Here is a 72,089-nt window from a genome sequence, read left to right as displayed (position 1 = left end):
GTTGCCTTTATGTGCTAATGTCCTCCAAGTTTATATCTCCAGCCCTCACTTCTGTCCTTAAATCCAGACTCCTATGTCCAAATCTGCTCAATCTCCTTTCTTGGATACTGAATGAAGTGGGCTTTTTAAAAAATTTCTTTAAATTTTATTTGAGAAAGAGAGGCAGGGACAGAGAGAGGGAGGCACAGAGAGAGACTTAAGCAGGTGCCCCGCTCAGTGTGCATCCCAATACAGGGCTCAGTCTCACAACCCTGAGATCCTGACCTGAGCTGGAATCAAAGTCGGATGCTTACCTGGCTGAACCACCTGGGCACCACCTTAAGGGGGCTTTGATGAAAAATTTAAATTTAAATGATAAATCTAATATTTATTAAACTGAACACTTGATTTTCCCTCACTTACCCAAACCTATTCCTCCTCCCAAGGCCTTCCACATAACAGTGCCGCCATCATTTGTCTGTTGCTTTACCCAAAGCCTTAAACTTTTCCATGACTCCTCTCTTGTTCTTACACCCTACATCAAACTTCTCCATTAAACCCTGGCCGGTCTATGTCCATGTAGTATTGTGAGGCTGGCTGCTCTCATCACCTCCTCTGTGTCTAGTGTCCTAGTCCTAGACCAAACATCGCTGGCTTTCCTCTAGATTCCTGAAAGTCTTCTAGCTGGTCTCTGTGCTTCCATGTTTATACCTCTTTCTTCCATAAGTCCATTCTCCATAGCAAACAGGGATCTTCTAAAAATACAAATAAAGGGGTGCCTGGGTGGCTCAGTGGGTTAAGCCTCTGCCTTTGGCTCAGGTCATCGGGCTCTCTGCTCAGCGGGGAGCCTGCTTCCCTCTCTCTCTCTGCCTGCCTCTCTGCCTACTTGTGATCGCTCTCTGTCAAATAAATAAAAAATTTTTAAAGATTTTAAAAGAGAGGCAGGCAGAGAGAGAGGAAGGGAAGCAGGCTCCCTGCTGAGCAGAGAGCCTGATGCAGGGCTCAATCCCAGGACCCCGGGATCATGACCTGAGCTGAAGGCAGAGGCATTAACCCACTGAGCCACCCAGGCGCCCCAAATAAATAAAATATTTTTTAAAAAATACAAATAAAATCCTATAGTTTTCTTCCTTGGAAACATCTAGTGGCTTCCCATCTCACTAACTCACAAATCCAAACTCTTCAGGTTGGTCTACAAGTTCTTCCATTATCCGGCCCTAGTAATAACTAACGCTTTAACCTGACTATGCTTTTCATTACCATCATCACTTCATCTTCTGCCACAGAGTCTCTGAACTTGCTGTTCTTTCTGCCCAGATGCTATTCTCTGAAATAGTCCTATAACTTGCATTCTGACTTCTTTCATGTCTCTATTCAAATGAAAGGTTTTCCCTGACACCTGCATTTTACTCTTCAACATTATCCTCCACTCATTTTTTTAAAAGAGAGAGATAGAGAAAGAGAGAGAGAGAGAGACAGAAAGCACAAGCAGGAATGGGGGGCAGAGGAAGAAGGGAGAGAGAATCTCTAGCAGTTTCCACACCCAGGGCAGAATCTGACAGGGGGCTCAATCTCATGACGCTGAGATCATGACCTGAGCCAAAATCAAGAATCAGAAGCTTCAACAACTGAGCCATCCAGGTGCTCCTGTCCTCTACTTTTTAAAACCTCATGGCTCGTATGTCATTATAAGGTATTATATCATTTATTTATGTATTTTATTATGTATTTGCTTATTGTCTGCCCCACCACTCCCATTGAGGGCAGAGACTCATCTGTTCTGTTTTCTGCTATACTTTCAGTGTCTAGAACAAATTCAGAAACGTGATGGGAAACAAATAAATAGTTTTAAATAAAATAAATTACTAATTGAACATGAGTAAAGTGTTTCTTTAGTAAATTACACATGACTTATAATATGGATGCTGTCAGTCTCAATTCTCTTGATTTCCTAAAATCCTCAGCAGAATTCCTACACAACTGACTGGTGATAACGGACAAAGTTCTGGAGTCCACTCCCATTTGTATGAGGAACATATCACTTACATACAAATGCAAGTGTAACTTACATTAATAGTAGCTAAATATGAACACTAAACAGATCACTTTGAACTATAAATTAATAAAATATTATCAATAAATCTAAAGGCACATAGAGCCAAAGAGCTTAAGAAACTAAAAAAATACAAAGAAACCAAAGAAAGCAAATGATTAGTATTCACACATGTGGTAATCAGCCAATCACAACCACATGCCATTACATGTGGTAATCACAAAACCAAGGTAAGAAAAGATCAAGGCCAAATCATTTGATTCACCTCCACATGACCAACCTACACAGTTTCTACAGAAAATAGAGAACTTACTGGGGCCATCTCTTGTCTTTCCTCTAGAAGATACCACGAGGTCTGCTCACTAAAATTTTCAGTGACTATGTCCAGGAAGAAACATTTCGGAGGACTCACTGAATGACAGCATAATAAATCCAGGCTTCCTCACATACCTTAAAAGGAATATAGGTGTTCTTTAAAAAAGTCATCCATAAATATCAAGGCAATTGTCCTTTAAAAATCCAGGAACTTAAAGAATCTCACCATGAGTCACATTCACAAGTACTCTGTGCCTTTTACTTCGGGTCAAGGATCAGGAGAATCATGAGATAATGAAAGGCAGATGTTCAGCTTCAAAGACAAATACTGGGGATTTCTCAAGGACAATCCCATCTCTTGAGCAGCTTCAAGTGCATTTAAAAACTAGGCATATGCACAGAGATAAACACACACACACACACACACACACACACATACACACAAGTGTGTAGAATCATGCTAACTCAGATACACCATAGGAGATTACAGGATCATTCACGCATTCCTCTAAGTTTGTTTTGTTTTGTTTTGTTTCTGATTTACCACTTTCATGTTTTGGAAAGGATAATTAGATTAATATATCTGAAAATTTGGATATTTGCCCATTTGGGAAAAGTTCAATCATAGAAAAGTAGGTTGTTAAATTACACCAAGGATTTTTCTACCCTTTTACCTTTCATTCATATTTCCCATATTTAGTGAGAGCAAAATCATAATGTCCCTCTACTTCAGCCTGGGCCCTTTGAGGTGCCCATTACCAAAGAGTTACTATGGGACCATGCAAACTCTTGAACTAAAGGAACACCGGGCTGGCTCAGTAGATAGAGCATGTGACTCTTGATCTCAGGGTTATGAGTTTAATTGCTATAGATGCAAATAAAGCAGGGAAGGAAAATAAAGTGTTTCCAGTTTTTTGAAAGGTTGCAATATAAATATGGTTGTCAGGAAGACTTCACTGAGAAGCCAGGAGATAAAAAAAATCTAAAAGACATAAGGGACCAAATCATCCAGATATTTAAGAAATAGTCTTCTAAGTGGAGGAAGCAATTTGTACAAAGGGAATGTGCAAGAGACATGTCAAGGAAGAAGTGTCAGTGGCATGAAGTACTCGAGAAAGACATAAATTTAGAGAGATTATAGAAGGTCAGACTGCTTAGAGCCTTGTAGGGCATCTTAGTGATTTTGACTTTGCTCTGAGCAAAGTAGAAAGTCTGTGAATGATTTTGAACAGAGAGATAAATAATTTTTTTTTAAGGCTCACTCCAGCTGCTATATAGAGAATAGACTAAAGGCGAGGGATGAGATAGAAGACAAAAAAAAGGAAGGTTGTGGGTGCCTGGGTGGCTCAGCGGGTTAAGCCTCTGCCTTTGGCTCAGGTCATGTTCTCAGGGTCCTGGGATTGAGTCCAGCATCGGACTCTCTGCTTGGCGAGGAGCCTACTCCCCCACTCCACCCCCGCCTACTTGTGATTGCTCTCTCTGTCAAATAAATAAATAAAATCTTAAAAAAAAAAAAAAAGGAAGGTTGGATAAAAGGTTATTGCTATAATCCTAACACTGGATAATGATGGCCTTAGAACACTTAGGGGAAGCGATAAGAAGGACCAAGATCCTGAATATTTTTAAGACAAAACTAACAGGGTGAAGTACAGACTGGATGTGATAGGTATTAAGATCGACTCTAAAGACTGTGTCCTGAGCACCTACAATATGGAATTTTTATATGTTCATGGAGATCAGAAAGAATTGACAAGAGGAAGTTAAGAGTGATGGGAAATATGGATATCCTAACTGTGAGACACCCATTAAAGATTCAAGTTAAAGGAAAGAACCAAGGGAAAGATTTAGGGGATTTACAGCATATAAATGATATTAAAACCATAAGAATGAATGAGATGACTCAAGAATTAAATCAGAATGGAAGAGAGATGTAAGGACTGAGATTTGGACCACTCCAAAATTAAGAAGTCAGGAGTTGAAGAGGAACCAGTAATAGAAAATGAAAAGAAATGACCCATGAAGTGAAAGGAAAACCAGCTTTGTCCTGGAAGACAAGTGAAAAATAATTCAAGAGGAAGTGATATCAACTATGTCTGATTTTATCCATAGTTTAGGTAAGAAGGGGACTGAGTATAAGTCTTGGTTTCAGTGACAGAAGATCTTAGTGTCACAGACAAGGGCAGTTTCTGTGGAATACTGGAAGCAAAAGCTTGACTCAGAATAAAATGGAAATAGAGAAATTAGAGATAGGAGCATAGCTGACTCTATATTGGAAATTTACTATAAGAAAGAGAAAAATAGGAGCAGTGGTTGAAAGGGCGTAATAAGACCAAGAGATGTAACTTTTTTTAATGGGAAAAGAAAACAAAAGACTCAATCCATATTTACACACTGATAAGAAAGATCATGTTAATAGAAAGTTGCAGAGAGAAGAGCATTTCTGGAGGAATATCCTTCTGGAACAGGAAGCGCTAGCCCTGGCCTTCCCCAGGGGCAATCCCTCCATGGTAACAGCGGAGAAAGTAAAATATGTGGGCCCAGAGGCTAGAGATTGAGTAGATGACATAATGGGAATTTGCAGAAATTCTCCTCTAGTTGCCTCTACTTTTCTCAGTAAAATGGGAAGCAAGATCATCACCTGATAGTAAAGGTTCAAAGAGTAAAACTCATAACATATTCTCAAAGGAAAAACAAAAATAATGTCCAGAAAGCAAGATACAGGACCTGCTATCTGTTTAAAGACCAACGTCTGTGCAAGGGCTCAAGACAGGACAAGATGTGTTGATGTACAATCTGATGTACAATGTGTCTCTTCACACAGCCTGCCAAGAAACAGAAATACATTCAGAGGTGCACTTAAAGGAAATGAAACTCAGTAAAGCTAAGTCAGATCTGGCTGTTCACTTCTGCCTCCAGTCTGTCCAGCTTCAACCATTACCACCAGCACGTTTCAGTATTACCAGCAAGTAGGTCTTGTGTACTTACACATGTTTATTTGGCAGTGGAGGAGGCATGTGAGGAATGGAGGAGTATTATATGATTTGTTTTTAATGAGGACTCCCCATTTACCAGGCTTTTTATATTTCTGTTACAAAGTCATCAAGGCACCTTTGCACAAAGTATGTTGCATTTCAAAATTGGCCTAAAGTTGACTGCTTTTACATTAACTGGAATTTCCTCATACTTGAATGGAGAATATTGACATGTTCCCTTTTGAATTAGAGCAAAACAGGTGGTATATGGACATAACAAAAAGGGTTGTTGTGAATGAAACGAATCACATTCTGTAGTAAAACTAGACGTATGAAGATTATTATTCCATATTCCACATATTTAACTATATAGGTTATTTCTTGAACTCTGATTTGCTTATTCATTCATGCAGCAAATATTTATTAAGTACCTACTGTAAACCAGGTACATAGTATACAACAATGAAGAAACAAAGATCCTTGCCTTCATGAAGCCTATTATATTTGAGAGGGAGAAATATAGATAATAGACAATTAACATAACAAATATAAGGTTGAAAATGTAAGAAGGTCCTCAGTAAAATGAGAAAAAGAATGCATCAGAGTAGGAAAAATGGGAAGAGAGTTTGTGATATAAATGGTGTGGTCAGAGTAAGTACCAAATAACTAACATTAGCAGAAAGATTTGTAGCAGATGAAGGTGAAGCTCTCTGGGGAAGAGACAGCCAAGCAGAAGGAACAACAAATACAAAGGTTTGCGGGCTGGGGGGTGGGGGGGGTGGGGCGAGCAGTGCATGTGGAATGCTCCCAGCAGTGTGCAGGGCAGCGTGAGGGTGTGAGTGCAGACAAGAGAAGTAGAAGAAAGGACTGGCTACATTAACTGTAGGGCTCCATGTGACATGAAAATGTAAAGCTCTTTGTTCAAAATTATTAAGAATTTCAAAATAGGGGTGCCTGGGTGGCTCAGTCTGTTAAGCATCTGGCTTCGGCTCAGGTCATGATCTTTGGGTCCTGGGATCAAACTCCACATCTACTTCCCTGCTCAGCAGCGAGTCTGCTTCTCCCTCTCCTGCTCCCCCTGCTTTTGCTTTCTCTCTCTGTCTCTGTCAAATAAATGAATAAAATTTAAAAAAATAATTTCAATTTCAAAATAGCTCTAGCAGAGACTTAAACTGTGCATCTGCACCTTCAGAGCACACTGAGCCTTGTGTGACTATACACATCACACACCCACGAATCTACCTTTGGTCAAATAGGAAAGTGAGGGAACATATTCTGGAGGGGGTTTCCAGGCCTTGCTAAGAACTTTGACTTTTACTCGGAGAGAAATGGCACATCACTAGAGGGTTTTAAACGATTTACCTTCCAGCATCCATGTTGAAATTAGTTTGGGACCTCAAGTGGAAGCAGTAGGTCGATTAGGGGACTATTCCAATAACCCAGGTGGCTTGGTCCAAGAACAGTGTTGGTAGAGGGGTAAGAAGTTCCAGACTCTGAATACACCTTGAAGATGAAACCAACAAGATTAGTGATGGGTTTTACATAGGGAGAAAGAAAAACTTCGAGAGGAATGAAGAACAACTCCAAGGTTTGTGGATTGAGGAACAGAAAAACAGGAGTGGCCATGAACTTAGCCAAGGAAGTGTGAGAGAGACAGATGGGGCCGTGGTGGAGACACACATCAGGAGTTCAGTTCTCAACACGGAAGTTTGAGATGCCTCTTAAGACATTTGAGTAGTGGGACGCCTGGGTGGCTCAGTGGGTTGGGCAGCTGCCTTCGGCTCAGGTCATGATCCCAGCGTCCTGGGATCGAGTCCCACATTGGGCTCCTTGCTCCGCAGGGAGCCTGCTTCTCCCTCTGACTCTGCTTTCCACTCTGTCTGCCTGTGCTCGCTCTTGCTCGCTCTCTCTCTGACAAATAAATAAATAAAATCTTTAAAAAAAAAAAAAGACATTTGAGTAGTGGAGACAGTGAGCTAGCCATTGGCTACGTGAGTGTGGTATTTGGGAGAGTGGTCAGGCTGGACACAGAAATGTGAAAGTAATCAAAAATACTTGAATTCTTCAGTGTAACCTGAAGTAAAGGTCTCAACTGATCTAGATTCTCCAAAAGTTCTAGATGAATCAAAATTCTTCTTTGTGTGCCACATTGACCTTGGCTAATGACATCTTGTACTATTTACTTTTTACTCCATTTTCCTTTTATTACAAAGGGTTCAACTGCCCTCATGTAATCTTACGGCTTGGCTGGAACTGAACACCAAAGAACTAGAGAAAACTATTCCTAAATATCACAATTCGTTTTCTGTACCAGGCATTGACTTTTCTATTTGATTTTTGGAACACACTATTTTTTTTTTTAAATCTCCAGAATGGCCCTTTTGTTACATAAGTGTATAGAAAATGTTCATCTATTACATCTATAATGTCATCATTAATTTAAAAGCAGAAAATAAATATTCTGGCTTAGGAATGTTAACTAGTAGGTTAAGCAAAGGCCGTACCTTATTTTTGTGAGTCAGTGAGAAAAAGGAATTGTCCAGGGATGAATGGGACTAACAGTGGATGTGTCTGGGCTTTTACTTGTACCCAGTGAAAGAGTTGGGTTTTCTGTTAATTTTAGGAGTTGCCTGTGGGAAATACAGAATAGAAGGAGTTGTCTTTCCAAAGAAAAGGCATCATGAATCTCTACATTCAAACAATGCTGGGCAAGGACATGGGTGTCAAAGAAATTGGAGAGAGAGAGACATTTTCCCTCAGGCTGTTCAGAACCAAATCCATAATTCCCACACATCTGGGAGAGGCAGTTTAAAGAGAATTTAGAGACATCCCAGTTAGCAGGACCCCCACCAACTCCTGAGGGGCGCCCTCAAGAAAGGGGCTGCCAGAAATGGGCAAAGACAGGAAATACTGTTTATTATGCATGGTGTCATTTTCATACCCAGCTTGGTAAAAGATGCAGGTACTTACACAGTCTCATTCCAAATGGGGACTGAAGGACTGTGTATTTATCAGCTGATCTCTTTGAAAATGGTTTCCTGGCAAAATGTTCTGCTGGCTCAGGAATGCAGCACCACATCGTTTCTCTAAGTCAAGGGAGCTACGTACGGTGTTCTTTCCCGTCTTCTGCCCGATCTCCTTTTTCCTGCCCTTTGTCACAGTGGGAGGAATGGGCAGGAAGGGAATGTTCAGAATTGGAATATGAAAGGAATACAGATTTCCATTGCTTAAAGGATACTTTATGCCTCACTTTCCTCTTGTACTTCAACAAGAGGGAGAAAAACCTAGAGGCGTTACTATTTCATAACTCAACAGATAAGGGTTGTAATAATGTTGGCAGTGCTGATAATTTCAATGTAAAACAGAACTCATTTTTTTCCTGAAATTTGCATTAAACTTATTCTCAGTTTTGAAGGCGGCCTCTATTTTGGGGATTAGGAGTGAGCGGAAAAAGATAAATTCATCTAACACATAAACGGAAGAGAAAATGTGTCCCTTTCCTGTCTTTAAAAATATAATTATGTCCTCCAGGTTCAAACTGAGTATGACATGAGTAATTATTTAATGTGTCTGATAACAAAACTCTAAAAACATAGAAAAACATTATAAATTATGTAATGTGAAAAGAACAAAACTACTTTAGGATTAGATCATGCACGTGTTATTTGTTCCTTCTGCTCATTCATACAAGATAGAGTTTCTCAGTCTCCACACTCTAGACACGGGAGCTGGATAATGTTTGGTTGCAGGAGGCTATGCCCTGCCTTGTAGCACGGTGACCATCACCCCTGCTCTGTCACGCTAATAAAAAACATCGACTGAAGGTGTGAAATGTCTCCTGGGTGAGAAAATCACCCTTGACTGAGAATCAGTGACACAGACTCTACGGCTTCACAGAGAGAACTCAATTCATTTTCATAGTGTATTTTGTCATTCTTTCATCTTGAGCAACTACTTCGAAGTCAAAGGAGGACAACACAACGTTGTCACAAAGATCAGGGCGTCTGGGTGATGGGCACTGGGGAGGGATGTGCAATGGTGAGTGCTGTGAAGTGTGTAAGCCTGATGATTCACTGTATCCCTGAAACAAATAATACATTATATGTTAAAAAAAAATCATATGAAACATCTTATCTCCTAAACTTTTGAATGACACCATGCACACTATCATCTCATGCAGCATACAAATTATCAGTTATGTCAGGGTCCTATTCCTGCCACGTACAGATGACACATTTGACTAAGCTACTTCCTTCTTCAGAAACTCAACAGCCTAGAAACAGCAAGTAGCAGGCGACTTTTTTGTTCACTCAGTAGGATCTATGTCTCACTAAGCTGGGCAATTGACAGGAAGACCACAGAATTGTACCATAGATTGGCCTTTTATCTGTTTTATCTGTTTACAGATAAGAGCTTAACTTTGAGCACACTTTGCCATGGATATCTTTTAATACAATTGTTTTTCATGTCAGACTTTTAAAAAGCTTTATGTTCCTTGCTTCCATTTTCGTTTCATATGGGGAAAGTAGCAGTGGGAGACTTCTAACTGGACATCAACAAATCCAAACCATTTGTCCACTGCATTCTCATCTCATTTTATGCTTGAAGAAAAGCTACAGTTGGACAGAATTCATGCACAGAAAGCATTTCTTATGAGGACTGTAAGAAGAGTCTCTGAAGCAAAGCCAATTTTCAAGACTAGATGAACAAACTTCTTATTTTGAACAATATCTGGGACAAGATAATACCAGTAATTGATTAGTTCTTACAATTCCTAAGTTTATTCTTCTTGTTGTTGAAGTTTGACCCTGTTTTGCTGACTTTCTTCCATTGTGTATGTATGGTCTCAAAAAAATAAAAATATGAAAAAATAATAATTTGATGTTTGGAAGCAATTCTGAGACAATGTCTCATTCAACAGATATTTCTTAACTTCCTCTACTTTTTATATATTTTTTCTAGACCTCCCACACTTTTGAAGGCATATTCCAGACAAGAATATCCAGGTGGTGGCATTTCCAAGAAAAGTGATATAAATAGAAAAAATCTTTTTTTAATTTATTTTCATGTTTTTTTAATGAGAAAAAAAAAAAAGGAAAGCATTCTTCCTCTCCTCATAGAGAGGCAGATGGGAAAATAGAGATGCAGTTAAGAAGTGGATACACTTGGGGCACCTGGGTGGCTCAGTGGATTAGAGCCTCTGCTTTTGGCTCTGATCATGGTCTCAAGGTCCTGGGGTCCTGGGATTGAGCCCTGCATCTCTGCTGGGCAGAGAGCCTGCTCCCCTCACCCCGCCTCTCTGCCTACTTGTGTTCTCTGTCAAATACATAAAATCTTTAAAAAAAAAAAAAACTGTTGGGGAAACTTTATCAGATATTGAAACTAATGGTTTTTCCTGTGTTCTGCAAAGAGAAACTCCTTCCTTCTTTTGAAAGTTTTCAATTTTTTAATTTGATTTTTTTTGGTGAAGGCAAAAGGATTTATTAAGAAAAATTTTTCCTCTTTAATTAAAAAAAAAAGTATTCAATAGCAACTGTCTGAGGAAGAGGAGAAAAAAGGAAAGAAAACAAGTAAAGCCACAAAGCCCCAGCTGCGCTTAGTTCCTGTTCGCTCAGTGCAGCTTGTGACGTGGGCTTGTTGTATTTTGAATTCACATGTTAGAAACGTTCATTCAGAGAGGAAACTGGCTTTAGCATAATCTGCAGAAGAAAATAGCATTCACAGAACTGTTATTTTAAAAAGGTGCACAGAAATCTGTATTTCTTATTTAAATGAACTTCTCCTTAGCTAGAACTAGCTAGAACAGGGAGATCAATACATGTATTTTGTGGTAGGTAACTTCTGATTTTAAATCTGAATAAAGTTTCATAAACAATTATTAGAACTTGAGAAAGAGTCCAACATCAAAACCTGAGCAGCTGAGAGTTTGGGGTCTAACTGCTCCACACAGGGGAGCTGGAAAGAGGAGCCTGGCTTTGCCTTAGCCTTGCCTTGAAGTCCCTGAGCTGGGAATCCAGTGTTCTTGTTCAACCCCAACCATACTTCTGGGGTGAGACTTAAGCAGCTCTAGTTGTAACATTGACCTTAAAATTGAGATCCCTGAGGCTAATGTTGGGGAGGAAAAATTTTCATCCATCCTTCGTGACTCTTTGGCCGGTAAACTGATAGAAGGCAAATTAACAGGATAAAACCAAATTTGATCAGGTATATACAGAAGCCCCATAAGAACATGAGACCCAAGGACAATCTGGGTAATTGAGGTTTATATGCCATCCTGAGGTCATGGGATCGGGGCCTGGGGCGTCCAAGGGGAGGAGGGTAATTCACAGGACAATAAAAAGAACAGGTGTTCAGTATCTCCTGCGTAAGAGATAGGTCATTCGGATAAGAAGTTATCTCTGGTAATAGTTTTCTTTGGGGGCCTAACTAAATTCAGGCTCCCTAACTAAATTCATTTGGGCAGTTAAGGAAGAGGTAAAAGGTTTTTTTGAGTTGGCTGGGTGTTTTGTTTTGTTTTGTTTTTAGATCTTATTTTATTTATTTGTGAGACAGAGAGAGAGAGAGTGTGTGTGTGTGCTCACAGGCAGGGGGGGAAGGGCAGTGAGAGGGAGAAGCAGACTCCCCGCTGAGCAGGGAGTGGTCCACAGGGGTGGACCCCAGTACCCTGAGACCATGACCTGAGCCAAAGGCAGATGCTTAACTGACTGAGCACCCCAGGGACCCCAAGTCTGCTGGGTCTTGACTGCCTTCCGCTCAAAATAATCCACTGCCAAAGTGGTCTATTTTGGGGTCAGGTATTTTGCGCCTCCTCCATCATACCTTAGAAGCTTCCCCTAAGAAGCCTCAGTCCAGGGGCGCCTGGGTGGCTCAGTGGGTTAACGCCTCTGCCTTCAGCTCAGGTCATGATCTCAGAATCCTGGGATCAAACCCTGCATTGGGCTCTCTGTTCAGCCAGAGCTGCTTCCCCATCTTTCTCTGCCTGCCTCTCTGCCTACTTGTTATCTCTCTCTCTGTCAAATAAAGAAATAAAATCTTTTTAAAAAAGAAGTTTCAGTCCATAGGGAGTTTGCTTCATCTGATCAAACTGGTCTCTTCTCGTCCTGAGAACAGGTCAGTTCAGGTAAATGGGATGTCTCATCTCAGGAGCTGGTGATGCAAATGCATTTCCAGAGTGAGACCTAGGGTGCAAGCAATCGGGTATTTAATAAGACGCAGGTCCATGGAAACAAAAACACGTGGTTAATGACTGTGGTTAATGACCAGGCTATAATCCTGCCTTCTGAGTTCTGAAGGCAGTCCGTTGAGAAGATTGCTAGCTGTCTGGTTCGAAGCATCTCAGATGTCATGGAGGCCAGCATTGGCAGTCTGACAGATTTTCCTGGTTTGCCGTTTCGATGTCTCTGGTGATCTTTCTGAGGGGCCATATAGCAACAGGCAAGAAGACTGTCCATGCATGAGCTATTGTGATTTCTCTTAAGTTTCTATAAAGTTGTTCACAATTAATATTGAAGGGCTGTGGGGAGAAAGGGCAGCTTTTGTTCTTAGTGATTCCAAGCCCAAAAGGTGGGAGAAAATAGGATATGTTCGTTTGGAGAGTTGTAGCCAGCTATGAGGTAACTGGAAGGATTTGGGATCCAGTATAAAACCTCAAAGACAATGAACATCACTAGAATCTAATACCCAAAAGTGTATATAATAGTGATGAAGGATATTTGGAAGTCAGGGGCCCATGCCCTAAGAGGAAAACACCCTTAAAAGGACTTTACACCACCCTGGAAGGAGCCCTCCACCCTTTCCCATGTGAGAGGTATATGACAAAAACCTGATTTGGTGACAGGCTCAGGGAGGGTTGATCAGATTAAAATGGCCGACAAACCCATAAAAAACCCCTAGATTGAGAAACTGTGGCAGCAACCGTCCCCCCTTGGGAGCTTTGTGCTACTACTTCGTTATTGCTCAATAAACCTTGCTTTTCTGCCCACCACGCTGTCTGGTCTACATCTCCATTCTTCGAAGTGACATGACCAAGAACTGTGGACACCGATGAATAAAAAAATCTCGTAACAGCTCCTACTGAGACAATTTTTTTCTCTCAAACCATCCTTGTGTCTATCAAAGATAGCCAACTGAAGACTGATATGTTTGCAATTAAGTCTAGTTTTAAGAAACGTGGCATTATTATTTACATAAGTGCAGCAAGAAGAGTGAATGACCATAAAGGCTTTGTTAAATCTGCTTTGATGGAATTTCTCATGAGAAACCTTAGTCTGAATTTTTAAAAAGCCTCTCAAGGCTAAGAACTCATGAAGGACTCACCATCAGAACTTGCTTTTGATGTCTGTAAATTTGGGTGAATTCGTCTCTTCTTGAAGTGCCCCAAAGATCTTAAGATTCCTGAACCTGTCAGAAAGTGACCTTCCTTACTCACCTGAAAGACTGATAGGAACTCTGTAAGGGAGGTACCAGGCAATTTTTTTTCCAAGGGACTTTATTGGCTCCATAAAGTTCACCTTAGTTCCGTAAAGCCATCTGGTCATATCTGAGCATATGAGTATGTCTCTGCAATATGACATTCTAGTCAAAGCCTAGATGATATAACCAATGTTTCCAATTGTGTCCCGTTACCAGAAGAACAGATTCTTACTTATGTAAATAGCTATATTGCCATGAAAATAAGAATACTCACTAGGTTTCCAAATTCCGGAGGGATCCGATCAGGTTAATTATTTCATCTTTGTTCACAAAAATACATTTTACCAAATTGTTGATAGCTTAAGAGAAATGAGATTTCCTTAAATTTGGAAGAGCAAAGAAGAACTGGCAATGTTTCAAACAAAAGGCATGATAATTACAGTCATGTTCCTCAGTTTACTCAGTCCCATGTAATTAACACTTGTCCTGCTTGAATCGTTTTCCACCTGTTCTGGAAATTCTTACCCATCCAGATTTCATAGTCTTAAAGTCATCAGAAACCTGCACTGGGCAAAAGGCCTTTTTTTGAATCTCCTTGAAGGTGAAATACTTTTGCAGGAACACTCTTGCAAAGTACCAGTATAAAACAATAACTCTCTGTAAATGAACAAAAAACTTTAAATGCCCATTCTTTTTTTTTTTTTTTTTTTTTAATTTTTTATTTTTTATAAACATATATTTTTATCCCCAGGGGTACAGGTCTGTGAATCACCAGGTTTACACATTTCACAGCACTCACCAAAGCACATACCCTCCCCAATGACCATAATCCCACCCCCTTCTCCCAAACCCCCTCCCCCCGGCAACCCTCAGTTTGTTTTGTGAGATTAAGAGTCACTTATGGTTTGTCTCCCTCCCAATCCCATCTTGTTTCATTTATTCTTCTTCTACCCACTTAAGCCCCCATGTTGCATCACCACTTCCTCATATCAGGGAGATCATATGATAGTTGTCTTTCTCTGCTTGACTTATTTCGCTAAGCATGATACGCTCTAGTTCCATCCATGTTGTTGCAAATGGCAAGATTTCATTTCTTTTGATGGCCATTCTTAAAGATCTGATGAATTCATCAGGATGGAATTGACAAAGAAAACTTGGCTATTTCTGTGACATTCAACATTTTAAGGCAATAACTAGAATTGTGACATTATACAAGGACGTATCAAATTTTTAGGGATTTCATACAATTTCTAATACATTATATCATGTATCCACATAATATGGCTTAAAAAGACTTATCATCATATCATTACTTCCCATGTAGCTTAACATACCAAATAAGCCTAAGTAGTGTAACATCTCTCTTTTTATAAGGAGAGAGAACAAATATTTTTTTTTTAAGATTGTATTATTTGATTTTATTTTACACTAGGTGGCGGGCACAAAGCAAACCTCCTTAATAAAGTTGACAATTAGCTTCACTCAGAACACTTTTAATAATGCACATAAAAAAAAGAAGTATTCATCTTACAAATTGTTCTGCAATCCAAATATACAATAGCTTGGAAAACAACGTTTAGAAAACAAAAGCCAATGTAAAAAGACAGATTAAAACAACTAGAACAGTACAGGTTTCATATGGCTCTGATTTTACAGTTTTCTTACTGCATCATCAATGTCCGAAATCTGTTCCTTCAGTTGGCTCCATTGCTCGGGATTTAAAGAAATACCTTTTCTTCCAGGTTTCATTTCACCTTCTGGATCCATCCAATATTCTCTAATATCAATTAGGACTTTTCCTTTAAAGTCCCGAACACTGACGTACCTCATTTTCCCAATCTGGACCATGTTATCATCTCTGCTGCTGCTGCTCTGCTTAGAGGATGACAGGGCTCTTGAAGTTTCACCAGTCTTTTGCTTCTTCACAGGTTTCTCTGGAGTAACTTGCTTTTTCCTCTTTAACTTTTTGTCAACCTCACTGTCAGAATCGCTGCCCGAAGAGCTTGAAGAAACAAGTTCCTTTGATTTAGGCATTGCTCCACTCTTGCAGCCGAACTGCCTTCTGCTTGCTCGCTTGCAACTGCGAGAACAAATATTTTTAAATGTTTCAGGAACCATCTGAAAACTCTCAAATTTAATTTGAGGTCAAAAAAGACTTTTTTAGGGTACCTGGGTGGCTCAGTGGGTTAAAGCCTCTGCTTTCAGCTCAGGTCATGATCCCAGGGTCCTGGGATCAAACCCTGCATCGGGCACTCTGCTCAGCAGGGAGCCTGCTTTCCTTCCCCTCTCTCTGCCTGCTTCTCTGCCTACTTGTGATCTCTGTCAAATAAATTTTTAAAAAATTAAGAAAAAAAAGACTTTTTTAGAATTTGATTTGGGGAAGTTTGTCAGAAAATATTAAAAGAGTTAGAGACTTGACTAAATAGAATTATAGCTCATTATAAAATGATAATTATCTATTTAATGAAAGTGACAAGATCTTAAGGACAAATACAAGAGATTACATGGTATGAACAAAACCAATAAAAGATCCCATAAAGCACAGAAAATTATTTTGATAAAACAGAATTTTTGCTTTCTAGTCAGATTACTTAAAAGGTAAGGAAACTTTCATAATCTGTTATTAAAAGTAGACCAAAAGTCCAAGAAAGTGTTATCTTCCTTAAGAGAGAAAAAACCCAATTCTAATTTTATACCAGCTTACTTTTGACATTAAAATGTATTTAATTTAAATTTATTCTAACCTTAGCCAACTCAACCACACATTAAAATTCCTTTCCAAAGATTCCTTCTCCACAAACCTTCTACAACTTTCTTTTTTGTCAACAAAAATACATCTCCATTCCTCATTACTTCTTTTACTAAAAATACTCATACTACTTACTTAGCATGGGAGATTTTCTCTTATTATTTCTAGTAACTTTACACCTATTAATTAGAATTCTCAATCCTTGGAAATCATAATTTCTATGAAAACTAAAGAAATTGTGAACTGTTATGCCAGCATTCTTTAGATTGGCCAATTTATTAATACAATTCAGAATTTCTAAAGATATGATTTCTCATAATACAAATTTTTTTAATGTAGAACAAAAATATGTTTACTAAAAGGCCCAAATATCTTTTAGTTCCTCTGTAAAAGGAACCAAAAAAAAAAGGATAAACCTATATTTAGCTATTATTTCAGTATTTTATCTTATATGGAAATGATCTAAATATTTAAATGACTATCCATCATTTTTTTTTAAATATTTTATTTATTGACAGAGAGAGAGAGATCACAAGTAGGCAGAGAGGCAGGCAGAGAGAGAGGAGAAAGCAGGAGGAGAGAGGAGGAAGCAGGGGCTTGATTCCGGGCTTGATCCCAGGATCCTGAGATCATGACCTGAGCCGAAGGCAGAAGCTTAACCCACTGAGCCACCCCGGCGCCCCGACTATCCATCATTTAATTAAGCAATACTTTAAGGTTCCAGATTACCAAAAGACTGGGGAAATATTTCAAAAGTTTACCCCAAAATTCTCATCACATTTAAACATCCATTTAATTGATCTGATCTTAACAATCATACTCATACTCCTAAAGATTTTGTTACTGGATTTCTTTTCCTTTACTGCCCACACCACTTTGAAGAATGAAGAGGTAGACCAGACCAAGATTGGTGGGCAGCAAAAAACAAAGTTTACTGAGTGATAATACGAAACTCTTAAAGAGAGAGGGGACTCAAGAGGATTGCCAGCAGAGTTTCTAGGTCTAGGGGTTTTTATGGGATTGTTGGCAGCTGTTTTAATGTGATTAACTCTCGCTGCGTGCTTGTCAACCAATCAGGTTTTTGTCCTCTACCTATCATGGGAAAGGGTGGAGTCTCCCTCCAGGGTGCTGTAAAAAATCCTTTTAAGGGTGGTTTCCTCTTGGGAATAGGGGGGCTGCTCCTTGCCTGCTTTTCTTTCAACTATCCTTCATTAATTTCATGAGCCATTAAAGCAGTTATCCATCATCTTAAATTATTTTCCTTGGTAACAAGTTGTGTAACATAGATAATATGAGTTTATATGACTAACAACCCTGGTAGAATAGTACACTTAACGCTAATAACTCTGAAGACTTGTCTGTATTAATTAAAACATCAAATTTAAACTTGTTTCAACACCAAATATTTTCCAAAGTCACATGATCCTGAAAAGCATTTGGGTTAGTTTCATTATATTTTTTGATAATTTTATGAATAATAAATATTTATGAGTGTTTGTTAAGTCAATCAAAAAGAGCTATTTTAAAAATTAAGTTTGGCAACCTATCCATAGGCAGGAAAATACCACACATCTACAACATACATATATAGACAATCAGAGAGACATAGAGGCCTTACAGTTACCAGTATTTGTTAAGAAGAATTTTGTTTGCCCAATTTCCAAATATGTCTCTCCATTTTTTTCCTGATAAGAAGCCTCTCCCTAACTTTTGCATCTGAAAAACTGGTTCTTGGGTCAAGAGAAGACGAGGGTAAAAAATCTGTATCATGGGGGGATCATTATATCTCTTTGTACCCACTTTTTAATCTGGTCTTTTCATAGGTACCAGTGAGACAATTGTTTAGAATGATGACTTTCTAAAAATTATTTCAACTGTAACCAGTGCAAAAAAATCCATCTTTTGGCCCTTGACAAGCAGGGTCTTACTAATCTCAATAGCGACTCAAACCAATATGCCTTTCCCTGGCTTAACCAAAGGTGCAAGAAGCATCTTCAAAGGAGCATGCAAAAGCTGCAGCCCTCACAAGATCCAGAAAGTTCATGCCCAAAGAGAGTCGAAGAAAGTAAAAGCCCTCTGTTGTTACAGGTGGCAAGAATGAAGAATGGTATAGTGAAAATGGTATTTCCGGTTTCCCACAAGACCACGTCACTTCCAGTCACAGACCCACTAATCTGTGACACCTGGCAGATACTAACTGGAATGGGACTTTTCCAGCACGAACTAAGCAAGAGCGTTGAGGCAACATAAACCCGTAGTAGGGCAGGACCCATTATGACATCTCTCCTGACAACTGGCCCCTTGAGACACAGAGAGAGCTGCTGGGGATTTTGTCTTGGAACCCCAGCCCACAGACTGCCCACCAAGATGCATTCTGGTATGTGCACCTTCTGGTTGCTGGGAGACCAGGAAGGATATTCTCTCCTAGTCACAAGGCCAAGCTCTCAAGACATAGAACAAGACAAAAGGAAAACATCCAGTTTTTTCTTATATGCACATTAGCATCTTTAGTTAAGGCTTGGTTCTCTTAGAGAGATACTAATAGCTGAGAGGGATGGGCTGCTGCCGTGGGGACTGGGTGGTGTTTCACAGGGCACCTCATTGCACAGAATTATTTTGGGGGTTGGCAGGTGGCCTACTGTCAATCTAACCCACTCTGTGACCAACTTACCCTGGGTTTGGAGTCTTTTGAGTTATGTGGCAAGTGCTCCAAAGCTCTGACGTGCTGAGACCATTCCCAGCAGTTTTGTGGCTTTGGCTTTCAAGTGATCTGTCAGCAACATCCCTAACCTCACATGCACGTTAACCCACAACAAAGTTTGTCTAAACAGATGCTGGTCTGGTGGGAGTCACAGCCTCACCAGTCTGTGACGCTGAACCAAAGAGCAGGCTTAATAGGACCTATGCCTGCGTCTGCCTTGTGGTTTCCATCTGTAAAACAAATGACAGAATGGGCAGAGTCAAATGACAACAGTGACCAACTCTGGAAGGAAAAGAATCAATAAAAACCAATAGTACTCATATAGCAAATCTTTACCAGAGCCACTATATCCAAGAAACAAGCTCCACAAATATTTCTGCCAATTTTAAAATTAGAAAAATAAATAAAAAGGACTTTCGTCACTCTCACTTCCACCAGACCCTGTAGGCAGAGATCCAAGAGACTGATGTGGTAAGAAATCTTACCTTCAGTCGATGCTTATCAAAGGTCCCAGGATCTCTCAGGATCTCTCTAGTGTGACAGCCCTAGAGTGAACAGTGTCAAGACAGTGAAGTGTCCTACCAACTATGCCAACTGTTGGAAAGGAAAGCTTTTTTCTCTACACCTTCTTATTTCTTTGGTTGGGAAATAGATATAAGACAGATTAAAAGAAGAAAAATAGATTTTATTATGTATGCGTTGGGGGAGACATAAGAACATGAGACTGAAGGACAATTTGGGCAATGGAGGCTCATATGCCATCCTGAGATGAAGAATGGGATGGAGACCCAAGGCTTCAAAGGGGAAAAAGATAACTCACAGAACAATAACAAGAGCAGATATGTGGTCATTGTTTGCTCTGCTACACTGGTAAGTCACTCAGATGCAAAGTTTATCTCTAGTAATATCTTGCTTTCTAGTCCAAGCTCCTATCTAAATTATTTTAAGTAGTTACAAGAGATGAAAAGTACATCTTGAGTCTTCTGGGTCTTTATTATCTTCAGCCCAAAATGACCCACATGCCAAAATGGAATATTTGGGGTCACTTACTCTGTTCCCTTCACTACCAAGTTCTTTATTCAACCTGCCTTTGCTAGGCCTTCCCTGACCTGCTTGGCCATTTCTTTGTTAAGGTCTGCAGGACTCTCCCTGGACTAAAGTTCCTTTGAAGTCTGAGACTTTACATCTCCACCTAAGATCTAATTTAGTGCATAAAGGATAATTCATTTACTAAAGTACTCATTCCATTCTTTTAATTTAGAAGCTTACATTTCAGAGATATGAAAATGATTTCTAGTTGTCATAATTTCATGGCATTAGACCACTGTATGTCAGATACTACTGCTCTGTTCATAATATTTAGACAGTTCCATAGCAACACATAAAATATGACCTTCAGAGGTCTGCATTCCTCCAGCCATGTATCAAGAATTGGCGGAATTCTTGAGAAGAGAAACCACATTACAGAGCGCTACATCTAAAATGCTCCCTTTATGGTAGCAACTGCAGAAACATGGAGCAGAAATGCACCCTAGGATTTTATAACTCAAGACTCACTATAGTTTCTAGCAGTGTGCCCTTTGCACTTGTACTTCTTTGGCTTTATTTGCAAGGCATCAAGAAATCTGCTTCAATTCTGAAAAAGAGCTGAGAAAATTTGATTGCTTTATAATTTATCTTTATTTTTCCCAGGGTAGAAAAATAGATTATTGTCCTTTTTATCATCTAAAATGTTTTGTGGGGGTGCCTGGGTGGCTCAGTTGATTGAGAGTCTGCCTTTGGCTCAGCTCGTTGATCTCAGGGTCCTGGGATAACCCCAAGATAGAGTCCTTGCTCAGTGAGAGCCTACTTCTCCCTGCTCCCTCTCCCCTCTGCTCTTTCTCTCTCTCTGTCAAATAAATAAATAAAATCTTTAAAAAAAATAAATAAGATATTTTGAGTATGGGGCATCTGGATGGCTCAGCCGATTAAGCGTCAGACCCTTTGTTTCAGCTCAGATCAGATCTCAGGGTCCTGAGATTGAGCCCCAGGCTGGGCTCTAGGCCCAGCATAGAGTCTACTTGAGATTCTCTCTCCCTCTCTGTTCCCCTCTACATCTTGTCCCTCTTGTGCACTATCTCTCTCAAATAAATAAATAGATAGAATCTTTAAAAAGCTTTGTATGAAAACATTAGTATAGATTACAGAGATGCCCATGTCTTTCTAAACTTTTGTTCTCTTTCAATATGCTTGAAATTCAAAAATAAGGTTCTCATGTGGCTTGAACCTGAACCCAACTACTAGCAGCTCCCTACCTCTACCTCGTTCTTTTGTCCATCAAACTTAGAAGTCACTACTCTCTTTTTTAAACATTTTTTATTTAAATTCGATTTAGTGCATTGGTTTCAGGAGTAGAATTTAGTGACTCATCAGTTTCATATAACACCTAATGCTCATTCCATCAAGTGTCCTCCTTAATGTCCGTCACCCAATTATCCCATCCCCCACCCACTTCCCCTCCAGCCTCTGTTTGTTCCCTATAGTTAAGAGTCTCTTATGGTTTGCCTCCCTCTCTGCTCTTATCTTTTTATCTTATTTTATGTTTCCTTCCCTTCACCTGTGTTCATCTGTTCTGTTTCTTAAATTCCACATATGAGTGAAATCATATGATATTTGTCTTTTTCTAACTTAATTTGCTTAGCATAATGTCCTCCAGTTCCATATACATTGTTTCAAATGACAAGATTTCATTCTTTTTTGATGACTGGGTAATATTCCTATATATCTCACATCTTTATTCATTCATCTTTCTATGGACATCTGGGCTCTTTCCATATTTTGGCTATTGTGGACAGTGCGGCTCTAAACATTGGGTTGCATCTGCCCTTTCAAATCATTATTTTTGTATCCTTTGAATAAATACTTAGTAGTGCAATTGTAAGATAGCTCTACTTTTAAGTTTGTGAGGAACCTCCATACTGTTTTCCAGAGTGGCTACACCAGCTTGCATTCCCACCAACAGTGTTAAGAGGGTTCCCCTTTCTCTGCATCCTTGCTAACATCTGTTGTTTCCTAAGCTGTTAATTTTAGCCATTCTGACTGGTGCGAGGTGCTATCTCATTGTGGTTTTGATTTGTATTTCCCTGATGCCGAGCTATATTCAGCATTTTATCATTGTCTATTAGCCATTTGTATGTCTTCTTTAGAGAAATGTCTGTTCAAGTCTTCTGCCATTTCTTGATGGGATTTTTTTTTCTTTAATAATTTTTTATTTTTTATAAACATGTATTTTTATCCCCAGGGGTACAGTCTGTGAATCACCAGGTTTACACACTTCACAGCACTCACCAAAGCACATACCCTCCCCAATGTCCATAATCCCACCCCCTTCTTCCAAACCCCCTCCCCCCAGCAACCCTCAGTTTGTTTTGTGAGATTAAGAGTCACTTATGGTTTGTCTCCCTCCCAATCCCATCTTGTTTCATTGATTCTTCTCCTACCCACTTAAGCCCCCATGTTGCATCACCACTTCCTCATATCAGGGAAATCATATGATAGTTCTCTTTCTCTGCTTGACTTATTTCGCTAAGCGTGATATGCTCTAGTTCCATCCATGTTGTCGGCAAGCTGGTGCAGCCACTCTGGAAAACAGCATGGAGGTTCCTCAAAAATTTTTTTTTTTTTTTTGCTTTTTGGGGTGTTAATTTTTTTTTTAAAGATTTTTTATTTATTTATCAGAGAGAGGTGGGGGGGGGCGGAGAATGAGCACAGGCAGACAGAATGGCAGGCAGAGGCAGAGGGAGAAGCAGGCTCTGCCGAGCAAGGAGCCCGATGTGGGACTCGATCCCAGGACGCTGGGATCTTGACCTGAGCCGAAGGCAGCTGCTTAACCAACTGAGCCAACCACGCGTCCCTGGGGTGTTAATTTTGATAAATTCTTTATCGATTTTGGATAATAGCCCTTTATCTGATATATCATTTGCAAATATTTTCTTCCACTTCATAAGTTTCCTTTTAGTTTGTTGATTGTTTCCTCTGCTGTTCAAAAGCTTTTTATCCTAATGAAGTCCCAATAGTTCATTTTTGCTTGTTTTCCCCTTGTCTTTGGAGACATGTCTGTCAAGAAGATGCTGTGGCCGAGGTCAAAGAGGTTGCTGCCCATATTCTCCTCTAGGATTTTGATGGATTCCTGTCTCATTTTTTGAGCTTTCAACCATTTTGAATTTATTGTTGAACATGGTGTAAGAAGGTAGTCCAGTTTCATTCTTCTGCATGTGGCTGTCCAATTTTTTCCAACAGTTTCATGTCCTTGAGCAAGTTTCATGACCTTGAGAAAGTAATGTGCTTCCCTGAGTCTATTTCCTCATTTGTAAAGCTGGGATAAGTTTCACCTTCCCTACACTAAGGTTTTTTGAGGATCAAATGTGATGACTATATAAAATGTTGTAGTTTCCAATAGTTGCAAATCCCCGAATTTATCTTTTTTCCCACTGGATATTTTTTCCTGGTTTCCAAAGATTAGTTGACCATAGAGTGCAGTATCTATTTCTGGGTTCTCTCTTCTGTCCCATTGATCTATCTATCTGTTTTTGTGACAATACCATACTGTCTTGATGATTACAGCTTTGTAATAGAGCTTAAAGTCTGGAATTGTGATGCCTCCAGCTTTGGTTTTCTTTTCCAACATTACTTTGGCTATTTGGGGTCTTTTCTGGCCTCATACAAATTTTAGAATTGTTTTGTCCCAGCTCTGTGAAAAATGCTGGTGGTATTTTAATGGAGATTGCAATGAATGTGTAGAGTTCTCTAGGTAGCATAGATATTTTAAAAATATTTTTTTTTCTAATCCATGAACATGGAATGATTTTCCATTTCTTTGTGTCATTGTGTCTTTTAATTGATCCTCAAAATAACCTTAGTGATAGGGAAAGCAAACCTTATCCCAGCTTTACAAATAAGGAAATAGACCCAGGAAAGTACATTACTTTCTCAAGGTCATGAAACTAGTAACTGCAGAGCCAAAATACCAGTTCCCTAAATTTAATTTAACCTTCTTAAGGACAAAGTACCACAATAAAACCCACTAGAAATTTCAACATGTCTTGAAGCCATGTGGCAATTTAAAACTGGAGATGGCCTTACAGATTAAAAAATTTCAGTGCCTTCATTTATGCATTGTGTGCCAGTTTCCGTATTACAGAACTGATTATAGATGCGACACGTACTAGAACCTATGGACTTCCAGATACAGTATTTTCTGCTCTACTTTTTTATCTTACTCCAATAAATGCACCTTTGGCATTTTTAGCTTTCCATAATGTGTGCCAGTAACATGTCCAACATTCATTTCTGCCCGTTTCAAAGATGTGCCTCTGCTAAAGACAGACTCTATTTCCTCTAGTCATTGCACGACACGAATACTATCTTTGGAGAGTAGTTCACATCACTGACCAAAGCTGGAGCAATGTTCCTGCAGTCTTTCCAAATCCGAGCCTTAAATCAAATCCCACCCCTTCCACAAAGCCCTTGCTACCTTCCCTGGGCCTCAGAAAATCTCTCCTCTCTAGAGGCTCATAGTGCTTGCACCGTTCACTACACAATTTCTGCTACATCCTTGCGGGCAGTGTTTGAGCTGTCTTGTGTCTCTGCATAGTGTCACAGTGCCACCCCAATCCCATAGCAGCCTTCTCCACTAGTCAGTGTTCTCCTCACTGAGGAAAGTTGATATATGAAAAGCTTCTCCCTAGAACCTTCTTCCACCTCACATATTAATCCATCTAGAAAATTCATAGTCAGTCTTTGCTTCTCAGTTAAAATAGCTTCTGTCAGGAAGCCTCTGTTGACTTAGGAGAGCCCTCATCTGGGTTCCTGGAGCATTCAATACGTTTTTCCTTCAGAGCAATTGTCCGATTTTATAGCTAATGTCTACACGTCTGTTTTCTCACTAAAGATTCTTCATCATGGGGGACATTGGGTGACTCAGTTGGTTAAGTGTTTGCCTTCAGCTCGGGTCATGACCCCACGGTCCTGGGATCGAGTCCACACTGGGATCCCTGTTCGGTGGGGAGCCTGCTTCTCCCTCTCCTCCTCACTTGGGTGCTCTCTCTCACTATCTCTCTCTCTCTCACAAGTAAAAAAATTAAACATCTTAAAAAAAAATAAAGATTTTTCATCATAGACATAATCATCTGCTTCTGTACTGAGCATGGCACACAGCACAAAACTGGCACTTAATATATGTTAAATCAATCAGATAATTAAATGTGTATACCCATAATAATGAAGACATTCTGTGTTCTTGTAAATGTAAGAAGTAAATACAGAGATAGAAGCTTAGAGGGGAAATATTTATTTATCAGGGAAGCAGGTCTTCCTGGAAGAAATTAGGAATTCCAGAAATTAGGCCTGGACCTAATTCCTATACCAACTAAAATGAAAGGTTGGAAAAAGGCCAATTAACATTTTGTTTAGCTATTGCTGTGCTTTTAGCAGTTGTAAGCAGTGCTTATGCTTAAAAGTAAGGTTTTATGCCTCCAGCTATTATTTCTGGAGTTAAAGCCACGACCTTATACCAGGACTGTATTAAACAACTTGCTATTCCATTAGCTCACCAGACTTCCGTCAATCTCTACTTTCCCATTTAGTCTTCCCTCTAAAAGGACCCCCCCCACACACACACACACTGGACAACTTTCCATAGTCATGTTTGCATAGACAGCATTAGGATTATTTCTTTAAAAACATCTCTGATTCCATCTAGAGATAACCTCTCTTACATTTCCAAGGCCCCCTCCACAATTCTACTCTGACACATACTGTGGGGCACTAATTCCTCATCTATCTCCCTGCCAGATGGTGAAGTACACAAAAGCACAAGATTCACCTGTTATGTGTAATATTCGTAGCTCAGCAATGTTTTAAAACTTCCGGTGGAGTCAGTACACACTCATGCATTTAAAAGATAGGGGTGGGGAGGAAAAAGGGGGGAAACAGGCAAAGAAACAAAAACATTTTTGTAGCTAGTGTTCTGGATTCAAATTAGTTTCTGTTGATAGAAGATGTAGAAGAACAGTATTATCAAAGCTATCTTTTTATTTCTGCTAACAAACAATGATGTGGAAACATGAGGTGTTCCTGTAGCCAACCTCCAGCATCCTCTCTACAGCTGCTTGGATGTCAAGAGATAATACTGAACTTCTAGCTTCAGGAATCTACTTTCTAGTGTCCTTAGTGTTGCAAGGCAGACACACTGGCTGCAGGGACAGCTTCTTCATTTTAGCATTCTGACACCTGCTCTAGAGCATCAGGGATTACTCTTGAACTTACAGCTCTAGTAAAGACCTCAGAGGTAGTACCTTCCCAGTGGGGTCAATCTGAGGTCAGTCCTGGAGGCCCAGCCCCAAATCTTTTCTTTTATCATTTCCAATATTTGTGTAAGCACATAATTTCCTGTATCAAAACCCTTCTTGCTTAAAATACCTACAGTGGTAGTTTCTGTTTTCTATAGTTTGTCCTGTCAGATAACAGTAAGAGGGAATAAGAGTGTGTGGGAGTGGAGAGGGAGGAGAGAAGGGGGGTTCTCTTGTCTGGAAAAGCTCAGTGCCATCAAAAGAGTTTACTACTTGTTCTAGAAACACCTGATACAGCTTCTGACCTCCCTTTCTCAGAGCATTTACTAGAAAAGGGCTTAAGACTATGACTCCTTCCTCTGTCGCTTTGTATCTCCTATAACTCTGGAGTGTCTTTCTCAAGGACCTGAAAGCCAGGGGCACCTGGGTGGCTCAATGGGTTGAGCCGCTGCCTTCGGCTCAGGTCATGATCTCAGGGTCCCGGGATCGAGTCCCGCATCGGGCTTCTCTGCTCAGCAGAGAGCCTGCTTCCTCCTCTCTCTCTCTCTGCCTGCCTCTCTGCCTACTTGTGATTTCTCTCTGTCAAATAAATTAAAAAAAAAAATTATAAAAAAAAAAAAGGACCAGAAAGCCATTCCTTGAAATGTAATCATCAGGAAGGATAGGACCTCTCTCTCCTAGCCTCTGTGGGAGGACAGAATCCTAACTTTCATAATGGTAGCTAGCTAATCATTTACACTGACTAACCCTCTCTAAGTTTTCACTACCCTGGCTCTACTTGAACCCCCATAGCTCCTCCTCCCTACTCCCTGGTTCTGCCTTTGAAATGCCACAGTACCTCTGTGCAAGTATAAATGGAGCTCAGCTCTTTCCCCTACTGTCAGTAGCGGGGGGGGGGAGGGGGGGAACACTGGAAAAAAAAAAACTTTTTTCACTACTGTAACTGATGTCTTTTTTTTTTATCTTTGACAAGAGAAGGACAACCTCTTTTCTTTTTTCTTCTCCTCTTATTAAGTCCTCTTGCTAGTCAATTAAATCATAAGAATATAATTTACTTTTTCTATAAAAACTTCATAATGATTTCTTCTGAAGTGTCAGAACTTTCTATGGATGGTCATGAAAGAATATTTTTTTTAATTTTTAAAGATTTATTTATTTATTTCAGACAGAGTGTGGGGGTGGGGTGCAAAGAGAGAGGGAGAAAGAGAATCTCAAGCAGACTCTGGGCTCAGCATGGAGCCAAAAGCAAGAGAACACTCAAATCAATTGAGCCACCTATATCTTTTAACAAGGGAGACGTTTTCCAGAATTCCAGATGAAGTATAGAGATTCTCTCTAGAATATGCTTTTTCTGTGATCTGCCTAAAGCCTGATGAATTAGGGTAACACCTTAAGCACCACTCATCATTATGAACCAATCCCATAAATGTTAGAAATTTCTAGTGTATTTATAGTTTCAGACTAAACACTAATGAAAGGTGTTCCTTGAAATTTCTTCTGTACAACTAAGATAACTAAGATTTAGTGCAGGAACTGTAAACCATAGGGGTCATTTTTACCCAATAGGGTCATTTTTACCAGTTGTTGGCAAAAAGAAATTCCCATTGGTTTGCAAGGAAAATTTCCTGGAGTAGAGACAGACTCTAAGAGAACTTCTCTTTCTTTGGCCTTTTATTAAACAGAAATATTTCAGAAGAGCTTGAATTCTTTGAAACACAGTTATAATGCCCAACTTGTTGCTATCCTCATTTCATGTGAACTATTAAGTTTTGCATTTGCAGGAAATGGGTAATTAGTCAGACATGCAGAGTCCTATTATTTGGCTTCTCTTCTCTTGAGGGGATAAAGACAGTTGTTTAAGAGGGAGTTGCAGAAGCTTCACACTTAGGCTCTACTGTAAATGTTTCTGACCTAGAAGACAGACACTGCTGACAGATGCGGTTCCAGGTTGAGCTTTAAGAATGTTTGAGAAATTCCCCTGTTGACTAAGAATCAATTCATTGTAGGCCCAGAGTGTTATCCTCTGGACATCCCCTTTGAATCTTTTCTTTTCTTTTTTTTTTCCTTCTAAAGGGTTTACGTGAGGAACTGTGATTCATCGAATATTCTTTCCTAAAAAAAAAAAAAAAGAACCTCCTCCATGGACAACTTGAAAATTCCCAGTAAGAATAATCTTATTACCATTTTCCTAGTCATTTCTAATGAGGAACCCATGAAAAATGAGAACAACCCTTAAGCTAAGAATCAGTAAGTTTCATTTCATCCCCACCTCATTAGCTCCTGGTGAAGCCTAAAAAATTCCTCCATTTCTAAAAGAAAATAACTTTTTTGCACTTCTAACCTCATAAGAATAGCACAAAGATGAGAAAATCTGTACCAAACTATGAGAAGTCTTTGGGAGAGAAATGTATTTGTGGGTACAATATTAGGATTATAATGGAATTTATTAGGAATGGCAATATGAAGACATTTAATAACTTACAGTTTTTATAGTAAGGAAAATAAGGAAATATTATTTCCAATGGTGCAAACTCTTCCTTGACATAAATACTTCTTTTATTTCTATAAGAACTCGAGTTAGTGTCAACAAAACAACAGAGCTGGAAAGTAGTTAAGACAGTAAAATAAATTTTATTCAACATATTACAAAAGGAGAAAAGAGTGTAGAATTGGGTGCACCTCTGAATAGAGCATGAGCACTTGGGAATTTATGACCAAGGAGCAGGGTGGGGTGTTAGTGGATGAAAAATTACTAAGAGGAGCACAAAGAGTGGGGGTGGGGTGGATTCTGGTCAAACTAATCTAACAGGATTCTTGCCAAAGATAGGCCAGGGTCATCAGACATCACTGGGGGACCGGTGGAGGATGAGGACCCTGATTAGGTATTAACAATGATCAGATATGGAGGATGGGAGGGTTTTGTCAAAGCATTTTAGCAGGGGTCTTGCTAAAATTGGATTTTTCAAGGAAGTCCACGGATGGGCCTAGGAGAAGGTTCAGGAGCCTGACTAAAACTGGCCAAGCAAAGAATATTTGTCATCAGAAATTCCATTACTGAGGAAATTTTCTGTACTAAGAAATGTAGCTAAAATGACTGATGGGATTATCCCCACTTTTTAGGAATATTTCACTGAAAATGCTATCTCTACTTCACTTCCTCTTTTTAAAATAGTGTCAACTGAAAACAGACATTAACAAAAAATATGATATGATGGTCAAAAATATGAGAGTACTGAACATGGGATGAGTTGAAGTTAATGCAATTTTTCTTGAAAACCACACTTTGAGTGTTCATCAAAATCATGACGTGAGCTGGTATCCAAGGCAAAAATGTGGACACAGCAAGATAGATGGCATACTGGGGAAGACCCTGTGTCTGAGGATTGCCTGAAGGGCGCAGAGTTACTGGCTTACTGAGTAAGTTACATTGGATGAACTTTACCCTCCAGTCAGCATGTAAAATGATTTTAATATTTCAAGGTGGCTTCTCACAGATGTAGGTGTTTATGGTTTATGGTTGCCAGGCTCTATCTAAGATCAAAGAGATTTTCATTAATATTTTACATGATGATATTCATAATCTCTGCGTACTGTCTTCATGAAACAATTACGCACTGATAGAGGACATGCCGATGCTTTGGTACAATTGCGTCTTCCGTTTTTCCTGCAGTCAATGATAGCACTGCAGCCCCCACCGTGGATGGAAAATGTTGACAAATGTTCTGTGCAAGCTCACTTCCATTATCAATCTCCCTGAGTAACAAAAACCACTGTTTTTCATTAAATATAAACTAGTCTTTTGCTGCTAAAGGGGTTTCGTTGCCAAATATTTTTTTTTTTTTAAAAACTTGAGTAGTTATATGTTTATCCCCAGGAAATGAATAAAGAATAAAATACTTTCGCAAAAGTGTTCAGACAACCTCCTGTTCATTCTTTGGCAGAAGTGCTCAGCTTCTATTTCCCAGCTATGGTTCCTATACAACTAACTTTCAAGTTTCCGTATTTCCCGATGACTTCACTAATGGAATTTTTTTCTCCCAGTTCTGATAAAGGCTAGAGCAGGACACAAATGACCGGTCCAAAAGACACAAGTTATAGGGGAAAAAAAAAGTCATCAAATACTTTTCCTCTTACTGCATAAAACCAGAGGAATGTGACTGTCTCAAGACGTGGGGTAGGTACCATTACTTCTGAAAAGGTGTAGGAAAATGACAGATAAGTTATCACTCATTAATTTTCAGATTTAACCATGCCTTGGATATGAACTATCTTCACTACCATATGTTTCACACATTATTAGATAAAATTATGACAGATACTGAAAATATAAATCAAAATGTCATCCCATTCTATTTTAATGCAACAATTAATGAATATTTTGTTAAAAAGTGAAAAATGTGGGAGTCATCTGGGTGGCTCAGTCAGTTAAGTGTCTTGGTTTGGGCTCAGGTCATGATCTCAGGCCTCTGAGATTGAGCCCTGTATCAGACTCCACGCTCAATGAGAAGTTTGCTTGAAGCTTCTCTCCCTCTGCCCCTTGCCCCACTCTTGCATTTGCTGTCTCTCTCTCAAATAAATAAATAAATCTTTTTTTTTTTTTAATGAAAAATCTGGGAAGACAAATGTTAAACTGGAAGGGATAGATGGACATAAACATAAATCTGAATCATAAGCCAGAGCTACTTAAGCAAACCAATAACGAATGTGGAAAAATATCAAAGAACTAGTATCAGCTTGTAAGTGGGCAATTAGTACTCTAATTTCACTTTTTTCTTTTTTTTAATAACACGCTTCATTTTTTAGAGCAGTTTTAGGTTCATAGAAACAGGTAGAGATTTCCCATATACCACTTGAGCCTACACAGGCACAGCCTCCCCCATTATCAGCATCCCTCACCAGAGTGGTATATTTGTTACTATTGATGAACCTATGTTGACATATGATAATCATCCAAAATCCATAGCTGACATTACAATTCACTCTTGGTGTTATCCAGTCTATAGGTTTGGACAAATGAATAATGATAAACATCCACCATTATAGCATCACACAAAGTAGTTTCATTTCCCTAAAAATCCTCTATAGTTTACGTATTCATGTCTTCAGTCCCACTAACCTCTGGCAGCCATTGATCTTTTTACTGTCTCCATATTTTTGCCTTTTCCAGAATGTCATACAATTGGAATCATGTAGTATATAGTCTTTTCAGATCGGCTTCTTTCACTTAGCAACATTCACTTAAGTTTCCTCTGCCCTTTTATGTTTTGATAGCTCACTTCTTCCAGCACTGAACAATATTCCATGTCTGGGTATATCACAGTTTAGTTTTACTTTTTAAAATACTTTATCTTTCAAAAAAAGTACTAAGACATTTCAAATATATAGAAAATATTGAATTACAATGGACATGTGTTTATCATCCCAATCTAAAAATGTTAATTTTTTATATTTATAAGAGACAATTTTTATTAATAAATAATGTATTATTTGTCTCAGGGGTACAGGTCTGTGATTCATCTGTCTTACACACTTCACAGCGCTCACCATGGCACATACCCTCCCCAATGTCCATCACCCAACCACTCCATCCCTCCAAATCTCCTCCCTTCCAGCAACCTCAGTTTGTTTCCTGAGATTAAGAATCTCTTATGGTTTTATACAAAGTCTAAGAATACAAAATATTTACATTTCTTCATCCCAGATGAAATAATTATACCATAGCTCCTCTATCAGTTAGCTCTTCTACAGAGACCTGAGGAAAAGCTGAGGTTTCAACAGATCTAGGCTGGATGCCAGTGTTTATCTCTGTAGATCTCAAATGAATGTGAGTTATTTGGGGGATGGCTGAGTTATTTGGGGGACAGTGAGTTATTTGGGGGGCAGCTGGCTTAACTGGGTTCTGTTGGTTCTGTTCCCTGCGTATCCCATTAAGACTAGCAGCTAGTTTAGGCATGTTCTTTAGCAAAGCAGAGGTACAAGAAAGCAAGGAGAGATACACAAGCCTCTTGAGGCCTAGGCTTAGAACTATCATATCTTCACTTCTACCACATACTTTTGACCAAAGCAAGATACATGGCCAAATCCAAAGTCAAGAAGGGGGAAAGTGAAACCCATACAGAATGAGAGGACATTAGAAGTTAAAAGTCAAAGAGGATGTACCTATTGAGTGGTGAAACTCAGTACCAAAAATTCAGTCAATCTCAACACCCATCCATGTCTTTTTACTATATCCATAAAGAATGAATTAGTGATTTGGGTACTTATAATTTTAAAAAATTTTAAAAGTTTTATTTATTTATTTGAGAGAGAGAGAGAAAGAGAGCACAAGCAGGGGAAGGGTCAGAGGGAGAAGGAAAAGCAGACTTTCTGCTGAGCAGGGAGCCCAACATGGGGTTTGATCCCAGAACCCTGAGATCATGACCTGAGCCAAAGGGAGAGGCTTAACTCACTGAGCCACCTTGGTAACTCATGATTTTTAAATTTTATATTAGGGTGAGATAACTTTTTACTTAACCTTGTATAATTTACTGCTGTTAACCATTCTGTTTGCAGTGATTATCTATACTGATTAATAAATGTAGATGATTTATTTTTACTACTGAAAAATTTCCATTATGTAAATAAATATATTGTAATTTATGTATTCTTCTATTGATAAACATGTAAATTGTTTCTAATTTTACAATAGAACTCTTGCATATATCCCGTCATTATAAAGTATGAGAACTTCTCTAGAAGGTATCTAAAATATCTGAATCTTAGGGTAAATGCTTCTCTTACATTCAAGATCACTGAGTTCTATAAAAATATAATGTGATCCTCAGATGTAATTTAAAATATTCTAGTTCTCATGTTTATTTTTATTTTTTTTTAAAGATTTTATTTATTTATTAGACAGAGAGAGAAATCACAAGCAGGCAGAGAGAGAGAAGGGGGAAGCAGGCTCCCTGCTGAGCAGAGAGCCGGACGCGGTACTCAATCCCAGGACTCTGAGATCGTGACCTGAGCCGAAGGCAGCGGCTTAACCCACTGAGCCACCCATGTGCCCTAGTTCTCATGTTTAAAAAGTAAAAAGAAATAATATTAATACTACAGTTTATTTAATTCAAACATATTTAATGTTTCATTTAATACAAAATTTTATCATCTCAAATATAACCAATATAAAAATCATTAATATATATAACACTTTTTTTACTAACTCTTTGAAATCCAGTATGTATTTTATACTTATAGTTCAGCTTAGCCACATGCTCAAAAGCCACATGTGGCTAGTAGCTACTCCATGGCACAGTGAAGTCCTAGATATTAGCAAATTATTTGCCCAAGTGTTGGTACTAATGTATGATAGTTTCAATTATTGTACATCCTTACCAATGGTTGGTATTATCGAATATTTTCAATTTTTTTCTATCTGAAGGCTAAGCATGAAAAGGATATTAGTGGAAAACTGGGGAAATCTGATTTAAAGTCTGTATTTTTACTATAGTATTGTACCGATGTTAATTTCTTTGGATTTTTTCACATATGTTTGTTTAAGTAGGCTCCATGTGGAGCTTAATGTGGGGCTTTAACTCACAACCCTGGGATGAAGACCTGAACTAAGATCAAGAGTCAGATGTTTAAACCAAATGAGCCACCCAGTCGCACCTTTTAGTTTTACTAATTGTAAAGTGGTTATATAAAAATGTTAAAACTAAGGAAAGTAGGTGAAAATTATACATGAACTCTGCACTATCTTTCCACGTCTTCTATAAGTCTAAAGATTATATCAAAATGGAAAGTCTTTTAAAATCATCCCTTTGAGAAGTCAGTCAAAGAAAGACAAAAATTGTATGGTTTCACTCACATGTGAAATTTAAGAAACAAAATAAATGGGAAGAGGTAAAAAAGAGAGAGAGAGAGAAGCAAACCATAAGAGACTTCTACCTATAGAGAAGAAACAGGATTGATGGAGAGAGGTGGGTGGGGGATGGGCTAAATGAGTGATGGGTTTTAAGGAGGGCGCTTGTGATGAGCACTGGGCATCATATGTAAGTGATGAATCACTAAATTCTACTCCTGAAACCAGTATTATACTACATGTTAACTCACTAAAATTTAAATAAAAATTTGAAACAAAAAAATAAATAAATAAAGTCATCCCTCATTGAACTTGAATTTCATTTTTTTTTGCAGATCATCAGATATATCACTTAATAAAGCCTTCCAAAGTTTTTGATATGCTAATTCAAAGCATGTTTGTTTAACTACAGTAGCAGATGAAAGAGGTTATGATGCCACCAGCAGTTAACCCCATCTATAATGAGGACCATCTCCTGTCAGTGAACAGCAGAGGTAACGTCAAAAAGGAAGTAAGTAACCTCTGGGAACTGAACTTGATACCTCTATTGTAAGTTCTTCACCTTTTCAATGTCATTTCACTTTTTCATACTTCTCTAATAACACTGATTTTATCCTGCACTGTGTTAAACGTAAGTGTGCACTTAGCATGCACCTTCTCTACTGGGTACAAAACAACTCTGCAATCCTTTCAATAGTGTGCATTATGCACTAATTAAACGTCTTAAATTGAGTAGATGATGCTAGTAACATTTCAACCCTTAAAGATTTTTGAGAGAAGTTCAAATAACACTCTTCCTTTACCTTGAGTTTATCCTTTACCATAAAATGTTGTCTTTCCCCCACAGTATTCCTTGGAAGTCTTTGCTTCTAGTAACCAAAATAGCTTCTAGTAACCACACTCTTTGGGTTTTGACCAAAAAGGAAAAAAAAAGTAAATAAAGTAAAAAGCTTCAAATCTGCTCGTGCTGCTGCCCTACTTACAGTTACTTAGAAACTTTGAGCTAGCTGAAGGCAGCTCTGAGGACATGAGGAGGACATTCTGTCAGGAAGTTGTGGTTTTATTTTTGTCTTGAGCTCTCTGGGCATAAATCCCCACATCTGTGCGACTTTCAGACCTGAGCTTCACCAACAGTGCGCATAGAGCTCCCTTTCCCTCATGCTTTACAAAATTCCTCTAGCCAGTCTTTAAACGGCACTTACAATTCACCAGACTTGGCTTCCACTTAACAAATACTCAGTTTGAATTCACTTTATTTATTTTTTTAAGATTTTTATTTTTTTATTTTTTTTAAGATTTTATTTATTTACTTGACAGAGATCGCAATTAGTCAGAGACGCAGGCAGAGAGAGAGGAGGGGAAGCAGGCTCCCTGTCAAGCAGAGAACCCCATGCGGGGCTCGATCCCAGGACCCTGGGATCATGACCTGAGCCGAAGGCAGAGGCTTTAGCCCACTGAGCCACCCAGGCACCCCTTGAATTCACTTTAATACTGAAGAGCCAAACAAGTCACCTTTTTATTTATTTATTTATTTATTTATTTTAAATTTTTTATTTTTTATAAACATATATTTTTATCCCCAGGGGTACAGGTCTGTGAATCACCAGGTTTACACACTTCACAGCACTCACCAAAGCAGATACCCTCCCCAATGTCCATAATCCCACCCCCTTCTCCCAAACCCCCTCCCCCCAGCAACCCTCAGTTTGTTTTCTGAGATTAAGAGTCACAAGTCACCTTTTAAGACAAGCTTCGAAAGTCCAAAATTTGGAGACTGTTCAAATTAAGTATTACGTGGGGCTTCTATGGCTCAGAAGTAATCAACTTGCTCTAAAGTATCTTCCCTTTACCCATCACAGCAACCAACTGAGATACCCAAGAATAAATGTTTCATTGTGAAACTACTGAAGAGATCCACTGAAAAGAGCCCAGTGAAGACTGCTGGAAAGGGTATCCAGAAAGAGATGACGGGGGATTCCACATGAATCTGCATTAATGCATAACTGCATCTATGACTTATGTTGGATTTTTCAGTTTGAATTTCAAGATTAAGTGTTCAGTAGCATTTCCTCCCCAACTAGAAGACATAACCCCCAAGCATTAACTCACACACTAGAATATCTGTCTGAAGATGCAGCTTTATTTTCAAGACTTGTGTATACACTGGTTTGAGCTACCTACTTCAGCTTTCAGAAAAGGTTGACTTTGAAGCTCCAACTCTGAACAAAAAGTGTTCAGAGGTAGGTAAAATAGCAAGAATCTTTCTCGATCGATGCGGCCTATGACTAATTGTGGTCACCAGTTTTCACACTGGCATTTTCCGAAGTTTTGGAGCCATTTATTTAGTCAGAGATAGAATGTTCTAGGTTGCCATCATCCCGGAAGGGAACTTGACAAACTGTCAACAGGAACAGTTCCCTCATATCAGATGTCGCGGAGGAAGTTCAATGGTGAGACTGAGGAGGACTGACCTCAGAGGACAGATCAGTGCATTGACTATGTGCATATCCTCATACGTGCAGTTTTGAAGTTGACTGCAGGGAAATTTGACCTCTGTTTGCGGGACAGGAAGGTCAGGAGAGTCAGGGGAGTGCTCCAGAATAACCCACCTCCACTTCTCTCCCAAGGTTTTCTTGGCTGACTCAAAACTAAGGCTTTGCCAAGGACATAGGGTATAGGTTTTAAACAGTTAAGGGAAATAAATGCCTTGGAGAGATTTTATTTAGTACTTATTTATAACCATAGTAGCAATCAGTCCCTCTCGAGGGCACCCTTTTAGCTAAGAGGCTATTCTGGATTCTCGCTGCTAAGAGGCTAAAAGGTCTTCATCCATCAGTCTTAGTCAACGATATGACTCAGGGGCAGATGCTCTTGCAGTTTTTCTCTTAAGAGTAGTAGGTCATATAAAAATAATTCCAGTTGTGGAGATTATTGCTACCTCTAACCATCAATTTGTTGAAACTTCCACACCAACTAAATTATTGTACTTTTAAAACTAACACAACTTAGAGTGGATACTCTATGGAGAATGAAGGCAGAGGCCCTGGGTGTGTCCTTGCACTCTGAGTGGAGTCAAGGAAAGGTAGAATGGACAGTCATTAGGTGTCAAATCAGACACTAAGGATTATGAATTCTACCCCTAAAATTTGCTAATTTTGTAAACTCAGGCTCATTACTTAACCTTCCAAAGCTATAGTTGCCCATTTGTCAGATGGTGATTAAGTTATTTCTTCTTCCCACAGTCATTGTGAGGATTGGCAAATATACAGAAAACACAGCACATAGTGAGCTCTAAATGTATGTGCATATATATATATGTATATACATATATATGTCTTTAAGCAGGTTTTTAAAAAATTTCTGAGATTAGATTTTCCACTGTAAAATGTAAGAACAATAATATTTGTCTCATAGAATTGTAGCAAAGATGAACTGACTTATGTGCGGGAAAAATGGTGTTTATGCTTAAGAGATGTATGTCTGTTGTTACATTTTTAAACCAGTGTGCTTTTCTAGTAAAGATCCTTTTAAATTCTTTAAGAGAAGCATAATATATCCAAAGTGAAATGCTAAGTAAATTATCTTAAAGTGTTTCTTGAGTTACATATAAAAAGTGACACATGAGAAAACATACAGAACATTCCGATACATGTCTCTACATGTAAGTGTTAATGATAAATATAAGAACATTGATTACCCCAGCAAAGATGCTTGAGAATTAGATTGGATACGGATATGTTCTCATCAGTTTGTTTTAAGTATATCACATGAAAAATAATCAACCACTGATTCCTGGAAATGGCCACATTAGTATGAACCTAGTATGTAGGGCATTCTGCATAGCAATTGTATATCTGTCTCATATCTTTTCTCATATCTTTTTTTTTTGAACCTATTTCCTGAGCTGCAAAGAAACTGACACAGGATGCTTATGAAATGAGATTTAATTTTTCAGTCCCGTTATGTTACAGCTGAACATCAGAAAGCCCCTAGACTTCACAGAACTAAATTTTAATATTTTTCTAATGGAAACCCCCATGGTTTGTAGAGTTCTCATAAACTACCCAGGAATCGTATTATTAAAGTTGTTCTCATACTTCTTCCCTAGCTTATTGCCATCAAAGTATTTTTTCACATTTTCATTTTGGCAAAAATGATGTCCTACTAAGTGATCGTGAAACACTACTTTAAAAAACAATACACTCTCTAAAGAACCCTCACACTAAAATTTAAAAAACACACTCCAAGTCATTCTATAATAGATGAATTTAAAACCCTAAACTAGAATGCTATTTGTCAAGGGTGTGCAATGAGGCATGCAACTCACAAGCCAAGTCTTAAAATCTCCTAAGGTGATATATTATCATTCTAACTTTTAACTGAAAGAGCTAAAGTTTCTGAATCATACTTGAAAATTAGGTAAAGATCTTAACATGCCATAAAAAAAAAACTACCGTCTACATACATGTGAACATGCAAGGAGAAATGCCTAGGAAAAGAAAACAGTTGGCGAAGCTGATGGAGGTGGGGAAGCCACGGAGGGTAAGTTGCCAGGAGAGAGTCTTGATTACGAGCTTTGCACTTTACACATCTGAGACAAGCCCCAAACCAAGCTCCAAAGATAAGACAAACCCCAAACCAGATTCCAGCTTGGGAAAGAAACAGATGCAGAAAAGGAGCTACAGGATACCTCTCAGGACTACCCAAGTAAGAGTATCCTATCCAGTTGACCTGGATAGGAAAGTTTATCTCTATGTGATGCTGAGAACGTGTTCCAAGTGTACTACACTTATCCACAGTGATACCTTGAAGGGCTGAAATGCTAATCACACAAAGCAGTGATTTTGAGAAGCAGCTAAGAACAATGAACCAAACATGAACTTTTTTTTTAGAGATTTATTTATTTATTTGAGAAAGTGTGGGGGAGGGACAGACAGAAAGAATCTTCAAGCAAATTCCTTGCTGAGTGCAGAGCCTGATGGAGGGCTGGATCTCACGACCCTGAGATCATGACTTGAGCTTACACCAAGTATCTGACACTTAACCAACTGAGCTACTAGGTGCTCCAAGAACAAGCGTGAACTCTGAAGTCAGACTTCAGTGTATTCCAAGCTTTGACACATTTAGTTAGAAAAAATCAATCTCTTTGAAACTCAATTGTCTAATTTATTAAATGGGGATAATGACATTTGTCTCAAGGCATAATAATAAAAATTAGATCATGTAATCAAAAAAGTTAATCATGTAATTAGATCATGTAATCAAAAAATGAGATCATGTAATCAAAAAAGTAATCAAAAAAGTTACCTCTTATCTAGCGTTATTCATTATTACCTTGAAGAATAGTATAAGATTACTTCTATACCAACTCTGAAGGAAAATGTTGACGTGAGTATTGCCTCAGGTAATTTTTTTTTTAAGATTTTGTTTATTTATTTGAGAGAGAGAGAGCATGCACAAGCCTGGGAAGCAGCAAAGGAAGGGAGAACCAGACTCCCTGCTGAGCAGAGAGCCTGATGCAGGGTTCGATCTCAGGACCCTGGGATCATGTCCTGAGCTGAAGGCAGATGCTTAACCCACTGAGCCACCCAGATGTCCCTCAGGTAATATTTCTTTGGAGTAACTGGTGTATATAACAAATGAGACAATTGTCACAGAGAGTTGGGCCAGAGGGAGTACGGCATGACATCCTCTGTTCATCGGCCTGCTCTACTTCACTTTACTTCCCTGAGTTTATCCTCTCCAGATCACAACACGAAATCAAGTGTCTTGAATGTGAGACGTATTTTCAGATTCCTGTACTACAGCTAAGTTTCTTTTATTGGCCAAACTATTGCAAATACAATGTGTTACTCCTTGCATTGGTCAGAAAGGTAAACTGGTATATATTAATTCTGTGAATGAATTTCTACATCTACCTTGACACCGTCAAACATGAGAGTTACTGTTTGACATAAGTATTCTAACAAAGCAAGCAGTGCTTCCTTAAACATGTCAGGGTTTTGAATGATTGAAAGTGTGGTCTAGAAGTTATGACAAGTGGTTGAAAGTCCTGATCCCAAGGGCTGTCCCTGGGTCTGACAGTGACGCCTTAAGTGACTTCAGACTAGTCACTGGAACAGTGTGAGCCAATTGCTTATTTTTATTCCCTCTTTTAAACCTCAAATGCTATCACCCTAGAAAGTCTAACACTTCCAATTTAAAAACTGTACAAATCCAGGTCATTTGATAATCTTCTTTCTTTCTTTTTTTTTTTTTTTAAGATTTTATTTATTTATTTGACAGACAGCGATCACAAGTAGGCAGAGAGGCAGGCAGAGAGAGAGAGAGAGAGAGAGAGAGAGAAGCAGGCTTCCTGCGGAGCAGAGAGCCCGATGCAGGGCTCAATCCCAGGACCCCGAGATCATGACCCGAGCCGAAGGCAGCAGCCCAAACCACTGAGCCACCCAGGCGCCCCGATGATAATCTGTATGCTTATTATATTTATCGGTAAATGCAATAAGGTTAGCATGGTAGTACTCTGAAGGTGAAAATAATAATCACGTGACTGTGTGAAAAAAAGAATAAAATTTTGATATGAATGTGTTGCTATTAACACATAAAGTCACAGCAAGGGCTAGGGCTAGGTCACACTTGTATCAACATAAAAATGACACAAAAACTATGTGTCCCTGAATTGCAGGGAGCTCGAGACCTCAGATGATAAACAGTGATCCCTGAGAGATGGGAAACAATTGTATCAACATAAAAATGACACAAAAACTATGTGTCCCTGAATTGCAGGGAGCTCGAGACCTCAGATGATAAACAGTGATCCCTGAGAGATGGGAAACAAATGTGCACCTTATGTTCACAGTTTATTGTCTGCAGAGAGTGTCTGGCTATGGCGGTGTGTGAGGGTCCCCAGGCAGAGCCCAGCGGTCTCCTGGGAAACAGGAAGCAATGCTGGGAGTTCAGAGGTGGAACCAAGGCAGTTAAAATCACCAGGAAAAAATACCATAAGAGAAAGAGAAAGGACTCTCGAGTTTGCGATGGGTTCCCGTTTAGTATTAGTTAAATACTGATTACTGCTATCTGTGATAAAGTTCTTGAGAGAACCGCTTGAAATGGTAAGAGGGAACCATACTCAGTGATCACACAAAGGCAGAATTAGTCCCAAGAGCCAGAGTGGAAGACCTAAAATTCCAAGGATACTGGGTAGAATACTAAGAAGAGCCTTGTCTCAGAAACAGGGAAACACAACCTGTGACTAACATGGCTTTGATCTCACCTAATAAAGCCTCACTTAGAAAAATCACAATGTTTTCAACTAAACTAACCATCTAGAAATACTTAGAGGAATGGAAAAAAAAATAGTAATATCCCCCATAAGTAAAACCATAACTTCTGGCAACCAATCAAAAATAACCAGGCATGCAAAAAAGCCTGGAAAATGCAACCTCAAGTGGGAGTGAAAATCAATCAATTGAAAGACTTCTGCAGAAACAATGCAGATAATGCCACACAACAATAGTGCAAACACAGCTGGTACAGGAACATGGGAACAGCAATAATGCACCCCATGTGTTCACAAAGTTAGAAGATTAAAGATGTTAAGTAAAGACATAGTCAAGATGTAAGAAGACACAGATTAAACTTCTAGAAACAGAAACTACAATATCCATAATGAAAAATGCGCCAGATGGGGTAATGTCTCGTTAGACAATGACAACTGAATCTCAAAGGAGAAAAATAGAGTACGTGTCCGTATGTCCCATTTACCATAATTCCTGAAAAGAAAATCAGAGGCAGAGCCTCAAGACATGAAAACCTAAAATTTTATAGGTGAACAGAGAAGACTTAACGGAGATGCAAAATGTCTTATTACTGAGATCAAAAAAGAAAAAAAAAAGAAGGGGAAAATCACTGTAAGTGGGAGATTTTGATTTTTTTTCTTTTTTAAAGAAGCACTAATGATATGCACGTGTGTGTACTTCTCTTCCTTCAAAAGGGGAAGAAATGGAAAACGAAAGTGGAGCTTAGGGGAATGAAGAAGTCTTCCCCAATAAGACGAGGTCTGCTGGGGGCAGGGTACTGCCAGGCCTCCTGACCTCTGGAGGGACGAAGCAAGCTATGAGCAGACACCACTGAACAGACCACTAGCCAAAGTGAAGAAAGACAAGTTGCTCAAGAGAGAGCTGTTCCTTTGCACAGCAAACAGAAGCAGACCGGGCCTGAGCATGGGAAGGGCACAGATTCCCTGTCCTTCCCTATTAACTATCACGTATTAGTTGTGTGATCTTGGGTATGATAGCCAATCCCCGGAGTCTTCGTTTCCTTATCTAAAAGGGGAGTAATTATATATATATATACCTCATTTATTTGGAAAATGTCGTATTTTTAAAGGTAGCAGATGGTTGTGAAGCAAAGAGGACTAGAATTAAAATTCAGGGAGGAAAGAGCCCAAATAAGTGGGCGCGGCATCATCAGCCTTTTTCCTTGCCCACCCAGGCGCAGGTAGAGGCTAGGGGTTTAGACTAGGCAGAGAAAACCCCACAGTGGAAAAGATAGGAGCAAAACCCTCGGTGGCCTCATCGGCCGGCATAGTGGGTTAGAGCCTAGAGGAGTCTCCAAACACACAGACCATTTTCTACATAGGGCATCAGTTTTGTTCTGCTGCACAAGGGGTTGGATAGCTGTCTTGAAAAGCTGAATGAAATCTCTAATCGTCTGCTGTACTAAGCTCCCTTTCTGGCGTTGTGAGGGAGGGATATTCCTGTAATTGCTAAAGAAAGCAATCTGAAAAAAAGGGAAAAGATGTCCATCGCCTCATCTCTATCTGAAGCATGAACTCCTTCCCCAAAGACCCATGTTCCTTCGCCACTCCCTTATGTCTCAATCCCCCAGGAATTGATGCTCCTGCTGCTGATGCTGGAAAGGGGAAAAGGGTGGAAGTAACTGACAAGAAGTTCATTTCCTTCTCGTTTATTGCTGAGTGTTAAATGATATTTATTTTTTTAAATATTTCTTCATTTGCGAGAGAGAAGGGGAGAGAGAGAGAGCATGAGTAGGGGACAAGGAGTGGGAGAAGCAGGCTTCCCACTGGGCAAGGAGACCAAAAGAAGGCTCCAATCCCCATCCATGGGGAGTCTGCTTCTCCCTCTGACCTTCCGCCTCTCATGCTCTCTCTCACTATCTCTCTCTCAAATAAATAAATAAAAATCTTTAAAAAAAAAAGTTTATGTAGAAGAAATGTTCCTCACTTGCAGAGTTTGACTGAAAGATTACAGATTCTACAGGAGCTTGGGGGGCAGAGCCCTCAGAAGCTCTAAGCTTTCAGCTCCACATTGACTTGCTTCGTTCTTTCTTCCAGCTTCACAAAGGAAGAGTTAGTAAAGGTAAAGTTCTCCCTGTGGCATCCAGGAGCCATTGTCCACCTGCACATTCACAAGCCAATGAAGTTCATGAAGAATAAAGAGAAGAGAGGGGGACTGAAGGGAAGCGGGGGGAAGAGAAATGTTGGGCACAAAAATACAAGGGGTTTAGCAACAAAGGAAAGTTCAAGGTGTAGAAAAAGGAGACTGAAGAGTAAATCTGAGAAAGAATAAACAAATTTGGATAAGGGCCTGCAAACTACATAAACTTGGGTATAGTTTTATTCATTGATTAATATCAATTATTGCCACCAAGTTGGCGGTGGTTATTGATATTGTGGTTATTGGCTGTGGTTAAGATAGACCTTAACTTGATGTAATCACAAGTGATTTAAGACTTCTGTGAGACCACAGGCACCTGAGTCAGTAGCCTCACCTTCCAGCAGTTTTACAACTGTGTGATAGTCTGGTTTTGGAGACATCCACAGCTGCCCGGATCTTCTTTCTCTGACATTTGACTGACATTTGATTGGATAGTCGGATATGGATTCTAACAGGAAAAAAAAAAAAAAACCCGCAACTCAAAATTTAGAACTACTTTCATAGTTAATTATGAAGTGGTCTACCTTTTAAATCAATTTTTCTAATAAAAGAAAAATGAAGTAGTGACGTTCTTCATGGTCTTTGGCCTCTATTGTCTTCAAAACTATCCCAAAGCAGGAGGAAATGTATATAAAGGAAAGAAAATGTTATGTTTCATATTTTTAAAGTTTGTTTATTTCAGTAATCTCTACACCCAACATGGAACTTATACCCATGACTCTGAGATTAATAGTCACACGCTCTTCTCACTGAGCCAGTCAGGCAACCCCAAGGAACTTGTAAAAGATGTGATTCAAAAAAAAAAAAAAAAAAAAAAAATGTGATTCTCAGGATTGAATAGGATCATATAAGTCATGATGCAAGTACCATATTCTAAACAGGTTTCAGTTTTCTCGGGAATCAGTTGCTGTTGTGTAGGGAACAGAGAAGTCAGGAGAGAGACGGATCAGTTTCGGAGATGGTCATGCACACTGCCAGTCCCACTGTGACGTTTCCTTTCCTTATCCCGTTCTGATCTTCCCACTTTCTTGCATATATTCAATCTCCTGCTATCATCGAGTCCAAACACTGCTAATCACTTCACTTTTTTTTTTTTTTTTTTTTTGCATTGCTCATTCACCCTTTCATATGGGGAAGGCAAACATATCTCAACCTTGCTTAAACAAAATGTATACATATTAAAAAAAAGGAACCCCAGGCTAGAAAAATGGAACAAACTCCCACACAAACCAGGCTGCTTTTACTATTTCTGTGCTGGTTTTGGTGTGTTAAGATCTTACTGTCTCAGCTAAGAACCTGGTCAGAACAGAGGAAACAAGAGGAAAAAGCCAAAGCAAGAGACCAAATCCAAATGAAATAAAACTTAAAGCCTCACAATGACAAAACAGAGAAGACAAAAATTTCTCAAACTAAAAGTTACCTGACTTTTTACAAAAAAAAATTTTTTACAAAATTTTTTACAGTAAAAAAATTTTTTACAAAAAAAAGTTACCTGATTTTTACAAAAAAATTAACAGAAGCATATTATAGCACTTCATAAGTTTATATCTCCTGCTCTTCCATGTGATCTGAGACAAAAGATAGAAAAAGACTATGAACTTGTTCTAAATTTTAGTTTCCACCAAATATATTGCCTTGGTTTTCTGTTTCTACAAACCCAAGTAAAGACAAAGCAAGGCACAGAGAAGAAGAAAACAGAGATAAGAAGCTAGAAGAAAAAGTTTTAGAAATCTGCTACCTTTGGAACTATGGAATATAAGTTTCATAGTTGATGACAGCCATGTTTCCCTGGTTTGTAGCTCTCCCAGGCTATTATTACTTAAAGTACTCCCACGATACTTCTAGTTGCTTACTGTTTGTCTAAGCTAACTTAATACTCAAAACAAGGTGCTGACATCTGTAACCATGAAAATCCTATCTTAAAAATGGATTCCAGAACAGAAACTTTTCACCAGTTTAAATTCAAACTGAAATAACTTAACTCTGTCTAGCTTCATTATGCATTGGCACAGAAACTGGAGCTGTGTTAAGGCTGCAGTTGGAAGTGATAAATATTTCCAGCTACGAGTATCAGTAAAAAGCAGATGCCAAGAAAATCAGATTACGGTTGGCAGAAATAGTTTTTGATTTTCCACATTATTAACATCTAAACATACATTTGTATATTTGTTTAACATATTAGTTTCCAAAAATGCCTTAATTAAGAGAAAAGGAGTTTTGTGACAATTTTTTTTTAGATTTTTTTTTTTTTAAGTAATCTGTATACCCAACATGGGGTTCAAACCTACAGCCCCTAGATCAAGAATCTCATGCTCCACTGACCAAGCCAGCCAGGTGCCCCCAAACAAATATTGATAGAAAAAGAAACAGTCTGGAAGACTGGCCCAGTCCAGGCAGAGCTGTAATGTCAAGAGGAGCTCTGGAACTAAAACCTTGGGTGGCCAAATTCACGGACTTTTAGGAAGAAGTCTAAACAGAGGGTTTTAACATAAAATCAAAATGGCAAACATACTCCTGCCACAAATTCTATCTAAATCCTTATTTTCTGAGTCTAAGTTTTTGATCACTATAGAATCTCAAAAGGAACAAAAATGTCCCCACAGCACTGCCAATGCTGCAAGCTGCTTAATGATCACCTTTGACTTCCATACAGAGGAAACTGACAAGAAGTTAGCTGATTTGATCAAAGTCACAAGAACAGGCCAAGGTCACAGCCTGGTATTAAACCCACAAACCTCTTGAAATGCAGCAAGATTGGCAGATCATTAGGTTTCAGTGGGCTCAAAGCTCTTCATTTAATTAAGAATTTTAAAAAAGACATTAATAAATCAAGTCTATTTGAAAAGGACAGGGCAGACACAGGAAGAGTAGAACTTCACAGACCACATGTACCCACAGAAAGAGTAGAACTATGCTAAGAGTAGCCACTATCTCTTGACTTCAAAACGCTTACTCAGGGAGGAAGAGCATGACTTATTTTGAATATGACATTTATTATAAAATAAATGTCCAGCATGTATTGACATCAATACATGTAAAACTACACAAAAGCAAATTAGAGAAGACATGAAGTCATGAGAAGTAAGTGCCATAGCTTTGGAAAGAACAAAGCATGTCAGGCAAAGTTGATAAATTTTTCTGGGAAAATTGCATAATTAATGAAGAAACACAAAGCAAATAAGTCACTGTTGTTAACTACTTTCATGTGCAAAACACTGAGATGGCGTTATAAGAAATCTGAGAAATTAACACAACCATTTATTGAAGTTGTTCCCTAATAATTAAAAAATACTTTATTTTTTTTACAAATTGCCTCTCCTAGTTGACCTTTGAGTATCTCTGCTTTTGCATTTATGTCCTGTGTTATGGAACATATCATTCCAGTCCAACTGCAAATTACACATTAATGTTGTTACAGCATTTAGTTTTCCATTTATTTCAACCTGGGAACAAGACACGTGGTTCAGTACTTGCAAATTATGTTTGCAAAGCATAGTCAAATAGAGTCTGACATGACTACTCTCCCTTGTTGAAATGATTATAAATTATAGGGTGATAGTAAATGAAACGAGTCCAGTGTGAAGGAAGTATATCAGAGATAATATTAATCAAAGATTTCTTTAGTGTGTTCAAAAATGAAAGAAAAATGGGCCTATTAGTGAGAACTTTATTGGCAAGATGAGATCTAAGGTGATTGAAGTGAGCCTCCAGCTCACTAAAGGGATCACATACGATTTTCTTATAATCACTTAAATTATAGAAAAGAGCTGTTTGGTGTTGACTATAAGTAGATTAGAACAGAACAAGAAAAAGAAACTAGATTCTTATCTTGCTCAGTTTGCATTTTCTGAGATCACTGAATTTTACGAAGTTGCAAATATGTACTCTTACTAGAACTTACCAGGTGATTTCTTCATTTAGAAAACAAAATAAGCAAGTCTAAATTGTTTAATTCTTTCCCTCTACCTAGACATAGAGAAAAATCCTTCCAAATTTACCTTTGTTGAAGCTTTTCAAATAAACTCCATGAAATGTAGCTGAAATACTATTGGTAGCTCTACCTATAAACCCGGAGTTTGCAAGAACCCAAAAAGCAGTGAGCCTTTGTCTTAATTCTGTAACTGTTGAATGATTATGCTAATTCAATGGTCTTTCAGAGTCACTTTTAAATTCTGCTGAACCTTGTGTTTACATAGAGGATCCATTCTTCCATGATCTGTGTACACGTAAGAGGTATCTACTTGCTGAAGACCAGTTTCTCTATTCCAGACTTTTGTACGTTCCAAAGGGGTGTTGATCTGGAATACAGAAACAGGCAGAAAAAAAGATACGTGGTGATTTTGCAATAAAAGTCAACAGCATTTTTTTCTGTCCCACACATCCAGAGTTAATCACTCCTCTTACACATGCCTCTGTGATGGCACTTTTCACTTTGACTACTTGCTTAAATATATGTTTTCTACTAAAAAGCCAACTTTGAGAAAATAAAGTGTTTACTGGCAAAAAAAAAAATATATATGTTTGCCCTACTGCACTGTAAGCCCCTAAGAACAGAGATTCATTCATCTTTCTATTTGCAGTACCTGTATCTGATACATTGTAGGACTGCTATTAAAGTTTGTGAAATCCTGACTTTTTTTTAACGAAACTTATTTATTTGTTTGTTTGTTTATTTATTAATTTTAAGGGAGAGAGTGCTTACAGGGGAGGGGAAGAGAGGATAGAAGGGGCAGAGGGAGAGAGAGAGAAATTTGTTTTACACAAGCTCCAGGTTCAGCACAGAACACCAAGCAGGGCTCAATCCTCTGTCCCTGAGATCATGACCTGAGCCAAAATTAAGAGTCGGAGGCTTCACCCACTGGGCCATCCAGAGGCCCCTCAAGACATTTTGTTTTAATGAATCAAAATTTCTGTTCATGTCACTGACTTTAATGATGTAGATACATTTTTATTTTTAAGATACAATCTCATACTCATCATGCCCTTTTCCCCATAATTCCTAATGTCCACAACAAAATTTCAGCAATATTATAAAGGTTCAAAATCAGTTTAATCGATGTCAAGTTTGAAAAAGCCATATAGCAAACCATTTCCTACTAGGATTCAGGTGGCTGGAGTGACTGCAACCAGAATACAAAATCAACTCAGCAAAAATTAAAATTTTCCCCCATCAAGATTAATAGCCATAACCAGAAATGTTTTAATGAGCCAATCTCATAGACATTTTAAAATATAACACTGGGATTTTTAAGGCAGGAAAACTGTTCTGTGTGATTCTATGATGGTGGATATGTGTCATTCTACATTTGTCAAAACCCATAGAATGTACACCTTCAGAGGAAACCATAATGTAAACTAAGGACTTTGGGTGATGATGATGTGTCAATGTAGGTTCATCAGCAAATATACCACAGTGATGCGGGATGTTCATGGTGGGGAAGGCTGCGGCGAGCTGGAGAGAGTATGTGGGAACGCTCTGTACTTTCCTCTCAGTTTTCCTGTAAACCTAAATGGCTCTAAAACTAGTCTATTGATTTTTTTTTTTTAAATAACACTAAGAGCACACGAAATACTCCTTTTCTTAGGACTCCAACTTAATTACTTATGCACAATTTCACAGAGGAAATATGCAAACAAGACTGTGTTTCTGAGAGCCACTGTTTCGTCTGTTGGCTTTTATCAAACCCTCTATGGTTTCAACCAAAGTGTTATATTCAGTGAAGTTCCTATTTTATCATTTGTCTTTTTTTTTTTTAAAGATTTTATTTACTTATTTGACAGAAAAAGACACAGAGAGAGAGGGAACACAAGCAGGGGGAGTGGGAGAGAGAGAAGCAGGCTTCCCGCGGAGCAGAGAGCCCGATGTGGGGGCACAATTCCAAGACCCTGGGATCATGATCTGAGCTGAAGGCAGATGCGTAATAACTGAGCCACCCAGGCGCACCATCATTTGTCCTTTCTTAATGAATTTCACAGGGCAGCCCAACAGTGACACTGTAAGGTTCTTAGAGAATGTTCAATGACTTGCCCTGGACTCATCAGTCCTTGATGATCCAGCCCCACCAAATTTGCCTAGCTCTGGAACATGCATGCTTTGCATGTGCTAGAAAACAGCCTTTGGGAGAGCAGCTACATTATTGTGCTGTGAAGTTGGCTTCAATCGTCAATTGTGACATAGGAATTTCAGTAGAACCCCCTCTATCAGGAGTTCAGTTCCCTATTTGGGCTTGGAAGCATGCAAGGACTTGCTTGCAAAAGCTTAACTTGAAAGTCAGTATTTAGAAGTAACAAATAATGAGAAATGTAAAAGAATTATTAATAGATGAGGTGAATATTTACTGCTATCTCAGATCAGGGTTTCCTAATCTTTCCAGAATATTATTTCTGCAGACTATATTCCCTATGTAATGAGGGTTTAGTTCTCAAAAAATGTTAGGAAATTGTTTCATATTCTATCCTCCTTTTAGAGATTGACAGATGTGTGTTAACATATTAAAAGCCTTCAGAAGATCTGCCTTAACCAATTTAAGAATCTTACTTAACCTTAATTTCTCAAATTTACATGGCCCGGTAATCTTTGCTGCTTCTACTGTTGCTGCTGCTGTCCTGATATTGTTAATTCACATCCAAAGGAACTACTGTTGCAGAAACATACTCTGCACATTGTCAGCATATTTGGATCACAATAATAGCAGGCCATTAAAAATAAATGTTAAATTATGTTCTTCTAACATAATGTACAATAATCTGGAGAAACGAGAGGCTACCAGATAAACCAACATGAACGATATTGGAGATTTTAACAGAACACTAAATATAGACAAAACCACAAGTAATATACAAACAAAGGCCCTTTTGTCATCAGGTTTTAAGCCCCATCAATTTTGTTTGGGTCACTTTCAAAGTGGCTCGCCCATCTCACTAGAGATGCATCACATTATCTTTCAAACGTCAAATGATGCTGGCGCATACAGTGTAATATACATATTTGTGAATGTGTAGTAAGTGAATCTTTAAATATTATAAATCTAATTTCTTCAATTATTTTCTTATCTTGACAATAGAATCAAGATAGGAAAAGTAATACTCTCTTCTTCTTGTCAACTTTACATAATACCATGAGAAGCCTCTCTGTATAAAATTTGTTTTTGCCTTTTCAGGGACAAAAACCAAAGAGGGTCTATGTTAAACTGAACACTCTATAGATAAATGCTATAAAAGCTTACATTGCCCTAACCCTTCTACCTTCATCAGTGAGGAGTCACCTAATTAACTGGATTTAAGGTTTGTTTGGGGGGTGTTTTTTGTTTGTTTTTCATTAAATCCTTAATCCTTTTTTTTTATTTCAGTCAACTTTTAATTCTTTCTTTATTTAAATTCAATTAATTAACATATAATGTATTATTGGTTTCAGAGGTAGAGGTCAGTGACTCATCAGTCTTAGATAATACCCAGTGCTCATCACATCATGTGCCTGCCTTAATGTCCCTCACCCAGCTACCCTATCCCCCACTTCCCTCCCCTCCAACAACCATTTTTTCCCTATGACTAAGAGTCTCTTATGCTTTGTCTCCCTTTCTAATTTCATCTTGCTTTTTTTTTCTCTCTTCTCTTGGGATCCTCTGTTTTGCTTCTTAAATTCCACATATGTGAGATCATATGATAATTGTCTTTCTCTGATTTTGCTTAGTATAATACCTCTAGTTCCATCCATGTCATTGCAAATGGCAAGATTTCTTTTTTTTTTTTTTTGATGACTGAACATTATTCCATTGTGTTGTACGTGTGTGTGTATATATATGTATATATATATATATGTATACCGCATCTTTTTTATCCATTCATCTGTTGATGGAGATCTGGGTTCCTTCCATAGTTTGGCTATTGTGAAGATTGCTGCTATAGTGCAGGTACCCCTTCAGATCACTACATTTGTATCTTTGGGGTAAATACCCAGTATTGAAATTGCTGGGTCATAAGGTAGCTCTATTTTTAACTTTTTGAGGAACCTCCATGCTGTTTTCCAGAGTGGCTGCACCAGCTTGCATTCCCACCAACAGTGTAGGAGGGTTCCCCTTTCTCCACAGTCTCACCAGTGTCTGTAATTTCCTGACTTGTTAATTTTAGCATTTTGACTGGTGTGAGGTGGTATCTCATTGTGGTTTTATAAATCCTTAGTTTTTAGAAATATTTTATTTATTTATGACAGAGAGAGATAGTGAGAATGGGAACACAAGCATGGGGGAGCTACAGAGGGAGGAGCAGGCTCCCCGCTGAGCAGGGAGCCCTGTATGGGGTTGGATCCCAGAACTCTGGGATCATGATCTGAGCCAAAGGCAGACACTTAAAGACTGAGCCACCCAGGCCCCCCCCTAAATCCATCATCTTAATTAAAGCTATATTGGCTCTCTCCAGAGATACTGCCAAAATTCGGAAGACCATCACCTAACAAGTACACATTATCGGCCTATCCACATATACTCTCATTTTACCTTGAGCAGTTTTCTTTTGACACTGTGTGATTCTTTACTATCATTATGTTTACATATTATATCATATTATTGTGTTAAATCTACTTTCATATATTTATAGTTTTGTTTAATTTTCCTTTATTCTTATCTTAAGCAGTAATATACCAAAAAAATCACAATTTGCTATATTAATTATATTCTTAGTAAATACTAATATTCATGAGTCCCTTAAAGTTATTTTGTGTATCACCAGGAGAAGGTCTAGCACACACCTTGGAAAAAAAGAACATGGAAATTTCACACCATGGAAGTAGGAAATGGGAGGTGGAGTGGGGAAAAGTTAAGATAACGTCTCATTACTCTCCTCCCTATCAGATACATACACAAATAACCAAACAAAGTATTTGTTTACTTCACACTACTTTCTGAAAGAATAAAAAAAAATTATTTAAAATATTGTGATCGGGGCGCCTGCGTGGCGCTGGTTAAGCGTCTGCCTTTGGCTCAGGTCCTGATTCCAGGGTCCTGGGCATGCTCTCTGCTCAGGAGGGAGTCTGTTTTTTCCTTTCCCTCTACCCGTCCTCCTGCTCCTGCTCTCTCTCTCTCTCTCCCAAATAAAATCTTTAAATAAATCAATAAACAAATAATGAATGTTATAATCAAGGACTCTTCGAAACATTGAGGGGATACATCTCTAATATTGAGTTTCTGTGTGATACGATAAATACCCTAAATGAGATATTTTACTGAAATGTGCAATCTTCATGAAGAAACAGGGATCCCCTCCAACCCAAGACTGACGCTGCTACTACATTAGACCTGTGGTATATGTGTGTGTGCCTCGGTATGCTTAATTTTCTTTCTTTCTTTTTAATCAAGTGACCTATTCTCATTTGGTTGAGTTTCAACCACAAGACATCACTGTGTGCTTCTTTTTTTTTTCAAGATCCACGTCATAACACACCAAGAAAGAGGGAACTTCCAGTGTCTGTGGTAACATCACTTGATAAACAGACTCATTTGAACAGCAAGAGCTGGTTTGCCTTTACTATATAAAGCAGCAGAGACGTTGATGAGCAGATATTTGCCGAGTGAGGACTATGCGAGCAGCAACCATCTCCACGCCAAGGCTAGACAATATGCCAGGAATGTTCTTCTCTACTAATGCAAAGGAATTGAAAGAAACTGACCATTCACTTCTAGATGATAAAACACATAAGAAGAGGCCAAAGACTTTGTAAGTTCATTCTGTGTCTCACTTTGTGAATTTTGACTTAGATTATTTTTAGTGGCAGACGGATAGAGAATGAATAGAAGAAAATATGAGCATTTAGTTAATTCAATCAGAGAGATTAGCTGTTGCATATGTAAATATATATTAGTATATTCAGTTGATTTAAAAAATTAATCATGATAGGGCATTAAATAATGTGGAAATTTTTACAGACTTTGGCTTATAAGAATTAATTCCATCTTAATATAGAAAACTGTTGTAGCAGCTATTTTTATTATTGCCTTGTTCCTTGGAGAAGTTTATTTCATGTTCCTTGTACAAATAAAATGTATTCAAGTGAAGAAATGCAAATATTCATGTTTGTATCTTTTGTAGTGGGATGGACGTGAAGGCGTACCTGAGATCTATGATCCCACACCTGGAATCTGGAATTAAACCTTCTAAATCCAAACACATGTATGTATACTTATATGCCAAACTATCATTTTTTAAAAAGCTTATGCATTATCTCTCTATTGGAGCAAGTGATTAATACTGTGCATATTGGACCTTGTTTCTCTTAACAAACCACATGAGAGTAGACTATATTACTACCAGTGTAAATTAAGTACAAGCATGGGTGTGGATAACCTGCTATTTGCTACACTGTTAGAGAAGATGTAGATTTCTTCACATTTTATTGGCAGATATTTTCATAACTGTAGTACTTCTTTTATTTTTTTAAGATTTTATTTATTTATCTGACAGAGACAGATCACAAGTAGGCAGAGAGGCAGGCAGGAAGCAGGCTCCCTGCTGAGCAGAGAGCCCAATGCGGGGCTGGATCCCAGGACCCTGAGATCATGACCTGAGCCGAAGGCAGAGGCTTTAACCCACTGAGCCACCCAGGCGCCCCATAACTGTAGTAATTCTAAAGGAAGTTTTGTTTTCTTGTAGATAACTTTTAATAAAATATATAGAACTAGAATCTTCATTCATGGAGTTACCAAAATAGAGCAGCCATTCTGATTTCATGTGTGATCACACACACACACACACACAAAAATAGTTTACTAATTTGTGTAATTTTGTCCCTGACAGACTCTCTGTTAATGAAGTAATGCAATGGTCTCAATCTCTGGAAAAACTACTTGCAAACCAAAGTAAGTATTATTAACTATGAGATGGTTTTGGGTTTAGCTCAATACAGTAAGAGATTGAATGACTTCATTAAAATATAGCATTCTGGAAGGAAGAGCATGTGAAAAGTTGTATTTCAGTTTTCCTGTAGTCACTAAGAGCTTCAGCATATTATGCCTCATTGTAGTGTAAGGTTGATCTAGCCCTCAGTTCTGTCGCTGTCCTTCAGACAAATTTGTTGAGACAATTAGGTATTTCCATGGATCATTATAGGAGCAAAATTTAAAATTATACTGGGGTTCTCAAGTTTCAGGTTTAGTTTTTAAAAGTAAACAAAACAGCTCGACATGTGAGCTGCCATTCTGAAAGCTACCTGTAGAAAGTGTTTCTGTAGCTGGTGGTTGTAAGAAGGAAGACTCATCCCGTCAATTCACTATTTTACCATTCATTCATTCATTTACTCATTTAGCTTACTTCTATGTGGCAGGCGTTTCAGAAGTACCAAGTATTTTTAAAAAAAGGAAGAAGGAAGTTGAGAAATGCAATATATAATTGCATTTTATATAACATGATACATGATAACATAGATATGATAAAAAGAGTCTTTAAGCAGAGTCTTGTGGGGAGTTTCTGATCAGAGAAGGAAAAGAATGGAATCAGCTTGCCTTTCCCTCATCATGGGCATTGCAAGTCTCTTGGAGTAGGACCTTGCTCAGGTCTGGATGAGCAGTGTGGTCTCTATCTAAAGGATGAACTTAATCTCCTTCTCCCCACAAACACTGTTAAGAATCCTTGCTGGGGGTGGGTCAAGTAGTTCGATATGGTTCATCCCTCTTATCATCTGACTTAGTTTACAATCCAGCCAAACAAATAAAGGGTATAGAAGTGGCCCGTTTAAAAACCTCAGTAAACCATCAAATAGAATCAGGACATCAGCACATTTTTCTGGCTAATGTGCGTTGGATGGGGGAATTATATTTGTTAACATAATGAACATGATGTTAATGACCTTCATCAATGTTTGCTTCCCTAAAATACTCTACAGTCTGGCTAAGAGTTGGTATTTATAAGAAAAGAGATTGCTTTGTGATCACAAGAGCAGAATTTTAACTTAATTAGCAGATGGAAGCAAAGTGCAGTAGTCCTCACTAAGCAGCTGTGGGACTGTGGACAGACAGGTTCATCCGGTCTGAGATAAACTATCAGTGAAGGAATCTCTGAGGTCTTCCTATCTTTATGAAGTATGACACCGTTATTAGAGTTAGTCCTTTCTTACCTTTGAGCCTAGACAACACAGTAGTGATTTTCTTGCAAATTTCTTCTTTAAGGTATCCATTTATTGGCTCAATTAATTTAATTATGTCACCCCTCACCCTTTCCTTTTAGTTGGTCAAGATGTCTTTGGAAATTTCCTAAAGTCTGAGTTCAGTGAGGAGAACCTTGAGTTCTGGTTGGCTTGTGAAGACTATAAAAAAACGGAGTCTCATCTTTTGCATTGCAAAGCAGAGAAAATATATAAAGCCTTTGTGCACTCAGATGCTGCTAAACAAGTGAGTATTATCTTCATTACCATCAGTTTATGTGTAAAGGAACTTAGATGCCGAAATAGCATTCCGCAGACATAGCAAGATTAGATCTTAAGTATCATAATTTCGCTGCTCAATATTAAGGTATGTTCAATAGTTCAGTGCAATAATAATCTAATTTTCTATATCTGGAGGCAGTAGAATGAAAAGATCAATTTTGCAAAACTAGCTAACCTGACAGAGATGAGGTAAGGAGTAGCAGTGGTGTTAGCCGGAATTGCATGTCAGAATGTCCTTAATGAGTCAGCTCATTTCACCTGAGGAGAAAACACAGATCAGTGTAATACATACAGTTACAGCAGCTGAAATATTTCCAGTTAGTAGTATACCCACCTTCCAGTTCAGTATTCTTGGCTCAAGCAAAAAACAGCCACACAAAATATAAATTTTAAATAATCACGTTTTCTGATGCATGTATCACCTTATATGGATAATTAAAATTTTCATGTCTGCCTCTTTTGCATCTCCCAACCATATGATGAACCAGCTTGGAACAAAGAATTTCTTGTGAGAGTTCTTTCTACCTCCTTTACACCTAGTATAGAGCTAGTATAGAGTAGGCATTTAAAGAAAGTCGAACTGATATAAATGAGGGTTTAACCCCATTGTCTTAAGGTGTTTCAACAAACACGGTCACATCATAAAATGCAATACATTGGAAGCATGTATTAATTAGTGAATATTTCTTTCCAGATCAATATTGACTTTCACACTCGAGAAACTACAGCCAAGAAGATTAAAGCACCAACCCCCACGTGTTTTGATGAAGCCCAAAAAATTATATATACTCTTATGGAAAAGGACTCCTACCCCAGATTCCTCAAATCAAATATGTACTTGAATCTTCTGAATGAACTTCAGGCTAATAGTCTAAAGTGATCAGATCCTGGCTAGAGAGAATTTGAAGATTATATCAAGGACAGAGGAATATGCCGGTTATGGCTCCATGGGTGAACAACCTGGTCCTTTTGAGTCACTCCACAGGCCCAGGAAAAGAACAAATGACTCAAAATGGATTAACACAGAAGTTATCCAGGCTTCGGGTTGAAGGCACATAAGCAAGCTGAGACCCGAGGTACAGAAGAAGGAAGGAGATTCTGTAGTACTGTCATAAAAAACAGTGGACATATCAGAAAATCCCTCAGAACTGAGAAGGCCGGGTAACTCCAGTTACACAGAAACTGTGAATGAAGTTTTTGAAACTGATGACAACATGTTATAAGCTTCAAGGTCAACTGATATTTATGCGACATATTATTATATAGAGATTGTATTGAACGGCTGCAATCCTTTTAACTTGGATGGCTATTTGGAAAATATGTGTTTGAAACCACCATTGCTCTTATTGATGCTTGTAAGGGTTTTTGGTGTTTTATATTTTTTGTTTGTTTTTTGCTTGAAAGAGATGAAGGAAAGTACAATGTATTTAATGTAAGCTATTGCTCTTAAAACTGAGAAGTCGGAACTTATTTGTACATGAAACTATCACAGTGTCGATAATAAATGAATTTTCTATTAAAAGCAATTTCTGTTTATGTTTCTTTGCCATTTTTAGAAACTGGTATTTATGCCTCACATTTAACAAAAATTCAAACAGGGGTTTTCTACTTTCTATCATCTCTTCAAAATCTAAAACAATCACGCCACTAATCCTATATTTATGTATTATGTATATCTATTGTACAGAGTTCATTATTTTCTCTTCGCTATCACAATGCATAAAAAAGCAAACAAATAAAGCTCTCGTATAGTCGAGCTTCAAACTGATGAAAAACTGAAGAAGTCTTTAGAAAGGAGACGGAACAGTTATTTCAATAAGTAATCCAACTATCAATGGATATTTTATTGTGATTTAAAGTGTACAAAACTCAACGCTCATAGCCATCCTGTGAAAGCCGAGACTCACACTAAGTCACTAGTTTCCAAATCTAGCTATCAAAATCACTGAGGATGTTTAAGAAACAACTAGCACCACAGCAAAACCCCTCCTTTTTCAGGGCCTTATTCCAAACTGACTGAGTCAGAATCTTGAAGGAATAGAGGAAGAAAATCTACATTTTAGAAAGAAAACTCAGGTGATTCTAAAGCGAATTCAGGGCTGGGAACCCTGGGATCAAGGGACAGTCACTTCTCCAGGGATCGTACACTGTTCTCAGATGACACAATCTGAGCTCTTTCCGCTATGCGACACTGCCCCCTACCGGCCAGAATACATTTCCTAAATCACTCCCGTCTGTGACAGTCCTCGACAGGTCAAGTAAGTAGGAAAATAAGACTGCTCTGTGGAGATCACCTACAGAGCACAGAAAAATATCGTGATGATGCACATTCCGGCATAGCCTACGAATCTGTATCGTCCCATATCGTGTTGAATAATCAGCTGTCCACACGCCACAGTGAAACCCTATCGATGTTCTCAGTACAAGCTTACGCAGTCATCAGGCCCACAGCAAAGAAAGGTATGGGGCAATACTTAGATAAGATTTTAAAAGCATTATTCTTGAGTTTCCATGGGATAGAATCCAAGTTGGCCCCACCGTCAGCTTTAGTCCGTGTTTTAACGAGTCATATAATAAGACTGGATTAGAAAAAGTTCAGTTTTACAATAGTAATAATCAAGTATTTCTCTCCCTTACTTATTCCATTACTGAGTTCTGTCAATCTTCCTTTTCCCACCAGTGAGTGCAGGAGACACACCACTTACTTGTTCTCTGTTAGCAGTGCCTCGGTGGAGGCTCTCGTTGCTTGCTAATTAATTCATGTGACTTGTTTTTCCTCTGCCAGCCTCTTCTCTTCAGTCCCTCCTCTGGAAAGCCACAAACATCACCTTCGGAGACATAAATTTGACCAAGGCATTTCCCATGACATATAAAATAAGTTCAAACTTCTTCCTCTGGAATCAAAAACACTCCCAGTTAGACTTTGACGGTATAATCCCCATCTGGGTACTTTCTTACCTTCATGTCATCCTGGATTAATTGCCTTTTCTTGAATGAGCTCTGGCCTTCACTCTCTCCAGCCCTTTGGTTAATCTCTACAATCCATCTAACATGCCTTTGCCTACCTCTGTCCAGTTTTCAAAATCCAGCCAATTATTCAAGGCCTGGACAGAATGACTCTTCCACAAATGTTGTTGAAAACTTTCCACCACTATGTAGTTCTTTTCACTGTCTAATGGACATGAACTGAGTCCATATAAACACAAGACACTCTGCTTCTATTTCCAGTACTACTGTCACATTACACAGCCCAGGCCCTTCAGACGGTGAGGCATGAGAAGTGCAACTGTCCAGTACACACTCTGGTCATAAAATAAATGCTTCTGGTCTTTGTCTTGTTAAAATGCCATGTTAAAGAGCTATCCAATTTTTGGACAGATGGTCAAAACAAACATCTAAGACTCCTCTTCATAAAAAAAAAAAAAGAAGAAGAAAAAGAAGAAGAAGAACAAATTAAAAAAACTCATCATGATAGCATAGATTCAAGATACTTAAAAAATACTTGAAAAGACAATTTTTTTTTATTAGCATTTTTTACTGTGGTGTGACTCTCTTATAAGACCATTCACAGGGCACAGGGCTCAGTAGGTTAAAGCCTCTGCTTTTGGCTCAGGTCATGATCCCAGGATCCTGGAATCAAGCCCCGCATGGGGCTCTCTGCTCAGCAGGGAACCTGCTTCCCCACACTCTCTCTCTGCCTGCACCTCTGCCTACTTGTGATCTCTGTCTGTCAAAAAAAAAAAAAAAAAAAAAAAAAAACCATTCACAGTGATATGATTAGTTCTAATGACATCTACTATTTACAGAAATCTAATCCAACTGCTTCATCTGAGTCTCAGCTCATGGGTTGTTTTCTATTGTCATATTAAGGCAGTGGCAGTCAACAATATGTATGGTTTAAAACTCATTAATTAAAGGGTCACCTCAGTGGCTCAGTCAGTTGAGCATCTGTCTTCAGCTCAGGTCATGATCTGGGTCCTGGCATTAAGCCTGACATTGGGCCCCACGCTGGTTCCCTGCTCAGTGGGCAGTCTTCTCCCTCTGCTTCTTCCCCTGCTCCTGCCTTCCCTCTCTTTCTCAAATAAATAAATAAAATCTTTAAAAATAAATAAATAAAATAAGACTCACTAATTTAAAAAATGGAAACAAATATACTTTCCTGCGATTTAATTTACGTTATTTCTAATATGCGTATCACAGAAAACTTGGAATCTAAGAAGATAGAAATGAGGGTGGACATCTACCTTATGATGCTTTAATAACTTTCCCACATTTCAAGTGAAAAACGTGTAACTTCTAAGAAGTTCTTTAACTCCAAGTTTTCTTAACAAAAATAGTTATTCAAATAATAACACATTAGACATTAGATTTGTTCTTCCAGGAAAGGTATTTGCTATTGTCCTTTATTTAGTATGCATTTCTACTTGTTATAATATTTGCTAGCTGATTTTCTTCATTTTTTTCCAAAGGGAAGGTAATTAGGATGAATTTTGAAGATTAAGTAAAGCTTACCCATGGGAAAAGAGAAGTGGGGACACTTCAGTACACCGAAGAGTCTGTGAAAAGGTCAGGAAATCAGGAAAAAAAAAATTGTTCCGTAGTAAGGATTTATTTAGTGTGGCTGGAAAGAGTAAGAGGGAAAACTAAAAAGATAGTTTAGAGAATATTTTAAGAAGAGATATAGTCCACTCCAAAGAACGAATATTTTTTTATGTGGTAGGTAACCACTGAAATTTTAAGCAAAAGAGTAAGACATAGCTGTTGTTTTGGATTGTCTACTATGGGCCAGACACTATGCTACACATCACTTGCTGAGTCCACACCAAAACTCTTTGAGGTAAGCACTCTTAACCTAATTTTATCGATCAACAAATAAAGAAACAAAATTGAAAAAAAATTATCTAAGTATACATAACTAGTGAGTAGCAGAGCCAAGATTTGAATCCAAGTGTGTACATTTCCAAAGACTTTCCATTATCTCATGCTTTTTTCTGAACATGACATAGTTACTTTGTGTTAAAAGTTAATTCTAGATTTAGTGTAAAGGACACTTCTTTTTTTTTATTATGTTCAGTTAGTACATCTTTAGTTTTTGATGTAGTGTTCAATGATTCATTAGTGGCATACAACACCCAGTGCTCATCACAACACGTGCCCTCCTTACTACCCAAAGGAAGCCATCATTGAGGAACGAAAGCCAAATGTGAACCTAGTTTTATTAGCCCAGCAGGAGAGATCAGGGCCTGAACTAGGGGAGCAGTCAAAGCAATGGGAAGGAGAAGGTCAATAGACAAAACTCAGTCAGCAATGTGTTGTGACAAATAATAGAGAGCAATATAGGATACCTCTGGGTATCCTATCCTCTGTCTAGCCTGGACCCTCAAAGTTATAGCAAATTCCTTTCTGGGAGGCTTTTAGTTACAAATGTGGGTTAAATAACTTGGAAATAGAAGAGCAGAGCATTGCGGGAAGACTGAGACATATGCTTTTAAGAAGTTCCATATGCAAAATGAATTATGTAGTACTTTCAATAGATAACAGCTTATTCTTAATTAACCTACAGATGAAGCATTCCACATGTTTTCCTTCATAGCTCACTTTCATCTTGGACAAAACCGAATCTCGCAAGCCATCATCCAGGTTGAGAACAAAAACCAAGAACCAAAGAGACTCAACACATTTGCAAGCAAGTAATTGCAGTAGCGTCGAGAGCACCTTTCAAAGACCGGAGACAAAACCAAAGTCTAGGATTCAGGCCAAGAGACAGGCAAAGCGGTTATCAAATACAAACAGAAGCCGCCATGGGGATCAGGGACACTAGACAACACAGAGGGTGGTGACGAAATTGACTCCGGGGCAGAAATTCTGCCTCCTTATATGGAAATGCTGGCTGTTAACTTGATGGTGGGTCTATGTGAAGGGTGGAATGTTCCAGTGTTCACTTCTCGTCAACAGAGATAAACAAGAGGACTGGAGGCCTGCAGTTAGCTGGTCACGCTCTTGGCACGTTCTTTATTTCAATCATTCTTACCTTTACTCTTTGAAATAGGTGAAGTTATTTTTACCCATTATTTCTTGATAGAGAAAGAAAAACAGGAATTTTGTAGCTTTCAGATATTCTCTTATCTCCCCCAAACTCTCTGTTGCTATTCTAGCCAAACATGGTAAAAACGCAGTGGGTTTGGATTAAATCAGTAAAATCCATATGTTTTCTACACATCTTATCTTTTATGCTCTATTTTTTTTTTAATTTATTTGACAGAGAGACAGCGAGAGAGGGAACACAAGCAGGGGGAGTGAGAGAGGGAGAAGCAGGCTCTGCACCAAGCAGAGAGCCCTATGTGGGGCTCCATCCCAGGACCCTGGGATCACAACCCAAGCAGAAGACTGACACCTAAAAACTGAGCCACTGGGACACCCCTACGCTCTATCTTAAAACTTTCAGCTTGCATTAACTGTAAAGTCATATTGTATTCAAGCCTGTCCAGTGTTTTTTTTTAAATTTTTTATTTTTTATAAACATATATTTTTATCCCCAGGGGTACAGGTCTGTGAATCGCCAGGTCCACACACCCCACAGCACTCACCAAAGCACACACCGCACCCAATGTTGATAACCCCATGCCCCTTCTCCCAAGCCCCCTCCCCACAACAACCCTCCATTTGTTTTGTGAGATTAAGAGTCACTTATGGTTTATCTCCCTCCCATTGATTCTTCTCCTACCCACTTAAGCCCCCATGTTGCATCACCACTTCCTCATATCAGGGGGATCATATGATAGTTGTTTTTCTCCACTTGACTTATTTCACTAAGCACGATACGCTCTAGTTCCATCCATGTTGTCGCAAATGGCAAGATTTCATTTCCTTTGATGGCTGCATAGTATTCCATTGTGTATATATACCACATCTTCTGTCTGTTAATTCAGTATTTACAAATGATCCATTGTATAGGTAGAACATATTCCCATATTAAGAACTGAATAAGAGGGCACCTGGGTGGCTCAGTGGGTTAAGCCTCTGCCTTCGGCTCAGGTCATGATCTCAGGGTCCTGGGATCAAGGCCCGCATCGGGCTCTCTGCTCAGCAGGGAGCCTGCTTCCTCCTCTCTCTCTCTGCCTGCCTCTCTGCCTACTTGTGATCTCTCTCTCTCTCTGTCAAATAAATTAATTAATTAATTTTAAAAAAAGAACTGAGTAAGATACTTTCTAGAATGTTCTTTGGCACAATTTTTACTAGAATGATTATAATTCATACTATCTATGGGGCTAGTTAAAAGTGTCAAAACAGAGGGGAAGAAGCACAAAGTATTCCTCACTCAGAAGTTTTTAAAGTCAGAAATCTAGAAACCTAGGCTCAACTATAAACTTCTGGAAGAGCCTAAATTATTGCTTCCTTAATAAACTCACCAGTTAATGACACTTGCTATATGCCAGAAGCCATACCTGACGACAGGATGCACAGATAAGACAGAGCTCGCAATTACTGAAAGGCCCATGTGCTCTTGGAAGGAAAAGAACAACAACAAAAAAAAATTATAGTGAAGTAGACTAAGCATTATAAGCAGGGGGAGGGGAGAGACAACTAATATTGTATGATAGTTGATCTCCCCAGTAGCTCTTTCCAGGTCTCTGGTAAAAAGCCAAATGGAACTGGTGCCCCTTCATCTCCCTAATGGGAGAAGCCATGTGGTGCCAACTTTTTAAAAGGTCATCAAGTGCTATCACCACCTTATATAACTCCCCTAGGCAATCAAGTTACATCAAGTTTATCTCCTTTAGAAAATTCTATTATCACTAACTCTTTGGGGTACTATCTATTCCTTTCCAAAGTTTTTAATAAAAAGGCAGCAGTGAGAGTAAATTATACCTGCCTCTCCTTCAGATGCTACAAGGCTGACATGGCCTACTGATTCTTCTTGCACCAGTGGAATTCATGGGGGTTATGCCAGCTCAACAGACAGAACAGTGTGCTATGAGAACTCAGCAATGGGAGTAGTAATTCTATCCTGGAGGAAAGATATGGCTCTAGAGAAAGGATGATTGCACAACAAAATGTGGATTAAATTCAAAGTAACCCAAGTAATGTTCTGAACTGCTATGTCATTGATTAATTGCAAGCTCTGTAACTCCCAAATAAATGCAAATTTGGCATTATTGGGTTCCAAAATGGCTAGAGTATGTCTGTCCTACTAATTACTAATATTATTTACTGACTCAATATCACTTACTCAATATCATTTTACTTTAGCTGTTATTGTCCAAAAATAGTGGTTTTTTTTTTCTTTTCCATTTTAGGAGGTTGTGATAGAGATTGCCTACATATTCACCAACCTTAGGCCCTCACCCTGAGCATCAGCAAGACTACATTTCCCAGGTCCTCTGACAATGAGTAGCAAATATAGAACCTTCTATGAATGTTTCCATACAGTCAATATTTGACTGGGTATTGCTCCTCAGTAGCTATTTTACTTGAATTTGGTATTTTGCCTTGAATTACAACTTGATATTTTACTTTAAATTATTAGGGCCACAAAGTTGAGTTCTGTCCAGGAAGCAGAAGGGATAGGCGCCCCTCCAGGGCTGACAAGAAAACACTCTGATTGTCTCTCTCTTTTCCGTGTACACTGCTACCAGCAAAGGACTCTGATATTGCAAAGCTATATGGTTTGCATGCAGAATCACCAAGCCCAGTACAGTTAAGCAACACATACCGGCATTTGTGTGAGTGAAAAATAAAAGCCTCTGAGATTTGGGGATTATCTGTTAGAGTAACAAGGGAGTTTTTTCCTGATGAATGCAAAGACACTGATATACATATAGTATTTTCTTCAAAACACTATATATAGTGTTGTCTTCAAAAAGAAACAATCCCTTATTTCATATCTAAAGATATTTGTAGACACCCTGGAAAAAAACAGGGCAATTTCTCTGTCACAGCTCAGTATTATTTTGCTCCCACATTCGGCAGAGGTTATCTCTCTCTGACCTTGTGATTTTCTGTGAAATAGAGCTGCCTGGAACAGAGGATGTACACTATGGATGAGAACAATATGTGAAAAGCTTATTTCAGATGTAACTTAGAATAGAAAATGCCAAAAACAACACAAAAAGGGAGGTGAGGTCTAAGAAGCAGGAAAAGAACAAGTGATGGAAAATTTTGCAGCTGATAAAAACATGAAGTGAAAATAAGTTGCCCGTGCAATGTGTATTTTCTACTCACTCACTTTGACTCAGTTTAGGCTACATACCATGTTGACAAAAATACCTGGAGGTTTAAACAGGCCAAACACCAAGTAAAAGTCATAATTGCAAGAATATGTGGTGTGCAGCCCTGGAAAGCATGTCTGTGGTTAAGCTGGGATTTAGACAGGAAGTGTGAATTCAGGGCATCCAGGAAAGCTCACCCCTCTGGGTGAACTCACGGGGGTCAATTTTCCTGAGACCAAAGAACTACCAAAGAAATTCATCCTAAAAGAGATATACAAACTTGGACTCAAAATAGTGGGAGGGGGTGGAGGAAATGGAGAACTTTACGTATGGTAGGAGGCTGACACTCCTCTTGCCCTTTGATGCAGGTCCATAATCTGAGGGAGAAGAGAGAGCAATAAAAGAATGATAAACATTAAAAGGACAAATTCCCTGAACATTCTGTAAATCATTGAGAACACATAGGAAACAGGGTATCAGTCAAGTGATGGTAAAGCATTCTTCCCCTTTGGAATTAGGATTAGAAACCTAATCCTGACTGGACAGAGCACACTGGATTGAGAACCAGACCACTCCAAGTCAAGAAAGGCAAAGAACTGGAAAGAGCACATGTGGCTGCTCCCATAGATAACATCCCCATCATGAGCAGGCACTTATGTCAGCTTAATACCTTATATAGGTGTAGGGGTCTTGAAAAGGTCTCTTTGAAGGAGAATGATATCCTTTCAACCCACCCAGGTTCTGATTATTTGAGAAATAACATAAAAAAATTAAGGTGGAGACCAAGATATTACAGATACTGCCTGGTCAGAGTACAGAGTCTTGGGAGAGAGCCAAATGGGTCTGCTAATTTAACCTTAGAATTAGACCAATTTGCTACCCAGTTGCAGGCAGTGTCAGACAGAGGCACAATTTCTATACATGGATGACATATGTGAGGAACAAATGTCTTTTCTCAATTAGGACAAGTGTGAAGAGTCAGTCCAGTGAAGAGCTCCTGGTTTATGACTAGGCCTGTTAGTGTTGTTCATAAGCAGCTCGGGTCTATCAAACCACCAAACCATAAAATCAGGTGATCCCACAGCAGCCACTCAGAGATGGACATGGTAAATCCATGCTAAACATGACTAGGTCTCATATGTGTCCAATGGAAGCTTGGGGCTCTCTTATATTACAGAGGATGAAAAGCACCAAGTTTGTGTTGGGATGGTATATAAGTTAAAGATGAACTGCTACTAGAATACAGTTCTGCTAAGGAGCGGGCCTAAAAGAGAGTAGAGACGTAAATTCCTCTCAGTGGTGAGTTTGGAGTGATGTACCCGGTCATCTACCCCGTATAGAAAGAAAAGTGACCTGAGGTTAGAATAGACATTGATTTATGGACAGTAGAGAATGGCTTGGCTAGTGGTTTGGGGCCTAGAAGGAGAATGATTAGAAAATTGAGAACAAGAAATTCAAGGAGAGATGCATATGGGTAGACCTACCAGAGTGTTCAAAAGTATGAAGGTATGTGGTGTAAAGATACCACATGGTCACACTTGGCGGAGATTATTGCTCACACAAAAAGCATAAAGAACCAAGTATACAGAATAACTGTACCAGTTGACCTCAGCCAGCCTGTCATCAGCCAGCCCATCAATAGAATAGCGATGGTGGCAGAAACAGATATGCATTGTCCCAAAAGAACGGACTCCCACTCATGAAGGTTGATCTAGTTATTGTCCTTGCCAAAGTTCAACCATCAAGAAAAAGAGACCAATACTGAGCAAATGATGTGTTATCCATCTCAAAGATGTCAACCAACCATTTCATGACAAGTTGATTACATTGGACTCCTTTCACCCTGAAAGAAGTGATTCATCTTTACTTGAGTCAACATATATCATCTGGGGTATAGGTTTGCTTTTCTTGCCAAGAGTGTCTTAGTCAGTACCACTCTAGGAGGGCTTAGATTTTTGCCTGCAGTTTTTGACTCACTGGTACAGAATCCCGTATCACATCAAATCAAAGAACCTACTTCACAGCAAAGGTGGTACAGCAGTGGGCACATGGTTATGGGATCCATGGGTCATATCACATGCCATGATACCCAGATGTTGCCAGTCTGATGGAACAATGAAATCATCTTGTGATAATACAGTTGAAGCATCATCTTGAGATGATATCCTTTAACGAAGTTATGTCATCTTCTAGAATAAAGAATACACTCTTAATTAATGACCATTATATGGTACTATGCCCACAATATGTAGAATACATGGGCCTGGGGACCAAGGGGTTAGAGTAGGAGTGGTCCCATTTGCTATCACTCTCAACGATTTGGATCCCAGAAGATGAATGCTTCCATCTAGGGTCAAACCAGAGTCACATTAAATTTGAAATCACAGGCACCCATTGCTTTCCTTGAGCTTCTTGTGCCCAAAAACCATCAAGCAAAGAAAGGAGTCTTTATCCTAGCAGAGGTAGTTGATCTTGATTATTAAGAAAAAACTGGGCTGCTGGTACAGATGAAGGATAAGGAAGAATATTTGGGGTAGTCAGATGATCCCATGGGATACCTCCCGACACTTGAACAGTACATGGACAAGGGCAGCAGCCCAGCCTAGGATGGGCATGGTGACAAGGAAATCAGACCCCTGAACAATGAAATTCTCGATCACCCCCACTGCATAAGCTACTAATACCAGCACAAGAGCTGGCTCAGGGTGAGAAGAATCTAGAATGGGTAAGAGAAGAGAAAAATAATGAGGATCAGTTGTGACCTCTAGACCCAATGTAGTGATAGTGTTTGTGGAGCACTTCAACCCACTGACATTTCTCTAACAAATTCTCCCCAGGAAAGAGTTCTTCCAGAACCCTATAGCAGCTGTTTGTGGATATAGTTGAACACACTGTATGAAGCAATTATATCTGGGTGGTGCAAGAGATGGACCTTAATAAAGAAGCCCTACTGAACTGGAGGACACAATCCATCTTTGGAACCAAAGTGCTGTCTCTCCCCACAGCTGAGTTGAGACTACTGAGAGCTCACTGATGACTTTCTCTCCAGGAATCTCCCTTGTCCTAAGAAAGCTGTCTCACCAGGTTTACATTCGCTCTTTGGGAGCAGCCTGGATCCAATGACTAGTTAGTGTAGGGTCCAAAAATCTGGCTCCCTTTCTTCAACTAGGTCATATAGGAAGGTCTATTCCATGCCCAAAACTCTTGAGAGAATCATCTGAGACTTATGATGCAGCTACATCATGTATTAGCTTAAGATTTATAATCCATCTATTTCCAAAAAAGGAGTTGTATCCAATTATAAATTTAGCACGTTATATAAAAGAATAAATTACAATGAAATAAGATAAAACTAAAGGATATATTGCATTGTTTGCAACAAAATTTATTAAAGCCATTCTTCAAATAAAGATACTGGTGTAGCTGCTATGATCAACCAGGCACATGATATGCTATCAATATGGTCACTGCTTGATCTAGCAGATGGTATGTGCATAATCAAAATATGAAGATGAGATATCACAGTATTCATAGCTATCAACATGTATCATTTCTTTGATTCCAGAACAATACTACGGGATAGAAAGAGCTGTTACTATTCCTATATTATAGGTAGTAAGCCAGGATTCAGCAAGGTACTGTGATTTACCCAACCAGTGGCAGAATTACTTTTTAATTTAAATCCAATTTTTTTCTTTTACAGTATTATAATGTTTGGATGATATCATCATCCATAGAGATAATACATTTTCTCAGTCATCATTAAAAAACCTCTTGGAGACATTGATTTTATATCATTTAACCATTTTGAGAATTTGCTTCATCTTTCTTGGTATCCTGCATTATTTAAAAAAAAATTTTAAAACATGCAATGTCTCTGAGTTACACTGAATACTATCTGCTAACTGAATATTTTGAGCTTTATAACATTAGAATGACAACGTGGTAATTTGCTGACTCACTCCCTAGGAATTTCCACTGTTACGAAATGGCTACTTCATAGAAGGATGTTTGCTTAATAGTAATCAACTGTAAAAATAAAGAATGTAGAATTTTATTTTCAAAAGATTAGATTCTAAGTGTAGGTTTTGACAAAGAACCCTGAAGTGGCCAGGAATCCTTAAACGTAGAAGGCTCACTTGATTTCCCAAAAGAAGGAAAAGGGATAGAAAAGAAAGAAAAAAAAGAAAGAAACAAACAGCAAGAGGATTGCTTATTCTGGACCTGAGCCAAGGAGAAATATAAAGGTGTTGATCTGAGGTAAGGAGTGTTACCGGAGAGAGTAGCTGACCAGGGAGTCACTGTTGACAGGAAGAGGAAACTACTTCCCTTGAATTTGAGGGCACTTACTTGGAAGACAGGCTAAAGATGAGAACGGGAAAGTCAATGCAAAGAGGAGGGGGGAAAAAAGAGATATTAAAACTACTGCTGAGCAGGACAGAGAACTAGGCCAGGATTACGGGAAGCACCAGAAAGCCAGAAAGGGATCACAAGATGTGTTCTGTGATATGCTGTCGCCCACCCAGGAGCCATCTTGAGATGTAAAGTTACAGATACAGAGTACTTCAAGTTTCCTTCTTACTCAGTGGTCAGGGCTTTGTGGTGAAGTTTGTCAAAGTCTAGAACTTTTTTTTATAGTATGCCACTATTTGTAGTAACTATTAGTAATAGCAGCAATTGTCTGGTTGATTCGTTTATCCAATCTTTTCCTTATGAAAAGCCATTTGTATTTGCAACATACCCCAAATGGTCCAAACTCTAGTCTTCTAGCTACCTGGACATTTCTTTTCAGTCCAAAAAGATAATAAAGTATCCCATTAATAAGCCTTATAATTTCTTATCATGTCCTTCTACTTCCTTAATAAATTTTATTCATGTGCCAAATTCAATGTTAGTCCCAGAATATTGTATTAGGGGACTTGAGGGTAGCCCAGATTCATATAAAATAACTTCACTCTCCCTATTTGCCATCCAAATCTTACCATTCCCTCAAAATCCAGCTAAAACAATTTTCCAATAAAGCCCTATTGGAACAATAAAAATTGCAGTCATCTTCTGATTTCCTATATTGCCTTTTACCCCCTAGTTTCTCTAGGCAGTTAACTCTATAGGGATTTATTTCATGTCCCTTCTATTCTTAACATAAGCTGGTATTTTTCTGAGCTTCCATCTACTATGGAAGGTCCTAGAAGGAAAGTTCCATGTGTTAATTTTTTAAAATCTCCTAAGCATGTAGCATAAATTTTCAATTATAACTGCTTATAACAATATTTTACTTTGAAAATATTCTTGAGAAATCCTAGTTGTTTAATTGATATACCCAACCTTGTGGAGTAAAAATAAGGAAATATTTATAAAAGTAATTATAAGCTGTTACGGTGCTTTTTTGAAAAAAAGGAAAGGAAAAATTACATTTGTGGTGGAGAACATTGGTTGTTCAGCTAAATCTTTTCTCTCCTCCTGGGCAGTCATAGGTATGCCATGCTTACTTCTCAAAGGGGGCTATGAGTGGAAGTGATGTGTTCCACTGATACCCAAGGCCATAACATAAGGCAGTGGGTGGGCCACCTCCACGCTTTATTCCACTTCCTGCCAGCTGGGACCTAGATGTACACCTGCCCAGTTTTAAGAATGCAGATGATGACAATGCCTCAGAGGAGGGCAGAGCTACCCTTATAGCTTGGGTCCCTGATTGACTTTAGGAACTAGCAGATACCCACCTGCCCTATTACTTGAGGGAGACATTTTACCATTGCCTTTGGAGCTTCTTTGTTATAACCCCTCATATAGGGAACACAGTAGCATATTTATTATTATGGTATTTACATGTCAGATGAACAATGATATTTAAGTCCTTGGGCCTTCAGGTGGGGGTTTGGGATGGTTAAAGTCCCAAAGGGGCCCTAGCACCCTTGAAAATAGATGTCTTCAAGCATTTACCTCAGTGATATGGACAAGTTTTATCTTTTTTTGGAAGATGTGCACAATGATGTGATAAGGTTAAAAAGGTATTAACTTGGAGTTTTCTGAACATGTTCCCCAAATTCTTAAGCATCTTATTTAAAATGACTCTCCATTTTTATACTTTATCCTACCTCATTCACCATCCTCAGTGACCCACATGTGGCCTCATGCCACACACTAGGTATTAAAACAAACAAAAATACTAGTTGAAAGCTATTTGCCCCTTTTATCTTCATCTTTGCTTTGATTTTTTTTTCTCTTTTCTGTGTTAGCCATAAGCAACAGGACAGATTTTTCTTTTCACTAAAACTGGAAATTAAAAGACTCTCCACTCATTTCCCTTTCCAACAAGCTCTGTGGAAACTACTCAAAAGGAGATTTTCATGACTCCTGTTGTCAGAATTCAGGCCCTTCCTTTCACATTCTTCCTGCTTCTTATGGTTCAGACCATAAGAGTTTTTCTATCTCCTGTGGTTTCTGTTTCTGTCCCTGGGTATGTGTTCATCAAGTTTCTGAGGTGGGATGGTGTTATATTTCCATCAGGTTCTCTTTCAAAAATGAATCTTCTTGGGCTGAATTACTTTATTTTTCCATTTATAAAAATGAACCCATGTCCCAGCCTCTCTAACACAATTACAACATAAAAATTTTCCAATTACAGCAGTTCAAATTTATTCCAGGAAAGTTTCTGACTAAAATA

The 72,089-nt window shown here is 38.6% G+C and overlaps 2 protein-coding genes and 1 long non-coding RNA gene across 3 annotated transcripts; 1 reads left to right on the top strand and 2 right to left on the bottom strand.

Moving 5' to 3' along the window:
* Window positions 1-15,208: 15,208 nt before the first annotated feature.
* Window positions 15,209-15,832, bottom strand: LOC101685775 (activated RNA polymerase II transcriptional coactivator p15-like). The gene has a single exon (XM_045081151.1). The coding sequence runs from the start codon at window positions 15,763-15,765 to the stop codon at window positions 15,382-15,384; it is 384 nt and encodes a 127-aa protein (XP_044937086.1). The 5' UTR covers window positions 15,766-15,832; the 3' UTR covers window positions 15,209-15,381.
* Window positions 15,833-47,068: 31,236 nt separating this feature from the next.
* Window positions 47,069-59,830, bottom strand: LOC106005653. Its single transcript, XR_001179172.2, has 3 exons — window positions 58,922-59,830; window positions 56,392-56,474; window positions 47,069-48,105 (listed from the first exon to the last, which is right to left on the bottom strand). It is a non-coding gene; the product is annotated as an uncharacterized LOC106005653 (long non-coding RNA).
* RGS1 (regulator of G protein signaling 1) lies at window positions 53,321-57,742 on the top strand. The gene is made up of 5 exons (XM_004751492.3): window positions 53,321-53,515; window positions 53,888-53,968; window positions 54,593-54,654; window positions 56,018-56,181; window positions 56,911-57,742. The coding sequence occupies exons 1-5, from the start codon at window positions 53,379-53,381 to the stop codon at window positions 57,094-57,096; spliced, it is 630 nt and encodes a 209-aa protein (XP_004751549.1). The 5' UTR covers window positions 53,321-53,378; the 3' UTR covers window positions 57,097-57,742.
* Window positions 59,831-72,089: the final 12,259 nt, after the last annotated feature.

This window comes from Mustela putorius, unplaced genomic scaffold, assembly GCF_011764305.1.
Source record: "Mustela putorius furo isolate JIRA1106 unplaced genomic scaffold, ASM1176430v1.1 tig00000508_pilon_pilon_pilon, whole genome shotgun sequence".
In the NCBI taxonomy this organism is placed as follows: Eukaryota; Metazoa; Chordata; class Mammalia; order Carnivora; family Mustelidae; genus Mustela; species Mustela putorius.
The sequence above is the reverse complement of the archived record's forward strand: the minus strand, read 5'-3'. Positions and strand labels throughout refer to the sequence as shown.

Excerpts from the sequence above, each read along its gene's own strand:
- LOC101685775 (XM_045081151.1), bottom strand. The coding sequence starts at position 15,765 with ATGCCTAAATCAAAGGAACTTGTTTCTTCAAGCTCTTCGGGCAGCGAT.
- RGS1 (XM_004751492.3), top strand. The coding sequence starts at position 53,379 with ATGCGAGCAGCAACCATCTCCACGCCAAGGCTAGACAATATGCCAGGA. Across the intron at positions 53,516-53,887 it reads AAGAAGAGGCCAAAGACTTT|TGGGATGGACGTGAAGGCGT; the intron begins GTAAGTTCATTC and ends TATCTTTTGTAG. Across the intron at positions 54,655-56,017 it reads AAAACTACTTGCAAACCAAA|TTGGTCAAGATGTCTTTGGA; the intron begins GTAAGTATTATT and ends CTTTCCTTTTAG.